The sequence below is a fragment of the Podarcis raffonei genome, chromosome 9, assembly GCF_027172205.1.
Source record: "Podarcis raffonei isolate rPodRaf1 chromosome 9, rPodRaf1.pri, whole genome shotgun sequence".
Taxonomy (NCBI): domain Eukaryota; kingdom Metazoa; phylum Chordata; class Lepidosauria; order Squamata; family Lacertidae; genus Podarcis; species Podarcis raffonei.
Window position 1 is genome coordinate 71,698,111 of NC_070610.1, and position 72,089 is coordinate 71,770,199.

The 72,089-nt window shown below is 44.3% G+C and overlaps 1 protein-coding gene across 1 annotated transcript; it reads left to right on the plus strand.

The window, feature by feature from the left end:
* Window positions 1–932: 932 nt before the first annotated feature.
* On the plus strand, window positions 933–51,559 carry NPFFR2 (neuropeptide FF receptor 2). Its single transcript, XM_053404497.1, has 4 exons — window positions 933–1,239; window positions 46,002–46,346; window positions 47,515–47,614; window positions 50,180–51,559. Exons 2-4 carry the CDS (start codon window positions 46,019–46,021, stop codon window positions 51,024–51,026), a joined length of 1,275 nt encoding a protein of 424 aa, XP_053260472.1. The 5' UTR covers window positions 933–1,239; window positions 46,002–46,018; the 3' UTR covers window positions 51,027–51,559.
* The last annotated feature ends 20,530 nt before the right edge of the window (window positions 51,560–72,089 follow it).

Sequence of the window (72,089 nt, forward strand, 5' to 3'; positions counted from 1 at the left end):
AGAAAATACACAGTCCTCTGTGTTTCTTAAGGCTGCAGCCATAAACACACATTGAAAAGAGTCTCCCTTTCCATGGGATTTACTTATGAGTAAAATGGTTAGGATGGGACTGTAATAGTGTGATGTTATGCATGGTTACTCGGAAGCAAATCCCACTAAGTTCCATAGGGCTCATCCCTTATTCACAGCATATAGAATTGCAACAACCAGCAACCCACCTATCCTATTGAATTTTGTAGGGCCTACTTCTGAGTAAACACAGGCAGGGTTGCAAGCACCAACCCAATCTTGTGTGATGTTAACCCATTATGCTTAGCTATGCATAGGACCAGGTTTTAACAAAGCTATGCATATCTACTCATAAGAAATCGCTACCAAAAATGATAATCGATTGGACTTACTGCTAGGTAACTGGGTACAGGATTGCAGCCTAAGTCTACAGAGCCGAGGCAACTGAGGGAACACCGGCAGGCAGGCTCTGCTTACCCTTCCTTTGATCCAACTGAATTAAGTCCAGTGAGATTTACGTCCGAGTAAGCATGTACAGGATTTGGAAGGCAATCTTACTCGGCTACGAGTGATCGCCAAAGAAGAAGACAGGAATAGGTTGCACCTGGCACCGCGAATCCTGCGCGATCCACACACCTGATCACACAGGTGTCAAACTCATAACCAAGGCGGCTGGCTACTCTTTTCAAGTAGGTTCGACGGTCTCTCGCTTTTGGATCAAGAACGCGCGCGTCTCCATCCCGCTCCGACCCGATGCAAGCCAGGCGCGTATTTGGAGAGGCGACAGCGCACCCGGGCGCTCAGATCAAACTACCTCCGCCTCTCTTCTCCTTCGCCTTGCCCCGACGATCAGGCGTGCCTCTTCGGCTGGGGGAGGCTCCGGACTCCACCCAGACCCGCCCCCCTCACAGGATGCTAAAAAATGCGACCGAGAGTGGGCAAAGCGCAGAGCGCACAGCCGTCGCGTGGCTGACTCCGTCGTGCCACCGCCGCCGCCTGGTCGCTTGCAGCAGCAGGAGCCACGGAGAGGACAGAGAGAGACGCGCCTTCGACTAAACCGCCAGGGGCAAGGAGGCCACGAGAGGCTCCGAGGTCCGGACATGGGACTCGTGGAACATGAACCGCCGGAGGGCGGCGGATCTTGGCGGAACTGCGCGCCCGCCAGTTGGAACTTGGAGGACCTCTGCCTACGCAGCGTCCCGCTTCCGTGGGGAGCTTTGCCTTAACCCGGTGAGTGAATCTAAAGAAGGGTGGGAAAGTTGAGCGGTTCCCCTTTTCCGAGGTGGTCCTGGGAGAACAAACCATTTGGGGTTGTGGGGTTTGGATTGGGAATTCGGGGTTCTGGGTTGGGTGGAGAGAGTAAATCAGGAACCAACTCAGACCTTAATTTCTCACGCCGTTCTTGAGTTATAAAAACGGAGAGGTTCCGGGGCTGAAGGTTCCTTGTAACGCTTATCTAAACGTTTCCTCTTGTCCAGGCTCCCGCATCATAGAATTGCAGAGTTGGACGGGACCACGGGGGTCGTGTTGTCCAACTTCCTGCAATGCAGGAATGTTTGCCCAGCTTGGGGCTCCTGCTGTACCGACTGAGCTATCCCAGACGCCTGTTGTGAATGGCTGTGGCTAGCGGGAAGGGAATTCTGTGCATGCACCAAAGCATTACTTTATTATTATTATTATTATTATTTTATTTTATGATTTCCAGAGACTCCGTGCTGAGAGGTCGGGCACTGAGGATGGATGGGGTTGTTCTATTTCATTTCAGGCATTCACACTTCCCCAAACACCCTACACCTCTTAAGCGCTTACAAAATAAAAATTAAAAAATCTCAATGGGGATAGTCAAAACATGATAAAGCAACAATGGAATTAGATAAAATAACAGTCTTCCCCCCTAACATACTAGATAAGCCCTGGCTTGCTTTGACAGCCTTACCTCCTGTTTACATGGGAGTAGGCCACACCCAGAACTCTAGGAGTTATAAACTTTCAAATCAAGATGGATGAGATTATCATTCCCCTATGTTTTGAGGGCATACAGGGAGGCTACAATGGCACTACAACAGTCAATAAAATTGTGTGCTCAAAAGAACACAGAGGAAATAAACCTGACTCGGTGGAGGGAGGTCTTACAGGAGGCAAGAAGGTGTCAAATGCTGATTGAGGTGTTGAACACTTCCAGTACAGCCTCGAGCAGTGATTTCCAATTAGGATGAAGGAGACCCTTTGCAAGGCTAGGATCCATGAGTTGGTGAAACCTCATAGTTCATTGGGTTTAACCAGTTGTGTTCAATGGGACAAAACTGCTTCTGGAAAAAAAAAAGGGCTCCTGCCTAAGTAGGATGAGGACCAGGAGGTGGAAAAGATATTTCCATACTCCGCATGGATGAGCACTTTTCTCCAACCTTCCCATTTTACTTGGATGAAAGTCCCACAGGTGTTTGGTGGGACCTATGTGCATCTTTAGAAACATTTGGTCCTTCAGATGATGCTGAACTACAGCTCCCAATATCCCTGCCCATTGGTCATACTAGGTAGGGCTGATGGGAGTTGCAGTTCAGCAACACCTGGTGGGCCAAAGCCTTTCCACTTTTGTGTTGCAGGCGCAGGACCCCTTCTTGGGGAAGGAGGTACTGAATAACCACATTAGCATTGATCGTAGGCTGACAATATTCCTGATGCATCTGAAAATCCCCTTAACTCTGTCCGCAAATCTCCCTAGCCATTGCCAGTTGCCACTGCATATGATTATGGCACCATCATTTTATGAGGTTCTTTAAAAAGCAACGTAAGAATGAAGGTGGGTCTCTGCCCCAAGGAGCCTACAAACTGAATTTCAGGTGTGGAGAAAACAAAGAGGCTGAGGAGGAAAGGAAAGGCAGGGGTGAGAAGAAGTGAGCCTGAAAAACAGAATGAATCAGAATCGATGTACACAGGCAACTCACACCATAAGGGTGTGAAATAGCCTTTCCTTTCAAAGATGCTTCTCTCTCAGTAATGGGACCTGTTTTTATGGGGACATTTGCTGTTCGAAAGATCTCGCTTGATTTTGTTTTGTACTGAAAACATGTCCACTGAAGGTGGTTGGAAATCGAGAAAAATCTGTTTTAGGTGAAGCAAAAAAACCTCTGCTGCCTGAACCTCGGTTAGCTGTGTGGTGTGTGAGCTTCTGAGCAACTGTTTTGGGTAAAGAGATGTGGTGTTCGCAAGTTTGTGCCGCAATATTCTAGGGAGAAAACTGGCGTAGACATGCCTAAGATTGAAGAAGGGCTGTAGCTCAGTGGTGGAGAAGCTTCATTCCCGCATTTAATTCTGGCATCTTCAGGCAGGATTGAGAATGTTTCCTTCCTGAAACCTTGGTGAGATGCTGGCTGTCAGTTCTGACAATACTGAGCTGGAGAGACCAATGGCCTGATTGGGTAAAGGGCAACTGACAGAGCTGTAGCTCATTGATAGAGCATCTGTAGAAGGTCCCATGTTCAATTCCTGGTGTCTACAGGCAGGAGTGGGACAGAACCCTGTCTGAAATCCTGGAGTTCAATTGCCAGCCAGTGTAGACAATATTGAGATAGATGGACTGATGGTCTCACTTGGCGTAGAATCATAGAACAGTGGAGATGGCAAAGATACTGAGGGCCATCTCATCCAACCCCTGCAATGAAGGAATCTCAACTAGATCATCCATGATAGATGGCCACCCAACCTCTGCTTAAAAACCTCCAGGGAGAAGAGTCGACCACTCTCATGGGAGTCCCTTCCACTGTCACACAGCTCTCAGAAAGTTCTTCCTGATGTTTAGTTGGAACCTCCTTTCTTGTGACTTGAAGCCATTGGTTCGAGTCCTACCCTCTGGAGCAGGAGAAAACAATCTTGCTCTCTTTTCCTTGCGACAGCCCTTTAGATATCTGAAGATGGCTATCATATCATTTCTCAGTCTCTTCTTACCCAGGCTAAACACATCAAGTCCTTCAACTGTTCCTCATAAGGCTTGTTTTCCTGACCCTTGGTCATCTTGATCACCCTCCTCTGCACACATCCCACTTTGTCAATATCCTTCTTAAATTGTGGCTCCCAAAGCTGGGCACATTACTCAAGGTAAAATAGAGCGGGACTTTTACTTACCTTGGGACTCTATACTTCTGCTGATGCAGCCTAGAATAGCATTAGCTTTTTTGGCTGCTGCGCATCACACTGTTGACTCATGTTACGCTAGTGACCTGCTAAGATCCCGAGATCCTTATCACATGCACTACTGGCAAGCCAGGTGTTCCCCCCATCTTATATTTGTGCAGCTAGTTTTTCCAACCTAAGTGCAAAACCTTACATTTGCCCCTATTGAAATTATTTTTTTGTTAGGTTGGACCCAGTTTTCCAATTTGTTAAGGTCCTTTTGAACCCCAATTCAATGTTCCTGTGTCCCATTCCCTGTTGCTTTCTTCTCTATCCAGAAAATTTGTTTTGCATTCCAGCACTCAATGCATTAAGCTAGATATCTCCACCTGTGGTCTGAAAGATCAGTTGCTCATTTTAGACAGTGCTACTAAGCTAGATGGGCCACTGAACTGACTTGGTGTAGAAGAGATTCCTATGTAAAATGTCAGGCAATCAGATTCCGAAGCCTGTCTCTTAGAAAACGAGTTTGTGCACATTTCCATTAGGACAGAGTTAATGTTTTCAATGCAAATAAGACATTTCCTTCATTTATAACCAGAGTTGCTCTGTGCTTGAGAGATTTAGCTGGGTTTTCATTTGTCTGAGCAGTCTAGCCTGAAAAGTGCATATGTTTTCAGAGAGAGTGTTTTAGAAAGGCAGTTAGTAAGCCGTGAGCTAGAGAGAGAACAAGAACAACATTTGAGAGCAATGGGTTGCTTTGTATATATGTGTAAATAAACTAGATATCTCAAAGACACCACGGTCTCTGCCGTGCCTCATTTTTCTGAAAGGAAACACACACCCTGCATAAGAGCCTAGAACCTCATGCTGAATGTAATAGTATTGTATTATATTCTGTATGGCTCCTTTGTGGAAAAGCTCCCTACCTATAAGTAGAAAATCCACACAGCAGGAAGTAGGCTGATTTGGCCACTTCCATCTTTCAGCTTGGAGTTTGCCTTCTTTTGGACCCTTTGTGTGAGAACTTTTAAGCCTCATTCTTTGAGCTTGTAGTTCCAGACAACCTGCCTCCTTCTTTCCTTTCTGCATTTGTTTTGTTGCTGCTGCTGTTGCTGCTGTTGTTGTTTTGCACCTCTGTGTTTTGTTACTTTATACATAAGGAAAGAAATGCTTTCCTTTTTCTTTTATGGGAAGGAAACACAAATGTCTTTCTGCTTGGGTGACACTTCTGACTTTCTTTTCCTCACCTGACACCTGAAGGGCAGGTAATACATTTTATCGCCATCAAGGGCACCATCTAGGGGGCCCAGTTTTCAAAGAGCGGGCTGGGCCCCCTCAAAATTCTGCAGCATCTGCCCACGATGCGTCAGCACATCGCACGGCATGTGTGAGTGACATCAACACGTTGTGCAGCATGTGCACACATCATGCGGCACCGACCCCCCTCCATTGCAGGGGCAAGCTGATGTGCTTGTTCACCATCATCTTGGCATGTCTGGATGGGCACTTTTGGCACTTTGCCCTCAAATGCCAGCAGTGTGTGCCCAGGACATAGAGCTGGGGAGAGGTTTTTCTCCCTCTCTCATCATGCTAGAATTTGGGGGCATTCAATGAAATTGAATGCTGGAGGCTTCCGTATGGACAAAAGAAAGTCGTCCTTCACACAGCACATAGTTAAATCCATGGAATTTGCTCCTACCAGAAGTGGGATGGCTTCAAAAGAGAATTAAGCAAACCCATGGAGCATAAGGCTATTACAGTCATACCTCGGGTTACAGACGCTTCAGGTTGCGTTTTTTCGGGTTGCGGACCACCGAAACCTGGAAGTACCGCAATGGGATACTTCTGGATTTCGGCAGTCGTGCATGCGCAGAAGTGCTAAATTGCGCTTTGTGCATGCACAGAAGCGCCGAATTGTGCAGACACGGGTTACAAACGCTGTGGATTGTGAACGTGCCTCCCGCACGGATCACGTTCGCAACCCGAGCATCCACTGTAATGCATTTTATGCACAGAATCAATGCTATTTTCGGGGGGGGGGGACGACGCAAGGCGATGCATTCCCCTAAACATTTTGTGAATCTGAGTTTGGCCTCATTGATGGGAAGTAATGATGGGGAAATGAGAGTACAGTGGTGCCTTGGTTTACAACCATAATCTGTTCCGGAGGTCCGGTTGTAAACCAAAACAGGTTGTAACCCAAGACATGCTTTTGCCAATGGGGCCTCAAAAAAAAGGGGGGGGGGTTGTAATCCCAGAAAAATGGGTTGTAATCTAAAAAAAAGGGACACACACTTCTGGGTTTGACATGGTTCTAATCCAAAACGGTTGTAATCCAAAGTGGTCGCAAACCAAGATACCACTATACCGCTAAACATTTTTTTTTTAAAAGAAAAAAGCGCTGCATTATTATAATTATAGAATTGGAAAGTTGGAAGGAGCCTTGAGGGTCATGTAGTGCAACCCCCTGCAGTGCAGGAATATGCAGCTGTCCCATATGGGGTCAATCCTGCAAACTTGGCATTATCAGCACCATGCTCTAGTCAGCTAAGCTAAGACCTGTTGGAGACAGTATGTCCCTGAAAACCAGTTTCAGGGTAGCACTAGTGGGTCAAGAGCTGCTGCAGGGAGGCTTGTAGGAAAGGTCTTCCATATGGAATTTCCCAGAGACGTTTGGGAATTAACCACCCATTTCGGGAAATCTGCAAAATGTCTGGGATCTTGAGGTTTATTGCTCAACAACATTGAGTTTCATTTCCTCAACAAGGTTTGTGTCTTGAATCTTACTTCTAGAAATATGGCAACAGTACTACATAGGGTCACATCCATACCGTCCAACATTTCTCACATGAAAATAGGGACATTTTCATCTGAGGAATGTTGGAGGGTATGCTGCCCCCTCGGCATCTGTGTTTCTGCCGCCACCCTGCAGGAGATCTCCCTCCGTCCCACAACTGACCCTCCTCAACCCCCTATTTCCCCCTGTCCAGCAAAGCATTTCCTACCAGAAGAAGGGCGTGTGCCACCACCACCACAACCCATCACACCACAACACACCACACCACACACACCCTCCGCATCCTGAGAAAAGCCTTTACAGTGGTACCTCGGGTTAAGTACTTAATTCGTTCCGGAGGTCCGTTCTTAACCTGAAACTTTTCTTAATCTGAAGCACCAGCTTAGCTAATGGTGCCTCCTGCTACTGCCGCGCCGCTGGAGCACAATTTCTGTTCTCATCCTGAAGCAGAGTTCTTAACCCGAGGTACTATTTCTGGGTTAGCGGGGTCTGTAACCTGAAGCATATGTAACCTGAAGCGTATGTAACCCGAGGTACCAGTATAATGCCCAAAGAAGGAGGCTGGCAGCAGCGGTCATGGAGAGGCAATGGGAAGTTCCTTTGCAGCAGCCACTACAGGCACTCAGAACAAGCGCCGGCTCATCCTCTTCCAGGGCTGCACTGGCAAGGGAACTAGAGACATTCTGGGATCAAAGCAGAAGCCGGGGTGCCTTTGTAATTCCAGGACTGTCCCTAGAAAACCAGGACACTTGGAGGCTATTCACATTCAGGCCCTGGGTCTGAGTTTCTCTATCCCTGCATTAGAAGATGTCTTTAGTTAATGATTCTCCCCAGTAACTGAAAATCTGTCTTCTACTGCTTAAACACCCAGAGAACCCTGGTGTTTAGAAGAGACTTGTTTCATGACTGTGAGGTGAGGAAGACAATGAGGTGAGTCTGGGCTTTCTTGGTAGCAGTGCCCAGTGTTAGAAACTCAGATGTTCTTGGACGAAATCCGTTCCAGAAGCCCATTCGGCTTCCGAAACGTTTGAAAACCAAGGTGCGGCTTCCCTTTGGTTGCAAGAGCTTCTTGCACTCAGAAGAAGCTGCATCGCACGTTTGGGTTCCGATAAACGTTCGAAAAACGTTTACTTCCAGGTTTTCGGAGTTCAAGAACTGAAATGTACAACAACAGAGGTGTTTGGGAACCGAGGTTCCACTGTATAAACTAACCTCCAAATGGCACCTTAAACCTAGGTTACGGTTGCCACAGTGGAATATTTAGGCACCTCCCCCGCCCATGTGATTTATTCTTATTACTTCTATTCGTTTTTTTAAAGAAAAAAAATCTTAATAATAATAATAATAATAAATTTTATTTATACCCTGCCCTCCCAGGCCAGAGCCAGGCTCAGGGCAGTTAACACCAATAATATCACAGTAAAAACATAATAGGGGGAAAAGAGGGGGGGGGCACAATTTAAAATACAGGTTAAAATGCAATTTAAAATGCAGCCTTATTTTAAAATAGCTGATAAATCAAGCAGTTTTACAGCACATTAAAACATCAAATAAAACAATCCAGAATAAAACAAATTCAATCTTCAAGGAAAATACTTCAGATTCTTCTGTAAGTGACATTTTGCTTTCCCCGTATTTATTTAGCTACTTAATTTATAGAGCTGCCCCGAAGCAGAAGGACTTGAGGAAGTCAGAGTGGTGTAGTGGTTAGAGTGTTGGACTAGGACCTGGGAGATCAGGGTTCAAGTCCCCACTCAGTCATGACGCTCACTGGGTGACTTTGGGCCAATTACAGCCTCTTAAGCCACCCCACAGAGTCATAGTAGGGATTAACTGAGGAAGTGGAGAACCATGCACTCCTTGAAGAAAAAGGAGTGATGTGCAATAAATAAGCACTTTCCTTGTCTGTTTTAGAAAGCTGGAGGGGCCAGTCAGATGGCGTTGTCAGTCACCAACCTGTCATTCAGAGATCTCAACATGGTCGCAATTGGAGTCACAAAACATGCTTGGTGGTTACCTAATTTTAAAACACTGGCAGTGCCTAGACTGAGGAACTTACTGCCCCTTAGGAGATCCATCAGCTTGCACAAGCAGGAGGTATTTCAGGATGGCTTTCTTTAAGCAATTTCTCTCTTTTATGGTCATGTTTCTGGTTTCTTGACCTACGGCTGCTGAGCTTGTGTGTAGCTAGAGTTGCTGCTGGATCTGGCTTGACCTATCAAGTGGTTTTTCTTCAAGATATCTATTGCTTTAATATTGTTCTCCGGTTTGAAATACGGCTTTTAAGCTGTTCCGGGTGCCCTACTTGGGGCGGAAGAAGCCCGATATAAATTATCATGATGTGTTTTGGAGGGCTCTCTCTATAGCCAGTGCCATCAGAGTGGCAGGAGCCTATAAAATAATCAGCAGCTTGTGGAAATGTTGTAGCCTTGGGCTAAGTGGTCCATCTCTATCCCACTCTTACATAATCGCAGCCTGTTGATGGTACTCACCATGGCAGCGCCACATAAGAGTGCATTACAGTCTTCTCGCCACATGCTTACAAAGATATGATTGTTAGCTGCTACTATGTCTGATTTGGAGATCTAGTGCGAAAGCCAATCTTGCCAGATGGAGGGCACATTGTGGTTCGTGTTTACGTTTGGGATGTGTGAATTAAAATGCAAACCTCACCAAATTTCTCTGCCTTACAGAGGGCCATGCTTCAGATGCCATTAAATGTGACATTAGTAGAAACTGTGTCAATCTTTCTTTCTTTCTTTCAAAAAAATGTTAATAACAGGCACGGAGGGGGGGGGGAATTTTAATTGGAAATGCAGCATGCGAAGAAGAGAGGTTTTCCCCTTCCCTCACCAGCTGTGATACCAACTAAATTCATTTCCTGCACTGCTGCTAACCTTTCAGTGAGTGGATGACTCTCCTATTTACGGCAAAGGAGGGAAGCTCCTGGCTTTTCAGTCTCTGGCTTTTGGGTCTTCTCTGTTCCCTTCCTTGCTTAGGTGTTTGTGCTAAAAGCTGCTGCTGTGCTGCCCCGCCGTCTCCATCGTCTCCCTTATGTGAAGCCAACAGAGGATGCTTAAATGGTCTTTCATCCTCCCCTACACGTTGGCTGACTCTGCTGACTCCTTCCCATTCTAGATGCAGTTGTTGGATTTTTGGGTACGGAAAGTGCTGGCTCAGGAAGGGCAGGGCTGCTCCTATCATGAAGCAGAGTGAGCCAGCTGCCTCAGGCGGCAAATTCTGAGGGGCGGAAAGCTCACAAAGATGTGTGCCACAGCCTGCTTTGCACATCCTTAGCCGGCGTTTCCCAAACTTTGGTCTCCAGGTGTTTTGGGGCTACGATTCCTGTCGTTCCCGATCACTGGTCCTGGTATCTATGGATGAAGGGAGTTGGAGACCCAAGTTTGAGAAACCCTGTCCTAGGCTAACGTGCTGTCTCTTTTCCATATCTTAGTGGAGAAGGGCCTTCTGGCAGTTCCCTCACTGCGTGAAGTGAGGTTATAGGGAACCAGGCAGAGGGCCTTCTCAGTGGTGGCACCCACCCTGTGGAATTTCCTCCCATCAGATGTCAAGGAGATAAAGAACTGCACAACTTTTAGACGATGTCTGAAGGCAGCCCTGTACAGGGAACTTTTTAATGTTTGATGTTTTATTATGTTTCTGTATGTTATGGAAGCCTCCTAGAGTGGCTGAGGCAACCCATTCAGATGGGCAGGTATAATAATAATAATAATAATAATAATAATAATAATAATAGAAAAATAGCTCAGTAGTACAACATCTTCCTTGCATGCAGAAGGTTCTAGGTTCAGCCACTGGCATCTCCAGGTAGTACAGGTGACGCGGGTGGTGCTGTGGTCTAAACCACTGAGCCTCTTGGGCTTGCCGATCAGCAGGTCGGCAGTTCAAATCCCCATGACGCAGAGCCTAGTACTAAGAGTATTAGAATTAATCCAAGAATTTGGTCAGGTAGCAGGTTTTAAGCTGAACAAAATGAAAACTAAGGTCCTTGAGAAAAACCTAACAGAGATTGAGAAAGAGAGGTTCCAGAAGGAGACAGGATTAACATTGGTTAAAAAAGTGAAGTATTTAGGGGTTAATATGACAGCAAAAAATGTGAATTTATTTAAAGATAATTATGAAAAATGTTGGATGGAGGTGAAAAAAGATCTAGAAATTTGGTCAAATCTGAAGTTATCACTGCTGGGCCGAATTGTTGCTATAAAAATGAATGTACTGCCTAGAATGTTGTTTCTGTTTCAAGCATTGCAAATTATAGATAAAATGGATTGTTTCAAGAAGTGGCAGAGAGATATATCAAGATTTGTCTGGCAGGGCAAGAAGCCTCGAATAAAATTTAAGATATTAACAGATGCTAAAGAAAGAGGGGGATTTGTCCTGCCAGACTTTAAACTTTATTATGAATCAGCCTCTTTTTGCTGGTTGAGAGAATGGCTGCTTCTTGAAAACACTGATGTGTTGGACTTAGAAGGTTTTAACAACATATTTGGATGGCATGCATATCTGTGGTATGACAAGGTCAAAGCGCACAAAACATTTAAAAATCATATTGTCAGGAAATCTTTGTTTAATGTATGGACAAGGTATAAGGATTTGCTTGAAAATAAAACCACAAGGTGGTTGTCTCCAATGGAAGTGAAAGCTCAGAAAAAGCTCAATATGGAGGTTAAATGGCCAAAATATTGGGAAATTTTGGAACAAGAGGGAGATAGGTTGAAACTACAGAGTTTTGAAAAATTAAAAAGCAAAGTGCGTGATTGGCTCCATTATTATCAAATAATGGAGGCATACAATTCGGATAAGAATATTGGATTTCAGGTGGAAAAATCAAAATTGGAAACATTGTTGTTAGGTTCCAAAAGTAAGAATTTGTCAAAAATGTATAACTTGCTGTTGAAATGGAATACTCAGGATGAAACTGTGAAATCAGCCATGATTAAATGGGCACAAGATGTTGGACATAATATCATGATGGCTGACTGGGAACAGTTATGGACCACAGGTATGAAATTTACGGCATGTAATGCCTTAAGAGAGAATATTATGAAAATGATGTATAGGTGGTACATGACCCCAGTCAAGCTTGCAAAAATCTATCATTTGCCCGATAATAAATGTTGGAAATGTAAAGAGTCTGAAGGTACATTCTTTCACCTTTGGTGGACATGCCCAAAGATCAAGACCTTCTGGGAAATGATCTATAATGAAATAAAAAAGGTATTTAAATATACCTTTCTGAAGAAACCAGAGGACTTCCTCTTGGGCATGGTCGGCCAATTGGTGCCAAAAAAGGATAGAACTTTCTTTATGTATGCCACAACAGCAGCAAGAATATTGATTGCAAAATATTGGAAGACACAAGATCTACCTACCTGGGAAGAGTGGCAGATGAAGGTGATGGACTTTATGGAAATGGCCGAAATGACGGGCAGAATCCGGGACCAGGAAGAAGAGTTGGTGGAAGAAGATTGGAAGAAATTTAAGGCTTATTTACAAAAATATAGCAAAATTGAGGAAGTTTAGAAGGAGTCTGGAAAGAAACTATGTGACTTTTGTATAAATACTATAAAGGAGTTAAGTTAAATAGACTGTTGAAGGAAATGAGGGAAAGTAAAAGTATACTAGGTTAAGATAAATTATTGGTTAACAATTTGGGAAAGATGGAAAGAATTTGCTGAAATAATTAATTGAAGCAGAATACAAAAAAGGGAGGCGAGAGGAGGTCAAAGAAACAAGCTAATCAAGCTAATGAAGTTATGTTAATAAGGTTTATTCTATTTTCTTGTTTTTTCTTCTCTGTTGTTTGATTGTTTTTGTTTTTCTTGATTTTGGTTGTTGTTACTTCTTTTTTCTGTTTTGTTGTATTTTTAAACTTTAATAAATATTATTATTATTATTTTTAAAAAAACAAATCCCTATGACGGGGTGCACTTCCATTGCTCTGTCCCAGCTGCTGCCAACCTAGCAGTTCGAAAGCACACCAGTGCAAGTAGATAAATAGGTACCACTGCGGCAGGAAGGTAAACGGCGTTTCCGTGCACTCTGGCTTCCTTCACGGTGTCCCGTTGTGCCAGAAGCGGTTTAGTCCTGCCGGCCACATGACCTGGAAAGCTGTCTGTGGACAAACGCTGGCTCCCTTGGCCTGAAAGCAAGATGAGCGCCGCAACCCCATAGTTGCCTTTGACTGGACTTAACCATCCAGGGCTCCTTTACCTTTTACCTTACAAGAGATGTCTGAAACCTTACAGAGACCCTGCCAGCCAGCCAGCCAGCATAGACATGGTTTAAGGCAGCTTCTTATCATTCAACGAACCTTCCTGTGTCTATCTTAACTTTCCCCCCGAGATGTCTTTGTCCCAGGTGTTCTTTGGGCAGTCTGGGGCAGGTTTCGGGACAAAGGTGCAGCTGGTGTGGGACACTAAGATTTCCCTCATGGCACCTAGATGAGACACCCCACTGAAGCTGATTCCCACAGACCTTTGGGCAGCCACCATGAGAAAAGGATGCCGGTCTAGATTGACCATTGGCCTGATCCAGCCACCTCCTCTTATGCTTTTACTTTCTTGTGGCAAAAACATGCAAAAGTGATGCAGGCTATAAATAGACTAATTTGTCCTTCCCCAGCCCAAAGAAGTCCAGATACACTGGGATTTGTAAATAAATTCAAAACTTTGACTTCCACCCCTCCCTCACCAGAAAAAAAGGTTGTTTTGTGTTTTTCATCTGAAAATCTGCAATGATTATTCTGCCCATGTGTGCTTCATGGCTTCGAGTTTTATAAGAAATGAATATCAAATTTTGATGCACACATGGCATCTCTTCTTGTTTCAGCACTAGTTATGATCAGTGCCTGGCGTGCTCTGGTCCATGGGGTCATGAAGAGTCGGACATGACCAAATGACTAAACAACAACAACAACATGATCAGTCTTCTGGCATATATATATATATGTGTGTGTGTGCGCGCACACACACACACACACACAGTGGTACCTTGGGTTACAGATGCTTCAGGTTACAGACGCTTCAGGTTACAGACTCCGCTAACCCAGAAATAGTACCTCGGGTTAAGAACTTTGCTTCAGGAAGGGAACAGAAATTGTGCTCTGGCGGTGCGGCGGCAGCGGGAGGCCCCATTAGCTAAAGTGGTCCCTCAGATTAAGAACAGTTTCAGGTTAAGAACGGACCTCCAGAACGAATTGCGTTTTTAACCCGAGGTACCACTCTCTCTCTCTCTCTCTCTCTCTCTCTCTCTCTCTCTCTCTCTCTCTCTCTGTGTGTGTGTTAATTTAGCTGTCAGAATATTCTGATAACAATTTGTGATAATGCCATTTTTAAAAAGGGTTGTTATCTGAAAACAGCAAAGTGGAAAGCAAATCAACAGATTGGAATATAGTGCTTGGCCTAGTTTCATATCATTAAATCAACATGAAATAAATGGAGATGTGTTTTTCTTTGACAAAATTAGATTACCTTGTCTCTCTTAATTTTAATTAAATCTTAACATGGGTTTAATTAATTCCAACTTGTTCCAATGTAGCGCTGATAACTTTCTTAGCCGTAAATTTCCACTTAGAAGCAAAAGTCATGAATGTTGGCCAACTAATATTTTCCACATTATTAGTTTTTATGAGTCCTTTGGCAAATGACTTTATGAAATATAGAAAATATGTAATGGTACGCTGTATCCTATAATTTTCTTGTACAGTTGTAATGCTAACCTATATTACTGACTTTTCTCACAATACAATGAGAGCACACATCAAGCACATTCTTAGCTTTCCCCTCGTTTGGGCACACACTTTTCTGTGAAGCTGATGTTTTTTGGAAATATCTGCATGAAAACCTTGGAAAAAAAATACCTTCCACCTGAGTGGCACCAGTAGAGAATGCTGGTCCCCATTTAAAAGTGCCCATTATAAAGTTACTTCCGTTCCCGGGTATTTTCACATGAAAATTATGTCTATTTTAATGAAACATAATATACACAATTAGGGACGTGGGTGGCGCTGTGGGTTAAAGCCTCAGCGCCTAGGGCTTGCTGATCGAAAGGTCGGCGGTTCGAATCCCCGCGGCGGGGTGCGCTCCTGTTGTTTGGTCCCAGCGCCTGCCAACCTAGCAGTTCGAAAGCACCCCCGGGTGCAAGTAGATAAATAGGGACCGCTTACTAGCGGGAAGGTAAACGGCGTTTCCGTGTGCGGCTCTGGCTCGCCAGAGCAGTGATGTCATGCTGGCCACGTGACCCGGAAGTGTCTTCGGACAGCGCTGGCCCCCGGCCTCTTGAGTGAGATGGGCGCACAACCCCAGAGTCTGTCAAGACTGCACCGTATGGGCAGGGGTACCTTTACCTTTTACCTTTAATATACACAAAAAGTATCAGGTGTAATGACAATTATTATACAACGAACCAACAACACCCAAAACTGGCCTATGAATAAAAAGGACAATTTTACTAGAATAGATATATAAACTCATAAACCTTCTAAACAATAAGCAAACTAAAGTGCAATGTGCATAACCAATCCTGGAGAGACTAATAAACATAGAATGAACTAATGCCTCTCTTTTTACTATACCGGTTGTGTATGCAGTAAGTACAGTCATACCTCAGGTTACAGGTGCTTCAGGTTGCGCAATTTCAGGCTGCGCACCGCACCGAACCCGGAAGTACTGGAATGAGTGACTTCCAGGTTTCAGCACTTGCACATGCACAGAAGCGCCGAATAGCGATCTGCGCATGTGCAGACGCGCGGGTCACAGGTTGCGAATGCTGCGGGTTGCGAACGTGCCTTCCGCATGGATCACGTTCGCAACCCGAGCGTCCACTGTATTACATTACACGACTGGAGCAAACATATCGTTCTTCAAATAGTCGTTCACTGGAAGCACAAAGCCACTTATGTAGGAGCGGTTGCGAAAAAGCGTTCTTCAAATAGTCATTTGCTGGAAGCGCTAAGCGATATATGTATGCACGGTTGCGGGAAAACAACTCCTCACCGCTCCCACAGTGAAAATGGTACAAATAGTCAAATGGAGCCAAATAGAGACTTGTTCTCCGGATATTATCCAGGTTTTGCAGCAAGCTTCATCAGTCAGTAGTGCTAAATAATACAAAATGGCAACACCTTCCACCTGGTTTTTATCATTTATGTACCATTTATTAGATTTAAACCTCACACCTTCCTCCAAAGGAACAAAGTACAGCGTTGCACCTAAGGATTGCAGGGTAGGGCCATAGTCATACCATACATAACAGTCATGGGTTCCCCCAAAGAATTCTGGGAGCTGTAGTTTGTTAAAGGTGCTGAGATTTGTTAGGAGATCCCCTATTCCCACTGCAGAGCCATAGTTCCCAGAGTGGTTTAATCAGTGCTTTTTTCTGGGGGTACTAAAGGGTATGCAGTACGGGCATCTTTTTTTTTTTTTTAGAAGAAGAAGAAAAACACTGGTTAAAACTGTTACTTACTGTAGCAACTTCACAGTGAGTAATGGCACCTCTTTTTCTAGAAGAAAGGTACTGGGTTTAATTATCAATCTCTACACTGAGAGCTCTGGGAATTGTAGCTTTGTGAGTCTCATCTCCCTTAACAAACTACAATTCTCAGAATTTTGGGGGACTTTAAATGACTATTTAAAGTAGTACCATAGTGCTTTGAATGTACGATGTGAATGTGGTCTAGGGTGCTAATATTGCTATTAATCCAAGTGCCCTTTTCTCTAGGCTTTTGTTAACTGATGGCTGAATATTTTTCCTCCACGGGAACCACTTAGTCCTGTGCCAAAACCCCATCCTCCAATTTCTCAAAAGTTTTCTTCGCCTACAAAAGATTTCTCCATTTTCTTCTGCCTCATTCTCATGGCACTTGAGAATTTTGTTGGGTGTGGGGCTTTGAGCTTACTATGCCATTGCAAGGGTTAAATTATTCTAAAAATGCATGTACTTTTTTTCTTTACAGTAAACCTTTCCTCCCTTAATTTGCAGCCTCCCTAGCTGCCTGCACCTCTGCAAAAGCCCAGCGGCAGCTCCTGGATTTCAATTGCAACATAGGCACCTAGGAAGGCTGCGCTTTGCAAGATTGTTTGTAGAATCAAGGAAAGGACACTTGCAAACACATCTCAGCTACCTCAAAAGTAATGTTAGTGAGACAGAAGCCTGTGTAGCTGCCTACTCATGAGAATATCACCAACATTTTTCCCTCTTCACAATTTTTAATGCAATTTATTTCTCATCAATGGAAGGGGAAGGGTTAAAAAAAGTGGGAGAAATGTTCAGCACACTGCCATCACTAAGAGCTAGAAGATGTTTTGTTTTTGGTCGATGGCTGTAGTCTACTAGCCAGTGGGCAGAGGATGGGAGCTGAGACAGTTGCTCGCTTTCCATTTTGTGAGGCCGGAGAGAAATTGTTTGGGTTGTAGCCAGTGAATGAGATGTCTATCTGAGAGGCTGCAAGCATACGCTGTTTGCTTTTTGGAAATTGTGCTAGGTTTAAAAAACGCAGCATCAATCTGTCTAGCTGCTTGTCTGTGAACAACGTGTGCGCTTACAAATAAACACATAGCAGAAATACTAAAAGTTGGATATTTCTTTTGGCTTCAGAAACTTGTTTACAGAAAATAATACAAAAGCTGGCTAGTTTTGATCCAAATCTTCTTCAGGCTTGATTTTCCACTGTGAAAGGAATTATGTCGGTGGGCAACTGCTGCGAAAAACTGAATTTCTTTTTTGTTCTGCTTTTGGCGGTGTAGAACTGTTTACAACTGCTCTTTCCCCCACTGCATCCCATTCTGCTGTGGTTTCAGGGACTGTTCCTCCACACAGCCTCCTGTTGCATTTCCTTTGAGCTCCCCAGTAGCCAAATGCATCCCACTACAGATGCACCAGGCTGGACCAAGCTCCCTATGGCCCTCCCCTGCCCCTGATTGGAAAGCTGGAAGAGTGATGGTGCCCCATCCCATCCATCTCACTGGCCACTACAGTTGTACCTCAGAAGTCGAATGGAATCCGTTCCAGAAGTCCATTCAATTTCCAAAACGTTCAGAAACCAAGGTGCGGCTTCCAATTGGCTGCAGGAAGCTCCTGCAGCCAATCGGAAGCCCCAGAAGTCGCATCGGCCATTCAGGTTCCAAAGAACGTTCGCAAACTGCAATGCGCACTTCCGGGTTTGTGGTGTTCGGAAGGCAAAATGTTCGACTCGCAAGGCGTTTGACTTCCGAGGTACGACTGTGCTGAGAAAGATCTGTGTGCCCTGAGCGAAAACAGAAGCCCCAGCCAGAGACCACAGAGCCATCAGTTGTCCAAGAGAAGTATTGGGGCATTCTCTCTCCAGCAGCAGAGCATGTTTTCATGGCGCCCAGGGATGCGCACGCATGCTGGGGGTCAGGGCACATGGCATGGAGGGCCGGTCAACAATAGAAAGTGTCCTTTCATACTGCATCACTGTGTGGTACGCTAGTTTGACATCAACTGATAAGAAGTGCCTACAGAGGGTGGTGAATACAGCACAAGATATTATGGGCTGTCCCATGAATCCCCTGGATGAAATAGCCGAAGAACATTGCCTCAGGAGAGTGAGGAAAATTCTCAGGGATGATTCACACCCTGGCCAGCACTTCCTTGATCTCCTGCCCTCGGGCAGAAGATATAGAAGCATGATTAGTCGCACCAACAGGGTAAAGAACAGCTTCTATCCGTGGGCTGTTAGGCTGCTGAATGAAAAGATAGCAACAGGGCAACTGACTTTTGGGTTTGGTGGGTGTGCGTCAGTAAACGAGGGGAATTAAGACTAAGAGAGCAGAATGGGGGGGCGCCCTCGTGTAATCTCACTGTATACAAGTTGTGCAAGTGACAATAAAGTATTTCAATTCAATTAAATGAAGCTGGAATGATCCCAGCCTCGGAAAGCAGCACAGGGCCCTGCATCTTGGGGAGGGCTGTGTGAGAAGTATACCATGCTTCCTTCAATCCCAGTCCCACCCTCAAGGGGCTGCGATCAAAGGGCACATAACTGTTGCGTCCTTCTCATGCCATTCTCCCTGAGCCAGCCCTGTGCTGCTTGGCAAGGCTGAGATCTGATCAGGGAAGGTGATGTAAATACCGTGCCACCCCAGAAAAATGTGCCTGGGACCATCGCCCCGACAGTCCCCCTACACTACATCCCTGCCTCTCTCCCACCTCCGGCTAGGGCTTCTTGAGACCCCTCTGTCCTGAGGAAAGGTGGGAGTCACTGAAGAGACCATGGGTTGGCCTGGCAGGACCATTTGTTTGTGTTAGCATTTTGAAATTGTAAATGGCCTTGGATGCCTTGGCGGCCAATAAATGCAATGCAATAGTCAAGAGGCTTCAGATCATGTTGCATTTGGACCTGAGTTGTCACAAATTGCTTGTCTGGTGCTGTTATGTTCCCAGGTGACAGATCTGGTAATGAGTTAGACTCAGACAAGGCAGTGCCAAGACCATGTAACACTGGTCCTAAAGAACTTACATTGGCTCTCAGTATGCTTCTGAGCACAATTCAAAGTGTTGGTGCTAACCTTTAAAGCCCTAAACAGCTTTGGCTCTGTGGACCTGAAGGAGCATTGCCACCCCTATCATCCAGCCCAGACACTGAGATCCAGCTCCGAGGGCCTCCTAGCAGTTCCCTCTCTGTGAGAAGTGAGGCTACAGGGACCATGCAGAGGGCCTTCTCGGTAGTCCTGCCCACCCTGTAGAACACTCTCCCATCAGATGTCAAGGAGATGAGAACATTTAGAAGACATCTGAAGTGAACCCTGTATAGGGAAGTTTTTAATGTTTGATGTCTTACTGTTTTAACGTGTTTGGAAGCCATGCAGAGTGGCTGGGGAAACCCAGTCAGATGGGTGGCATATAAATTATTATTCTTATTAGTAGCATCTATGAAAAATGACAAGCCATTCACGGAACAGAAACATGGGCTGGCTTAGATCATTGAATCCTTTGCCACTGACTCGACTAATCACAAAATGGAAATCCTTTGTTCCTGTACCAACCACAAAAGTCAATGTGCTTTGTGTTCTCACTAAATGAAAAACTATTTTCATTTAGTGGGAAACAGATTCAAAGCCTCTGGCACATTTTTTTTCACTGACTTTCAGCGACCAAGAAGACACAAGGGCCCAAATGGATCTGGGGTATAATATAGAGTATGACAAATGGCTGAAATTATGGACTAGTGGAATGAAATTTACAGCATGTGTAACACTCAGGGAAAATTTAGAAAAGATGATGTACAGGTGGTACATTACCCCAGCAAAGTTGGGGAAAATGTACAAAATTGGGAATAAGAACTGCTGGAAGTGTAAGGTTAAAGAAGGCAACTTTTTCCACATGTGGTGGACATGCGAAGAAATGAAGAAATATTGGGAACATATTTATAATGAGTTAAAAAAAATATTTAAATATACATTCCCTAAAAGACCGGAAGCATTCCTACTAGGGATAATTGGGGATGAAGTTAAAAATGAAGATAAGACATTATTTCAGTATGCCACAGCCGCCGCCAGATTATTAATTGCCCAAAATTGGAAAAATCAAGATATCCCATCAATTAGAGAGTGGCAAACAAAACTATTTGAATTTGTTGAACTTGCAAAAATGACTCAAAAAATCAGAAACCAAAAAAATACAAAGTTTATTAATGACTGGAACAAATTTATGATATACATTGAAGGGAATTACAGAAGTCTAAAAACTATAGCAGATCTGATATAAATCCTACGACGTGCAAACTATTAACAATTATTAACTGCGGGGAAAATAAATTATGTATATTAAGAAGCCTGAAAGCGGGAGGGATGGAGGTCAATAGAGTGTAGAAGAATGATTTAAGTTCTTAAGATATGAAGAGATAAATGCGAAGACAAAGAATGGTAACGGAAATGGATAATACTTATGTTATGTTTAGATATTTGTTTTGTATTTTTCTCTTTTTTTTCTTTGTAACTGTGAAGTTGTTTTTCTTTTTGGTTACTTACATGAAACTTAATAAAAAGAAGTTAAAAAAAAAAAGAAGAAGACACAAGGGCCCAGCCAGGGAGTCAAACGGTTTGGTCCGTTGCAATTTAAGTGCTCATTTGTTCTTCCGCGTGGTCCCAGGCCCTTAGAAAGCCATTATGCATTCAGTGGGCAGGAAATCCTAGACCTTTTTTAACCTGGCCTGCAGCCTCCAGAGCTCAGCAGATATTTAAAGATCAAAGGGCAACCAGAAGATAAAGCCATCTGGAATCAAGACAGGTGGAGCAGCAGATGGGAATGAATGATAATAAAAATTGTATTTAAAAAAACCCTTTCAGAGCTACTATTCTTTTGTGCAATGGCTTGCCACTCAGAACATAAGAGCTCTGATTGCAGTGGCATGTGGTGAAACTTTTCATGGGATTCCTGGGCTTTGGGAAGGAGGTGTCAGGGCTCTGATAGGATGTTGAGGCCCTCCTGCCTCCTTCCCTAAGCTGGGTGCATTTTGGGAAGGTGGTGAGAGAGCTATGGACCCATCAGACCATTGCAATTCCCTCCCTACGCCCGGGAAGCTTCTGCCTGGAGGGAGGCGAGATGCTCCCGTATGCAATGTAAGCACCTGGCTATCGGCCACTTGTGACCTAGTGAAGATGCCCAGGCCCCAGGATGGTGCCTGATATCTCCACCATCTGGAGGTGCAAGCCTGGAGATCCTTGGATCGTGACTGTTTTCACACACTAGCAACACATCCTGTAGAATTCCAGCCATGATATTTTATCTGCACAATCAGAATGAATTTCAGGAACAAAAAAGTCATATTGAAAAATACGGCTTTTGAGCTGTTTGGCCCCAAAATGGCAACTAGACATTCTGTTTCGGCACCTGGGATGCTGGTTCAAGAAGCAATTTGGCACCTAGCTTATATATCTGAGTTTCTAACACTGGTGACCTGTATCAGTGAGGTAGCAGGTTCACAATATAAGACAAAACATAGGCATTTATTCAGAATAGTGCTAAATTTGTGTGTGTGTGTGTGTGTGTGTGCGCGTGTGTGTGCAAGAATTTACCCTTGTGCAATGGAGCTTTCTGCCCCTCTCATTCTCTTACATATTACCGTATTTTTCGCACCATAGGACGCACCGGACAATAGGACGCACCTTGTTTTAGAGGGGGGAGAACAAGGGAAAAAAATTCTTCCACTCTCTGCCCAGCGCCCCTTCAGTGAAGCGGCAGGAGGCGCTGCACAGAGAGTGGGAGAATTTCCCCCCTCTTGTTTTCCCGCTCTAAAACAAGGTGCGTTTAAGGTGCGTTCAGGCGGCTACCTTGGAAGCCTGGAGAGCGAGAGGGGTCGGTGCGCACCAACCCCTCTCGCTCTCCAGGCTTCAGGTTCCTTTCGACCTGCTCTTTGGGGCTGGCGGGGGGAAGCCCACCACCAGCCCCAAAGAGCAGGTCAGGGAGCAGCGGAAAGGCGCAGCAGAGAGGCTCCTGCCATAGGCGCGCGTCACCTCTCCAGCCGGGAGAGGGTCGCGGGGGGCTGCTTTAGCCCCGCCGCGCTCTCCCGGTTGGAGAGGTGACGCGCACCTATGGAGGCTCCTGCCATAGCCGCACGTTACCTCTCCAGCCGGGAGAGCGCGGCGGGGCTATGGCGTCTTCGCTCCATAGGACGCACACACATTTCCCCTTCATTTTTGAAGGGGAAAAAGTGCGTCCTATAGAGCGAAAAATATGGTAATTCTGTGTCCAGGGCAACTGCCTACGAGCTCCATCTGGTACGCAGGTTGAGACCCTACTTGCCCACAGACTGTCTCGCCAGAGTGGTGCATGTTCTGGTTATCTCCTGCTTGGAGTACTGCAACGTGCTCTACATGGGGCTATCTTTGAAGGGGACCTGGAAACTGCAGCTAATCCAGAATGCGGCAGCTAGACTGGTGACTGGGGGTGGCTGGTCCTGAAAGACCTACATTGGCTCCCAGTACATTTCCGAGCACAATTCAAAGTGTTGGTGTTGACCTTTAAAACCCTAAACGGCCTCACCCAGGAGCGTCTCCACCCCCACTGTTCAGCTCCGAGGTCCAGCTCCGAGGACCTTCTGGCGGTTCCCTTCCTGCGAGAAGTGAGGTTATCTGTTGGGAGCAGCCCAGATGGGAAGAGTATAATTTATTTATTTATTTATTTATTTATCCCCTAAATCTGTTCTGGGGGGTTCTCCCAACTCTGAAACAGACTTAGGGAAGGTGTGAATTATGTATGGGAGGGAAAAGGGGAGGAAGTTCCATTGCAACAAATCTAAATCCTTGCTCTAATGGGACATCCTTGTGCTAATGGATACTGCCCATAGCATACTTCAGTTGCCTCTTACTTATTTTCTCTATCTAATTAGCCAGCCAGCCATTCCCAAAATGAATATTTCTTGGTTACCCATTCAGTGAAAGGAACTGCACTGCTATTTATTTTTTTAAATAATATATTCCCTTTCAAATTGTTCAGAACAAATTACCTGTTGGCTTCTCTGGCTGGCTGCTGACACTACTTGGATGCCTTAAAAAAAATATCAAAGTGACTTATCTGTTGGCTGCTTCAGCCCTGTTAATTAGCTAAAATTGTATGGAGACTAACTACAAATAACATTGTCAAATGTTTTCAGTGATAAGCAAAGAAGGAACAGTGGCCTTGAATTTTGCCGTAAAATGAGTTGAATCACTACTGAAACATGGGAACATACGCTGCACAAAAGTAGCCTTTTTTAATTAGAAAAATCAGCACAAGACACATCACTGTTTGTCTTCTTGAAGCCCTTAGAGCCACCTCAACGCCGAAGCAAGCTTCAGTTCTCTCTGTTGGGGATGTATGTCTATGTTATAATTAGTAGATGTCATATAAAGCTAGTTGGGGGAGAATGGCAGTGCAAAAAGGGAAAGGAGAAAGCTCTGTTGCCTAAGGTAGGTTTCTACAGGATGTGCTTAAAAATGAATGTTCAACTTTAAAGTTGCCTGCCTTGCTGTATCCTCTGCAGCAGAAGACAGCATTTTATGGTTTATCCTGTGGTATAAGGTAGAAATCTTACACATCACTTGGGAAGACAGGTGAATTAATATCAGTGTACTGGATGAAGCAAAGATCACCAGGGTTGAAGCAATGGTTCTTCAACATTAACTTCATTGGACCGGTCATGTTGTATGGATGCCTGATGATCGTCTTCCAAAGCAACGACTCTATTCCGAACTTTAAAATGGAAAGTGTAATGCTGGTGGTCAACAAAAGAGGTTTAAAGACTCTCTCAAGGCAAATCTAAAAAAAAAATGTAGTATAAACACTGACAACTGGGAAACACTGGCCTGCAAGCGTTCCAGTTGGAGAACAGCCTTTACCAAAGGTGTCATGGACTTTGAAGACACTCGAACTCAGAACGCAAGGGAGAAATGTGCTAAGAGGAAGGCATGCCTGGCAAATCCACACTGTGATCAACTCCCGCCCGGCCTCCACAGTGACTAATGGACTCATTGTTAATACCGTGTTTATGGAAGACAATGTTACTCGGCTACGAGTGATCGCCAAAGAAGAAGAAGATAAGGTAGACTCAGTCAGCTAACTCCTCATGTAGCTTAGCAAGGCTCATGATGATCTGTGCTGTATAATTCAGGAGGGTCCTGGATCTTATTTATAGAATCTCGAAAAAGAAATAATCTGTAGATTGCCGGTGATGGCTGCCAAGCCAGATACAGTGGTACCTCGGATTAAGTACTTAATTCGTTCCGGAGATCCATTCTTAGCCTGAAACTGTTCTTAACCTGAAGCACCACTTTAGCTAATGGGGCCTCGTGCTGCCGCCGCACAATTTCTGTTCTCATCCTGAAGCAAAGTTATTAACCCGAGGTATTATTTCTGGGTTAGCGGAGTCTGTAACCTGTAGCGTCTGTAACCTGAAGCGTATGTAATCCGAGGTACCACTGTAGTTTTAAAAGAAGGCTAGACAAATCCGTGAGGAGTGTGGCTATGCTCCACAATGGGAAATAATAAATGCTTCTGAACACCAGTTGCTTCAAATCACAGGAGGGGAGAGGGTTCTTGTGCTTCTATCCTGTTTGTGGGTTCCCCCTGCTTGCACCCCTACCCTAAAAAGAGAGCAACATATCCCTGAAATGTGCTCAACTCCTGTAGAGAAGCCAGTGAACATTTTAGCTCAGTTCTTGTAAAAATAGGCTCTGGACAGTGTGGCTAATAACTGGTTGCAGGCTTGGTACTGTATGTAGCTCACAGCAGCTCAATAAGCTTATCCTAAACTGGGGGGGGGGGAGAGACAAGCAGTTTGCCACTAATATATACAAGCTACAAATTTCGTTGTTCTCAGCATGGAATCTGCTGATGGGTGGCTGTTGCCATGAAACAAAAATTGGTGGCTCTGCTTGGATCTCAGAGCAGAGACGTGCCGGCCTGTCTCTTTCTCTGAACATTTCTCTGCCACTTTTCTATCAACCCCTGAAAACATAAGACAAGCTTCTGTTATAAAAGAACAAAAACCCAGGTGAAATCCACCAGCAGCTTTGGTTAGGTTGAGTTGTCTAGGGGAAAATACAGGGCACAGGTTGATGGCCGCCCTTTTCTTCAGGTGTTCAAAATAATAATAATAAATTTTTATTTGTACCCCACCCACTCCGGCCGGAGCTGGGCTCAGGGCAGCTAACATCATAAAACTAACATAGTGTACAAAGAACATAAGAACATAAAAACAGGCAATCAATTAATTAAAATATATCTTAAAATTAGTTCAGAGCAAATTATAATTTGGACAGATGGAAGTCTACAGGTAAAATTGAGAGTGGTTCATATTCTCCAGGGCCAGCTGTTACCACTGGTCTTATAAAGGACCTGTGAGCAGGCTAGGAGGCCTCCTTAATGCTTGTTCTTATACAGAAAGAAAAGAACTGAACCCCAACCAAATCAGACTGAACCCCAACCAAAGGCCAACCAAAGGCCTGGTGGAGCAGCTTCATTTTGCAGGCCCTGCAGAAAGATGTCAAATCCCGCAGGGCCCTGGTATCTTGTGAAAGGGCATTCCACCAGGGCCAAAAAGGCCCTGGCTCTGGTCAAGGCCAGTCTAATCTCCCTGGGGCCTGGGATCTTCAGGGTGTTATTATCTGCAGACCTTAAGGTCCTCCATGGGACATAGCAGGAGAGGCGGTCCCATAGATCTGAGGGTCCTAGGCTGTATAGGGGAGATTTTAAGCCACTGAGAATAAGTCTTCTCACCATTTGACCCAATCAGAGTGTTGCAGTTCCTATACAAGTGATTTCCTCCTTGTTGCTTCTTTGGCTCCTGGGAGAAGAAGACTGTAGCCTTCAAAATTCTGGGAATGACACCAAATAACGACTTTCCAGAGGACTAGAAAATGTGGATTAATTAAGAAAACTGGAGACCTGTGGAAGGAGCAACAATTTTGATGTATTTGAGTATCTAGTGAATTTATGCCTGGCTCTTGAAAGACAGATGGTTTGACTCACCTTGGATTCATCACACATACACCTCTAATTTTTGTGCTGCTGAGGAAAACCAGCCAGCTTGAAAAGAAATTGGCAGTCAAAAAAAAAAAGTCTGGTAGTTGAGGCTGTCATTTGTTTACAAACTGTTAGGAGTTCTACATGGACAGTTTTACTTGGATGTTTTTAGTAAAATGATAAATGTGTAGCAATGTAGCACTAGAGATGCAGGTTGAATACTTTCAAGCTGTTTTCATCTTAAATACATTTTATTTCTTTATTAAATTTATATCCCACCCTACCTCTTTTAAAAAAAAGTTTATTAAAGGAGCCCAAGGTGGCAAACCCACAAGCAATAAACAACAAGAGCATCTCAAAACAGTTCGAACATAGAAGCAATTTAGGAAAATATCTCTACTTAAAAAGTTTGTTGCAAGAGGAGGGTCTTCAGAAGACACCAAGAAGAGAACAGAGACGGTGCCTGTCTAATATTCATGGGGAGAGAATTTGAAAGGGTAGGTTGGTGCCACAGTGTTAAATGTCCAATGCAGTGCAGAAGTGACCTCCTGATAAGATGCCATGTTTAGGAGGCCCTCAGCTGCAGAACACATCGGCTGACTGGATATATAAGGGGCAAGATGATATTTCAAGTATAAAGCAATAGAATCATAGAACTGTAGAGGAGTTAGGGACGCTGAGGATCATCTAGACCAGGGATGTCCAACTGGTCTATCAGGATTGACAGGTAGATCTCTGGATGCTCCCAGTCGATTGCGGTCGATTTCGTGATCCCTCCCGATCAGTGGATGAAAAAAAAACATTGGGCTGAAAGTCTCCGCCCCCTCGGTCCCTCCCTCGCGTCTAATGGATGTTCTTTTTCCGTTTCTTTGACCTCCCCGCCTAAAAAAAGGTCCCCCCTCAAATGTCCATATGTAGATCACTGCCAGTTATTTTATACTGGAAGTAGACCAACTTCCTGCAATGCAGAGAGGAGGTGGGTTCTTGGAGGTTTCAAAGCAGAGGTTGGATGGCCATCTGTCATGGATGCTTCAGCTAAGATTTCTGCATTGCGGGGGGTTGGACTAGATGACCCTCGGGGTCCCTTCCAACTCTACAGTTCTATGATTCTGTGATCCTATGCAGCTATCCCATATGGAGATCAAACCCACAACCTTGGCGTTATCAGCACCATGCTCTAACCAACTGAGCTATCCGCTGGCAAAATTGTATTCAATTGATAATACACTTTAAATGAAATTTTAGAAGTATATTGTGATTTTTTTAGACTGCACTCCCATGGCCATAGGGAGGGCATCCCAAGCGCCGCAGGATTTATCAAATCTTTCTGACATTGAAGATGGAGATTTGATGTCCCATTTCCCCACTTCAGACTTCTGCAGAAACCTCTGACACCCTGGTCTCACTGCAATCAATAGATCTGATATCAGTAAGAGCAAAAATGTAAGGGTGTGCTGGGCCATATCTGTGGAAGAGCAGGAAAGGCTTCTGCCCAAAAGATCTCCATTGGATATTGCTTACACTCATTTGGTTGGATCTAGAGTTAAGTAAAAAGGTAAAGGACTCCTGACAGTTAAGCCCAGTCAGAAATGACTCTGGGCTTGCGGCGTTCATTTTGCTTTATTGGTCGAGGGAGCCGACGTTTGTCCACAGACAGTTTTTCTGTCGTGTGGCCAGCATGACTAAGCTGCTTCTGGCGAACCAGAGCAGCGCATGGAAACGCCATTTACCTTCCCGCCGGAGCGGTACCTATTTATCTACTTGCACTTTGACGTGCTTTTGAACTGCTAGGTTGGCAGGAGCTGGGACCGAGCAAGGGAGCTCACCCCATCGTGGGGATTTGAACCACGAACCTTCTGATCCACAAGCCCTAGGCTCAGTGGTTTAGACCACAGCGCCACCCACGTCCACCTAGAGTTAAGTATCTTGGCCTTATTTCCCATTGAAATCAACAGAGCATGTTGGCCATGACTTAAGTCCCATTGGTTTCAATGGGAAATGAATTCAAGAAAGATAACAGATGATCGCAGGCAGGGGTTTTTTGGTATACATGGTGCCACTTCATGGGTTCTTTTGCCAGATACAGTTGAGTGGGACCAAGTTTGTCCATAGCTAACCAAATAAATAGAGGCAGGGAGGAAGTTTCCAGAATTATGAATGGGCAAGGGCTGTGACTTAGTGGTGGAGTCCCTGGTTTCCTCTGGTTTCAAAAGAGGGAGTGAGCAGCAGCTGATGTGAAAGACCACATCTTGAGACCCCTGTCAGTGCAGATCATATTGAGCTGGATTGAGAAATGCTGTAACCTCATCTAAGGTAGCTTTCATCTGATTCAGCAAGCATTCCACTTACAAGTATGTTGTTTTTCTGCTGTGCTGAGGACCCCTGAACTTCTTCCTTGCCTGAAGAACAATGGGGAGGCATGTTGACTTCAAAGCACTTAACAATAGTACGGTCTCCTCCAGCTGCTGTAGTGTTTCTTGGAAACACTTGAAAAGCCACAGGGTTCCTTGCTGCTCTCTGAGCATCTGAGGCTTAATGCAATAGTTCTCATCTCTCTCCTCTGGGAGGAGAGCCGCTCAGCTCCATAATAATAATAATAATAATAATAATAATAATAATAATAATTTTTATTTATACCCCGCCCTTCCCAGTTCAGAAAACTGGGCTCAGGGCGGCTAACAACAAATTTAAAACACTTAATTGGTGCAACAGTAAACAGCATATAATACAGTATAAAACATGAATAACAATAAATTCAGAATTCAAAAATCAATTTAGGGGGAAAAACCATCCAATAAACATTAGATGATCACCAGGGCCGGCTGGATAAATTAGTCCTATTTGGGCCAGCGAGGAGACCAGGGGAGAATTAGCTGTGGGATCCCAGAGCGGGTAATCTTCATAAAAAGGGGAGGGGGAGGGAAGGAAGGGGAATAAAAGATCAGGCTAAGTTCAAATTGAAAGCCAGGTGGAATAGCTCTGTCTTACGGAAGGAAGTTAAATCCTTCAGGGCCCTGGTCTCATGCGACAGAGCATTCCACCCTGCAACTGTGCTGCATCTTGAGGTCAGCATAACATCAGAATGCCTCCCCCCTTCCCAATGTATGGGTGGTGGATCAGGGGAACAAATTGTGGGTTTCAATCAAGCCCTTGATAATTGGCTTCAAGAAAGGCTTGCTGATTTTTTAGCACAGTTCATCTCTACAGTGATGAACTGTAGAGAAATCAAGTGGTGTATCTGCTTGTGAATAGCACATGTTTCAGTTGTTTATTTATGAATGCATGTGATAATCATCGCTTTCAGTGGTAGATGCTAGGCAAACTCTCCTCATTGGGATTTCTCATTATTCTGGAATTAGCCACTTATTGCTGAATGAATTCTGAATTTTATATAATGTGGAGAAGGTTGTTAGGTGTCAGTGCACTGGGGGAGATGGACCTTTGAGGCATGAAGACCACCAACGAAAATGTAACAAAACATGAAAAACTTAACTTCATTGGGGTAGAAAACAACCTGCTGCTTCCTTTATTGCAAATTTTGCCATCCCCAGAAAGAGACTGAGAAGTGCTGAGCAAAGTTCAAGTTAAGTGCAACAGCGATCCTTTAACACTTCAGTTTCTTTTATTCATACCATTTTTATGACTCTCTCCCTCTCATTCTGTTTCCTTGGTGTGCCATTTATAGCTCGCATTTCCTACTTCACAGAAATGATATGGATGTCCAATTTGTTTCTCTTACTCTTGACGACTTCCTTTTCATCAAAGAAGAAAGCAAAGTGTTCTGAGAACCAATTAAGGACCCTGCAATCTCCAATAGTCCTAACAATTCTGGGAAACTGGTTAAGAAAAAAAGAAGATACTGTGTTGTAGCAAGCTGATACAGGGACACACTCCCTACTTTCCTTTTTCTGTAAATTCATTTCCCTCTGCAGTTGTACTAAGGCAATTGGTAAGGTCATTGGAAGAAACGATAGACTACAGGACCTTTGCCATGAGAAAACAACTCAGTTCACACTTCTCATAGAAATACCTGTGACACACATTTGTACTATACATTTAAAATATCCTGGGAATTGTAGGATTTATTAACAGTGTTCATATTCTTTTATTATATAATTTATTAATGGTGCCTAGAATTGTTAAAGGTAAAAGGTAAAGGGAACCCTGACCATTAGGTCCAGTCGTGACCGACTCTGGGGTTGCGTGCTCATCTCGCTCTATAGGCCGAGGGAGCCGGCGTTTGTCCGCAGACAGCTTCCGGGTCATGTGGCCAGTACGACTAAGCCACTTCTGGTGAACCAGAGCAGCACACGGAAATGCCGTTTACCTTCCCGCCGGAGTGGTCCCTATTTATCTACTTGCACATGATGTGCTTTCGAACTGCTAGATGGGCAGGAGCAGGGACCGAGCAACGGGAGCTCACCCCGTCACGGGGATTCGAATCACTGACCTTCTGATCGGCAAGTCCTAGGCTTTGTGGTTTAACCCACAGCGCCACCCGCGTCCCTAGAATTGTTAGGAGGTCCTTATTGCCCTCACAGAACTGCAAATCCTAGAATGATTTAACCGTCAGAGAATCAGAATTGTAGAGATTGGCTCCAGCAAGTTTTTATATCTATTCCAAATTGTATATAGAGATTTTTGAATTATATCATTTAAAAAAAAAACCCTATGTACTTTCATGTTATTGTAGCCTAGGTATGTGTGCCACCCATATCTGTTGTCCCATCCTTCTGTGTCCAATAGATCCGTATTTTTCAGAGGCATCCATTCTTTTAACCAACACAGACATGAGGCCTCATAATAAAGCTTTAGATCTGGCAAGTCTTGAAGATATTTGAAGATGGCTATCATATCTCCTCTTAGTCTCATCTTTTCCAGGCCAAACATACTCAGCTCCTTCAACCATTCCTCATAAGGCTTGGTTTCCAGACCCTTGATCATCTTGGTCACCCCCCTCTGCACACATTCCAGCTTGTCAATATCCTTAAATCTTGGTGACCAGAACTGGACACAGTATTCCAGGTGTGGTCTGACCAGGGCAGAACAGAGCAGAACTATGACTTCCCTTGGTGGCACCATTAGCAGTTTCTCCCACTCACATCTGCCTCACTCTGAGGAACAGCTCAGGGGATCCTTCCTTAGAGCAAGGCATTCTGGGTGACATGGCTGGGACAGTGCCTGCAGTGCTGCTGCTGTAGTAGCTAGAGAGATTGTTTAAAACATAGCAAAAGTTTAAAGTTACTTTGCTAAGTTTCAGCCTTTCTAGCCCCCGCTCTTATTGCAACCTCATGCAGTATTCCTCATGAAATAGAAGGGAGGCTGGGAGAAGAGGTGGCTGGCTGGCTGAGAGCTGGACAGTTGGACAGCCAATGTTAGTGGCAGGAAGGAAGCACTCCCTGGGACTGTCCGCAAGCCGCACCTTGCCTCATTATAGCACCTGTATTGACCAATCTTATGCTCTTTGAGCCAAGCTGCTCGACAACATGATGTACCAGCAAAGGAAACAAATTGCACAAAGGCAGCCTTTGTGCATGTTAATACATGTAGACTGCTGCGTACAAATGTGAAAGTCCTTGGTTTGGAAGAATAATAGGGGGTGAATCACATGTTTTGTTTTCCTAGTTTTTCTTTATTAATTTAAAAACACCCCCCTCCACTCACATATGCAATTTCCTCATGGAAAAAAGCAGCAGAAACAATCTGAGGGAAGATTTAATATTTCTTAAAGCAGTGCTTTAAAACTGTATTATTACAGCAAATTATCATGGCTGGAAGGCTCCTAGATTCAAAGGCACTAAGAGTCATGATAGAGTGAAATATACTCAGAGTCGCAAAGTGATTTCATGCTCTTTATTCAGCTCATAGTGGTGAGGAGGAATGAATGAAAGTCCCCTCAAAGTATCTGCTTTATATACATTATTTACACAATGGGCTGCACATGATTGGCTAATTCCGGAATTCTACTGTAAGCCAATCAGGTTGTGGATTCACTTCTATCTGGAGCATGATTGGGTAGTTCCTGCCAACCAATCATACTGCTGCATTGTTCTAGGACCAATCAGACTGCTGCATTCTGAATCCTATTGTTCTAGGACCAATCAGACTGCTGCCTTTTGGATCCTATTGTTCTAGGACCAATCAGACTGCTGCCTTTTGGATCCTATTCAACTCAGTACATAACAGCATGGTTACTGCATCTGCCTTAGTATGCAAGCACCACAGCAATCTACAAAGTGCTTCAGCCTAGGTTGCAAAGGAGCGTGACTTTAGGGGCAGCTGTTCCCCTGGCTTTGTGGACGGCTTCAGGATTATGCTGAAAGTTTTCCCAAAGGCATCTGGGTGGCCACTGTGAGAACAGGATGTCAGACTAGATGGGCCATGATGGGTCTGATCCAGCAAGTTCTTCTTCTGCTTAACATGCCGCATCTTCAAGTGTTTAGTCCAAATCAGGCACTTGCCAAGCACATGGTTCTTTGATGTGGTGGTAGTTCTTTTGTGCAATAAAGCATCTTTTCTCTTTTGCTTGCTACTGACCTCATGCTCCAGCAGCTTCTGCACAGAGTCTAATGAGATGCAAAAGAGCTTGGCACGTAAACCAGCTGCGCCCTGCTTCAAGACCCTCGCTGTGGTCTGATAGGTAACACTCACAGAGTAATGCTCTGTGGGCTTGGTCACTGCTCATCACTTGCAGTCTACTGTCCCTTCTTCTGGAGACAAAAATAAGAAATCTTTAAACATCAGAAGAACTAGTCCAGCATTGCATTTTCACAATGGCCAACCATTGTGGTCTCCTCTGTTGCATGGCCTTCCTCTGGGCTCCGGCCTGCTCTCTTGGAGCGCTAGCTGCCGTGGAGAAGGCTCGGGTTGGGCCTGGGCTCGGCCACGTGTCCTTGCCCTCCCAGTGCTCTCCTACCTCTCTTTTTTCTCCTTCCACTTTCTCTCTCTTCCTTCTCCCTCTCCTCTCCTCCTTCTCACTGCATTGGCTCTTGGGTTTTTCCTGGCCCGGAGCGCTGCTGGGCAGTCGGCTGGATGGCTGGGCACTCTCGCTTCCAGCTCAATTTGGGTTGTGGGGTGTGTGTGTGTGTGTGTCAGTGGTTTCCCTAGTTGACGCGCCAGGTGTCCCCTGTTCCCCTGTGGTGGTGGCGGCAGTTTCAGCATCCCGGAGCCAGCCTGGTAGCACAGTTAGCTCTGTCTGGCTTCAGGAGCTGCTCGCTGCCTTGGCACCTGCCATTTTGCCTCGCCGGAAGTCCCCTTATGATGTGTCTTGTGCCGTTGAACCAATCACACAACATTCATTCCCTACTAATAAATCTACAACACTTAAAATATAAATCCGGGGACATTAAATGAAATCCAGGGACATTCCGGGGACGGATTTTGTCTGGGGACAGATTTGTAAATCCAGGGACTGTCCCTGGAAAACGGGGACATCTGGTAACCATAACTTAGTTCTTTTCCCCATCTTAACCTCACAACAACCTTGTGAAGTGGGTAAAGAGCAATCCACACTCTGTGTACATTGGGCTGGGAGTGCATTGGATCAGGCAGAAACGCCCCTCTGTCCAGCTGAGGGTGAAGGTGGCCTTTTGCCAGCCACTATTCAGGTGGGCAGGATGCTATCAGCAGAATCTGTGCTGCTGCTATCCACCCGAAGGCTCCTAAATGGGACTTTCTATAGCTGGGAGGAGCTGAGTTGGTCCAGGGTTAATTGGATACTAGGCTGGTTTCACTGCTGTCATGCAACAGCATCAAGCCAAATTGCTGCACTGGCTCCAGGCTGGAGTAGTGATATTCTGCCTCCCACCTTCCTACTTGGCCATGAGTGGCAGGACCATGAGTGCAGTGGTAGCCCTGGCACTACAAACAAATTGCTCAGGGCTTTGTAAATGAATGCAAAAATCTTAAATCTGGCTCAATAGCAGATGGGCAGTCAGTGCAGATGTTTCAACCATGTTGGCATAGGTTATTGGCTATCTGCCCCATCTGTCACATTCTACACCAGCTGGAACTTCTGATCACCCAAGGCCTTTAGTGTGTGCCAACTGTGGATTATGAATAGTTACGAGTGCCCTGGATATTACCTTTTTCTATCATGAGGAAGCACTGTTCTTCCCAGTAACTATCCAACCCACCTTTGATAAGTAAAAACACAGCAGGCAGAACTGTCAGAAGTGTGTCTACTTGTGGGTCGAAGGGCTTGAGTGGCTCTCCTTGCTACAAGAAGGCTTCAAAAGTTCTGGTTGCTGCAATCGCCATGGTGATTCTGCCAACCTGTTTTGGTGAGTGTGATGAGCGACGAGCCTCCCTCGCTACGTTGGAGTTGCAGAGGTGAGGTGGGGAATTGTCCTGTTAATTGCACCATGATCCTCACCCCCTTCCATAGTTCTGAGCTGGGAGTTGTTTGGGTGCTCAGAGGTGGGACAGCAAGCAGTCATCAGAGCCTGGAAGCTGTCAAAACCTCACCAGCCTTTCCCATAAGGGTGGCCAGCTGGGTTCCTGAGCTTCTTAATGTCTTCAATATCCAGAGCCAGTGTGGTGTAGTGGTTGAGAGCGGTAGTCTTGTAATCTGGGGAACCAGGTTCGCGTCTCCGCTCCTCCACATGCAGCTGCTGGGTGACCTTGGGCCAGTCACACTTCCTTGAAGTCTCTCAGCCCCACTCACCTCCCAGAGTGTTTGTTGTGGGGGAGGAAGGGAAAGGAGAATGTTAGCCGCTTTGAGACTCCTTAAAGGGAGTGAAAGGCGGGATATCAAATCCAAACTCTTCTTCTTCTTCTTCTAGTTCACAGCATTGTCTTCATAGAGTGCTGTATTTACATCCCCTTTGACCAAAATGTTTTCATATGTGTCATGGGAACAGTTTTCAAAGTCAGCATGGAGCTGCTGAATACCAAATTAGAGCTGGTCCCAAGGGATTTCCTTGTGAGAGTAGGTTTTAAATGATATATTCTGATATTTCCTGTTCTCTGCAAGGCTAGTGGCAACTGAGGAATTATCACTCTATGGTTCTTAATGTTATAAAATGCAAAGCCCATCTAAGATAGCTTCTTCGTATACCTCAGGGGGTGGTATATAAATCTAAAAAATCTAATAAATCATAATAATAGCAGTCTGGACACAAGACACCTACTATGCCTTGCCCTGTGGTTGCTCAAACCTTGTGAATCACAATTGCTGGCTTAGCCTAGAAATCCCAGCCAAAAATGGGAGATCACTGACTGTAGGAGTACGGACCCTTATTTCCATCCATTGAAACAAATGTGGAGGCTATGCAATTCCGCAAGGGAAAAGACACGAGAGCTTCATGGCCAAAAGGTTCATGTTACATTCTCAGTCATTCAGTACCTCTCTCTTGTACTTTTAGTTGCAACCCGCTATACTTTTGTGATTGTAAACACCGTTTGATATGCAGGAACACTTCTTCAGGATATAAATGGCCTGCAAAACAGGAAACCTGATTTATATTCGCTTAGCAAAATGGGTCTTTATTTAATGTGATTCAAATTACCTTAATTCAAATGAGCCAACCCCTGAGCCCTTGCACGTTGTTGGTGTGGAACCGTGTTGATTTGCATCCACACAAAGCAGTGTTGCAACTTTTATTTTCCCTCTTCTCTTCTGCCCTTGGCAGAGAACGATGAAATTCAACAGACGTCCTCATCAAAAATGCACATTACAATATGCATTTTTACCTACATCAACAAGGTTATAGATATTTATGGCATGGTTCCATTTTCCATCTCCTTCACAACGTGTGCTTTTGTGCTCTGCAACCCTGCCAGTTATGAGTCTTGTTTTTCAGCCAATATCTATCATCTATCTATCTATCTATCATCTATCTATCTATCATCTATCTATCTATCTATATCTATCTCTATCTATCTATTATCTATCTATCTATCTATCATCTATCTATCTATCTATCTATCTATCTATATCTATCTCTATCTATCTATTATCTATCTATCTATCTCTATCTATCATCTATCTATCTATTTATCTATATCTATCTATCGATCTATCGATCTATCGATCTATCTCTATCATCTATCTATCTATCTATCATCTATCTATCATCTATCTATCATCTATCTATCTATCTATCTATCATCTATCTATCTATCATCTATCTTTCTATCCTATTAACTCCAGCAAGCATGGTCAGATGGTTAGGGATGGTGAGAGCTGCTGTCCAATAACATTTAGCAGTATTCATTTCTGGCAGGAAGCTCCCAATTTACGTGAGGGTTACGTTCCAAGGCACCATGCGTTTAAGCGAAATCATGTATAGTTGAAAAAAACCATTGATAACACCTGCAAACCCCCTATTCTGCCCCTGCTCCAACCCTGTTCCCCCCTTTTTTGCGATGTTTTGGGGTCATTTCTGGGTTCAGAGTGACGCATGTGCACACAAACTCACATGTATCAGATGCACCTAAAATGGTCGCTGCCTGTATTGATCTAGCAGCACCTTGAAGAACCTGGGTTCCTGATGTTCTCCTGAACTATTAATTAATTTTAATAATGCTACATAGTTTTATGGTCCAGGTGCTCTCTCTTCTTTACTATTTTTTAAATCTTGCCACATAGTGAGGAAATGACATTCTCAGGAAAAAACAGCAATTTGGCTCTGAAAAGAATTGTGCTTCTTCTTCCTTTCCTTTTCCTTTCTAACCTCTACTTAGGTTACAAAATGGTTCCACTATGTGCTTTTGACACCATATAATCAATCAGCACGGAAGCACACCAAGACATCGTCTTCAGATTATCCCAATACTATGCTTTTTGTATTTCTCCCTCTTTTCTTTTCAACTCCCCTTTTGACCTCTGCTGACGAAAGCGAGAATGCATATTTATCTTTCTGATTCTCTCTTTCAGGGTAGAAAACACAAACAGCACAATAACTGCACTTTGGAACAAAGCATTTAGCAACTAGGGATGGACAAATCGATCGACTTCCGGTTCTCTCTATTTTTCATATTTCCAAACTTAAGTTCCATTCATCGCATCAGTTTGTTTCTTTGCTTGCTTGTTTTTTTTAAAAAAAATCGCTCATGAAAATGTTTATTATTATAACCTTTCTTTATTAAATTTGTATACCACCCTTCACCCGAAGATCTCAGGGTGCTTCACAGCATAAAAATATAAGATAAAAACACAAAATACATAATAAACACAAGAAAACAATACCCTGCTCCCACAGCACATTTAAAAGGGCATCAGATGTCAAAGGGCATCAGGCCTATTTGATGACGAACATTTTCTCCTGGCATCTAAAGGTACCAGATGAGTCTCCCTGGGGAAGAGCATTCCACAAATACGAAGCCACTGCAGAAAAGGCACAGTCTCATGTTGCCACCTCTTGTGGAGGAGGAACATGAAGAAGGGCCTCTGAAGATGATTGCAGGATCTGGGTTTGTTCATATGAGGAGAAGCAGTTCTTGAGGTATTACAGTCCTGAGCCATTTAGGGATTTATAAGTTAAAACCAGCACTTTGAATTGGGCTCAGAAACTGGCAAGTCAGGCCAAGATCAGTGTAATATGCAACCGTTTTGCCTCAGTGAGCAACCAAACCGTCTTCAGAGGCAGCCCTACAAATAACATGTTGTAATCTAACCTAGAGGTTACCAGAGCATAGATGATAAAAGTCCCTGTTCAGATAGGAGCAAACTTGGGCCACTAGTCAAAGCTGACTGAGTGCCACTGAGGCCACCAGAAACTCAATGATCCAGGAGTACCCCCAAATACTCGCTCCTTCATGGAGAATATAACCCCATTAAGAGCAGGCAATCTCTCAGCCATCTGATCTAGGGAACCACCCACTAACAGTGCCTCAATCTTATCTGTATTGATCTGCAGTTTGTTGGCTCTCTTCCAGTCCGTTGCTGAGGCAAAACATTGGTCCAGCACATCCACTGCCTCACCTGCAGATGTAAAGGAGAAGTAGAGTTGTGTGTCATCAGCATATTGCTGACAACACACTCCAAAACTCTGGGTGACTCTGCTCAGCAGTTTCATGTGGATATAAAATCAAACCCTGAGAGGGCCAAAGAGAGCTTCCCAAGCATCCACCTCACCTCTGGAAACAACCACCTAATTTGGACCAGAACCACTTCAAACCAGTGCCACCCACCCCTAACTTGGGCAGCCACTCTAGAAGGATACCATAGTCCATATCAAAAGCTGCTGAGAGGTTGAGGAGAACTAACAAGGACAGTTAATTCCTCTCCTGACAGAAATCTTCCTACAGGGTGCCCAAAGCAGTTTCTGTGACAAAACTGGGCCTAAACCCTGACTGAAATGGATCTAGAAAATCAGTTTCCTCCAACAGACCTGGATCTGGTCAGAGAACCTTGCCCAAGATAGTCTGTTCAGGTGTTCCATTACTAGAATGCTCATCCCTGTTCTCTGTATGTGAGTCCATTCACATGAGAATGGAAACACCTCCATGAGAGAAAAAATATACTTATTATGGATTATTATGGAGAGAATTGGCAGATGGGCAAACTCACATAGTCACACAAATTATCTAGCCTCAACCTTTGCATAATTTGTACAGCAAGGTTTCAGCTGGCAGTTTTCCATTTTTAGACTGTTTCAAGATGCTGAATGGGTTCATTAATCACTGTAAGCATAGCAGTGAATCACTAAACTAATCATGCTAACGGCTCCCCACATACACACAAACATATCCATGATTTTTGAACTGGCAAAATACAGCATATTGGGCAAATTCATCATGGATGTCTGCCTGATATTACACTGATTGTGCAGACAAGCCTTTGCATCTGTTTAATTCTTAATTAACTAGACACTGCAATGATGATTAGCTGATGGCCACTGCCTCAGATGGCTTTAAAAGAGGATTAGGCATTCAGGCGATCACAGTGTGATTTGTTTGTATGTGTGACAGGTGGGTGGAGGGAATTGTTGGGTCAGATTAGCCAAATTGATTCATATACTTTTGGGGGGATAAATCATTGTCTTCTTGTGCTGTATATATGGTAAAGGAAAGCCATACCAGGGTGAAGGAGTCCTTCTTTGCTTGTCCCCGTGCTACTTTAAGTTTGTTGATTAACTTTTCTAGTAGGGCAGTTTTGTCAGTACACCTTTCAACCGATGTGCAGCGACTGGACTCAGTAACTGGTTCTGCCTCGACTGGGCTAGGTGACTGGAGCACTTTCAGAGACCTTCCAATCCTGGAAAACAGGTTCCAGTGCACTGGACTCACAAATGTTCATTGTGAGCACCAGACTCATGCAGAGTATAAATAACACAGAAACTAGCAGTGAAGCATAACTCCTTTTATTTCTAATAGCTACTACAAACTAAAGAACTACTGGCTTGCCATGAGTGTTACAGCTCCCACTCAGCCATCTAGTCACTACATAGGGAAGACTTTCTCCACACACAGAGTCAGGCAGTCATTCAGGAGTGGAAGAGTAGAAGAGCAGTTTCCGCCCCCTCCTTTCTCAAAACATCAGATCAGAAGATTCTTGCAAAGGGAGAGGTGAAAATATCAACAGGTTTCCCATACATTTTGGTACCAGTGGTCTATGTTTGCTCCTGATAGGTCTTGCATTGTGCATGTGTGTTTTTGTCCTGGAGGATATTTAATAGGGCTAGTTCTGTGGTTGCTTCTATTACCTGTTTTGTTATTCTGGAGATTTCCCGCAATACTGATACCCAAAAGCAATGAACCTTGAGGCATTTCCACCACATTTGGAGATATGTACCTATGGAGGTGCAGCCTCTTCAGCATTTAGCTGAGGTTCCTGGATGTATCAGTGCCAGCTTCTGTGGTGTTAGGTACCATCTATAGATGTCCTGGGGGCTAACCGAGAGGTGAGGTCCAAGTCCAGTCCATGGTCGATGGTGCGATATGGAGGCTCTCCGTCAAAGCTGTAGCTGGGTCCAAGGCAGGGAGTTGGGTGGGGTCAGGAACTCTGGCAGAAGAGCAGGACAGGGTGCAGGCAGAAACAGGCTAGCAACAACGTTGCTCCCGCAGGCTGGGGCTGACTGGCTTTTATCTGCCCTGAGGCATAGGGTGGTCCCGGTCCACAGGTGACTTGCCTCTCCTGGCCTGGAGGCAAGCACTCCTCCTGCAGGAACTTAGTTCCCTCTGCCTCTCTGCCCTGAGCCTCTGCAGCTCAGGAGAGGCTGGAGGGTTACCGGACCCAGAGGCAACCTCCTCTTCCCCTGACAGGGCTGAGAGTGGAGCACCTGCAGGCAATGGGTTCTGCATCACCTCAGGGGCCAGAGCAGACTCAGCTGATGCCTGCACCAGAGGATCCAGCACAGGTGAGGACCCTTCAGGCTCATGCCCCAGCCCTGGCTCAGCTGGTTCTAGAGGCGGGGACTCCTGTGCAGGCTGGGATTCCTCAGGTTCAGCCTCTGAGTCAAATCCCAGGCCATCACAATAGATAAGTTTCAGAGTGAATTCTCTTTTGGCTGAGATAGATTTAAATGGTAGTTTGAAGCATATTTTTGACAGAATTTATTTTGTATCCTATGTCATGCTCCCATTGATCTTTAATAATGGGGGGGGGGTGTACTATCTTGAAGTAGTATTTTATATAATGTAGATACCATCCCTTTGCTCTGTTCCTCTGTTGTTAGGAGGAGTTTCTCAAAGTTAGTCAATGGCCTGATGATGCTGGGTTGTCGAAGACTTGTACAGTGGTACCTCGGGTTACAGATGCTTCAGGTTACAGATGCTTCAGGTTACAGACTCTGCTAACCCAGAAATAGTACCTCGGGCTAAGACCTTTTTTAAAAGAAGATATTTATTAAGATTTTCAAAGTTAATACAGTAAAGAAAAAAGAATCAAAAAGAAAAAAGAAAAAAATACCAAAAAGTAGAAAAATACAAAAAAATTTAAAAACACATAAAGTTCACAATAGTTATTTTTCATTAACATATTTCCCCGACCTCCTCATACCTCCCTTTTTTGTATTCCAGTTCAAATTATTAGTTCAGCAAATCCTTGTCAGTAATTCTTAACCTAATTCCACACCTTCCCCCCCCCTATCCCTCAAAACATTACAGCTGGAAACCACTTAAATTCTATCCGACATCATTCTAACATTCATTAATTTTACAATATTTCTGTAAATAGTCCTTAAATTTCTTCCAATCTTCTTCCGCCGACTCTTCTCCCTGGTCACGGATTCTGCCAGTCATTTCTGCCAATCCCATATAGTCAATCATCTTCAACTGCCATTCTTCCAGAGTGGGTAAATCCTGTGTCTTCCAATACTTTGCGATAAGTATTCTTGCTGCTGTTGTAGCATACATAAAGAAAGTTCTATCCTTCTTTGACAGCGATTGGCCGACTATGCCCAGAAGAAAGGCCTCTGGTTTCTTCAGGAAGGTATATTTAAATACCTTTTTCAATTCATTATAAATCATTTCCCAGAAAGCCTTAATCCTTGGGCATGTCCACCAAAGGTGAAAGAATGTACCTTCATTTTCTTTACATTTCCAGCATTTATTGTCGGGCAAGTGATAAATTGTTGCCAGCTTGACTGGGGTCTTGTACCACCTGTATATCATTTTCATAATATTCTCTCTTAAGGCATTACATGCCGTAAATTTCATACCTGTGGTCCACAACTGTTCCCAGTCAGCAAACATGATGTTATGTCCAACATCTTGTGCCCATTTAATCATAGCATATTTGACCGTCTCATCCTGAGTATTCCATTTCAACAGCAAGTTATACATCTTTGACAAAATCTTAGTTTTAGGTTCTAACAATTCTGTTTCCAATTTTGACTTTTCCACCTGGAAGCCGATTTTCTTATCTGAATTGTATTCCTCCATTATCTGATGATAATGAAGCCAATCTCGCACTTTATCTTTTAGTTTCTCGAAACTCTGCAATTTCAATTTGTCTCCTTCCTGTTCCAAAATTTCCCAATATTTCGGCCATTTGGCCTCCATATTGAGCTTTTTCTGTGCTTTCGCTTCCATTGGTGACAACCACCTTGGGGTTTTATTTTCCAATAAATCCTTATATCTAATCCAAACATTAAACATTGCTTTCCTGACAATATGGTTTTTAAATGCTTTATGTGCTTTAACCTTGTCATACCACAAATATGCATGCCACCCAAAAACGTTGTTGAAACCTTCTAAATCCAAAATGTCTGTATTCTCAAGAAGCAGCCAGTCTTTCAGCCAGCAAAATGCTGCTGATTCATAATAAAGTTTAAAGTCTGGCAGGGCAAATCCACCCCTTTCCTTTACATCCGTTAATATCTTAAATTTTATTCTAGGCTTCTTGCCTTGCCAGACAAATCTAGAAATATCTTTCTGCCACTTCTTGAAACAGTCCATCTTGTCCACAATTTGCAATGTTTGAAACAAAAACAACATTCTAGGCAGTACATTCATCTTTATAGCTGCGATTTGGCCCAACAAGGAAAGCTTCAAATTTGACCAAATTTCTAAATCTTTTTTCACTTCTGTCCAACATTTTTCATAGTTATCTTTAAACAAATTCCCATTTTTGGCTGTCATATTAATCCCCAGGTATTTCACTTTCTTAACCACAGTCAAACCTGTTTCATTCTGAAACCTCTCTCTTTCAATCAATGTTAAATTTTTCTCTAACACCTTAGTTTTTGCCTTCTTCAATTTGAATCCTGCCACCTGACCAAACTCTTGAATTAGTTCCAAAACCCTTTTAGTACTAGATTCTGGCTCCTGTAATGTTAAGACTAAGTCATCTGCAAATGCTCTCAATTTGTACTGTTTGGCTCCGACCTGTATACCTTTAACCAACCGGTCCCTTCTGATCATGTTCAGCAGGACCTCCAGGACCGATATAAAAAGCAATGGGGAAATTGGGCACCCCTGTCGTGTCCCTATTTCAATCTTAAATTCTTCCGTAACCACGTTATTTACAATTAATTTGGCCTTTTGTTCAGAATATATTGCACCTATACCGTTCTCAAAACCTTGACCCACCCCCATACCCTGTAGGTTCTTTTTCATAAAACTCCAAGAGATGTTGTCAAAAGCTTTCTCCACATCCACAAATATCAGAACTGCTTTAGTGTTTATATTCACTTCTAACTTTTCCAAAATGTCAATTATGTTCCTCAAATTGTCAGATAGATGTCTTCCCGGAAGAAAGCCCGCTTGATCCTTATGAATCTCTTCCATCAGTACTTTTTTCAGTCTCTTAGCCAAAATGTCAGCAAAAATTTTGTAATCCACATTTAATAAGGATATGGGACGGTAGTTCTTAAGTTGAGTCTTTTCAGTCTCTGTTTTCGGTATGAGTGTAATATAAGCCTCTTTCCACGACTCTGGTGCCCTTTTCCCTTCCAAAATTTCATTGCAGACTTCCTTCAAAGGTTGTAATAACCACTCTTTCAAAGATCCATAATATCTGGAAGTCAGCCCATCCGGTCCTGGAGACTTGCCTAGTTGCATATTTTGAATGGCACCTTCTATCTCCTGGTCAGATATTTTGCAATTCAACATTAGTTTGCTTTCTTGTGAGATTTTTTGTAATCCATTTGTTTTCAAAAAACGATCAATGTCCATTTCATTCTGTGGCCCTTGTGCATATAGTTGTTTGAAGTACTTCTGGAAGCAGTTTCTAATCTCGTTTGGATTATGTATGTCTTTTCCTTCTACTTCCAAATTTGTGGTGGTATTTAATTTTTGTCTTTTTTTCAATTGCCAAGCCAGTAGTTTCCCACATTTATTCGCTGATTCAAATGTCTTCTGTTTCATTTGTTTAATTTTCCATTCTATTTCCTGATTCATCAATTCCATATATTGTATTTGATAGAGTTTTATTTCTCTCAAAATCTCCTGTGACTTTGGCTTTACTCTCAATTTTTTCTCCCCTTCTTTTATTTTCTCCAAAATTTTATCTTTTTTCTCATTTCAACTTCTCTTCTTTATTGCATTCTGTTGTATCAAGAACCCTCTCATCACAGCTTTACTTGCACCCGAGATTACTCTTTTTTCAACATTTGTTGACATATTTATTTCAAAGTAATCTCTCAAAGTTTTTTGGGCCTTCTTATATACTTCATCTCTAAATAAAGTGTCATTCATCCTCCATCTAAAGGTGCCGGTTGTTGTTTGCTTCATCTCCATCTTTACAGCATTATGGTCAGAGCAAGTTTTAGGGCAGATTTCCACTTTCTTTATCTTTGGTGCCATTCCTCTAGTAATCCAAATTTGGTCAATTCTAGTCCATGCCATCTTAGCTTCAGAGAAGAAAGTTCCCTCTCTCCCCAGGGGGTTCTTAGTTCTCCAGATGTCAATCAAGTCCATATTGTCAGTCAATTCAAAGAAAGTTTTTGGTAATCTACCATCTTTAGTGACTACCTGTTTTTGTGCCTTGTCCATGTTTGTAGATACGACTCCATTCATATCCCCCATCAGAATTATATTGTAGTCCATATAGTCCAAAAGAGTCTCATGCAACTTCTTAAAAAATTCAGATTTCCCCTCGTTCGGTGCATAGACCCCTACAATCAGAAATTTCTCTCCTTGAAGTTGAATTTCAATTGCCAAATATCTTCCTTGTTCATCTTTAAAAATTAATTTCGGTAGTAATTTCTCCTTTCCGTATATCACCACTCCTCTCTTTTTGACCTTATCAGACGAAATAAACTCTTGTCCCAATCTTTTGTTAATAAGTATTTTCCTGTGTAGCCTCATTACATGTGTTTCCTGTAGACATATCAAGTCCAATTGTTCTTTTCTTAATATATGAAAAACACCTTTTCTCTTTCGAGGGGAATTAAGTCCATTACAGTTCCAACTTAAAAGTTGCAGAGCCATGATAAGTTACTTATTTTTCCTCCAACTGCGCCAAGTTCTTCTTCTTCTTCTGTAGGTGGTTTATTTTTCCCTGGGCCAAGGAGTCCAAATGATAAGTTTGCTATGTCTAAAATTCCTTTTCCTGATGCACTTGGCTCCTCACCAGATTCCGCTTCCTTCTGTAAATCCTCCTCGTGGTCTTTCAAAAACTTGTCTTTATCATTCACTCGGGCTCGGGCTAAGAACTTTGCTTCAGGATGAAAACAGAAATCATGTGGCGGTGGCACAGCGGCAGCAGGAGGCCCCATTAGCTAAAGTGATGTTTCAGGTTAAGAACGGACCTGCGGAACGAATTAAGTACTTAACCCGAGGTACCACTATACAGTAGTTGGTGGTGGATCAGCCCAAGGTATTGGAGTGTCCCATAGTTTCTTGCATTTCCCATGTTATACTATATGTACTTTTTCTTGTTTGTTTGTTTTGTAACACAAGTAAATCTTTAATAAAAACCAGTTTTTAAAAAGAGGATTAGGCAAATTCAAAGAGGATACCACTATCAAAGGCTATTGGCCAAAATGGAGGCTATGCTGCATCTCCAAGAACCTCCATGGGCTTCCCATAGGCATCTGGTTGGCTGCTGTGAGAACAGAAATCTGGACTAGATGGGCTATTGGCTTGACCCAGCAGGGTTCATCTTATCTTCTGGTCATATCATACTAGTTACAAGACACATTTTAGAGTTCCAAGATGCATTCCCTTTCCTCACTGACTCCATTTTTCAATTGTTTGATTTCTGCAGTCAAGCGCACTTTTAACATGGGCAAGAACCTGGACTCCAGTCCGTCTGTCAGCGGACCTCCCGTGAGAAATTGCAGTGGACATATAAGCAGCTGCAACATGGAGACCAACATTTCCTATGTGGGTTTCTACCTCCATCAGCCACTCGTGGCTGCAGTCTTCATCATCTCCTACCTTCTCATCTTCCTCCTGTGCATGATTGGCAATGGAGTGGTGTGTTTCATCGTGCTGAGGAGCAAACATATGCGCACTGTCACCAACCTCTTCATCCTGAACCTCGCTGTCAGTGACCTGCTGGTGGGGATATTTTGCATGCCCACTACCTTAGTGGATAACATCATATCAGGTAAATCTTGTCTCTAGCTTGTATCCAATGAAGTCATGGAAGAGGAATCACCATTGATCATTGGCCATGCTGGCTAGGGCTGATGGGGGTTGGGACTCCAGCAATATCTGTAGGGCCATAGATTCCCATCCATGGACAACATCATACTCAGATCCATCCCTGACCATTGGCAATTCTGGCCGGGGATGATAGGAGTTGGAGTCCAGCAACATCTGAAGGTCCATAATTTTCCCACCATGAACAACGTCATACTCATAGCAGACCACGACCAGCATTCCAAACCCTAGGTCAGGGTGAGGATTGTGTTGCCCTCCAGGTTTTGCTGGATTCCCATTCCCATCATCACTGACCACTGGCCATGCCAGCTAGGGCTGTTGGGAATTGGAGTCCAACAACATCTGGAGGGCCACAGATTCCCCATCCCTGAACTAAGTCATACTTAAAACAGACTCTTGAAAACAGTGCCACAAACTAGTCATGACTTAATGCATAGTAGATCCACTGAAAGTAATGGATCTGACACAGGCTGCATTTAGACAGCACTTTATTTCATTTTCCTGGCATTTCCTTACCCGATAATTTGCATTTTTTTATGTGCTCTTTCACACAGCATAAAAGGCACCTCTGGAAAACTACTGGAAATTTAGCATTCATTTTTGTATTATTTACTTCCATGAAAAAACCCATTTGCAGCCCCATTAGCCTGGAAAATCATGTGAGTTCTGCAGTGTAATTTCACATGATGCAAAAAAATATTCCTGTAGTATTCCAGCATAGAGTACTTTCCCACTGTTTAAAATCTAATGCAACATGATGATATATCAATCAAAAAACCATGCTTATGTAATCCAGCAGGTCTTGCAGTGTAAAAAGAATGTTAGAATCCAGGATAGAAGCACTAGGACTTCAACTAGGAGAACTAATGCAATAATCCACAAGTTGGGTTCATTAATTTCTGTGGTTCATAGTAAAATTTTGTTGAATACCGCCCATTGATTTTAGTGGGAACTAAAAGACCCTCTCACCCTCAACTTCATATGCAGACAAGGACTGTGTATATTTAAACATACCTGACAAGCACCCAGTTTAGCCCCAATGTGTCCTTTCCTTTTGATATGCTATGAAAGCAGTTTCAATATCTGATAACCATTTTCTTTTCAAACTCCAGGATGGCCCTTTGGGAATATTGCCTGCAAGATGAACGGAATGGTCCAGGGAATATCTGTCTCAGCTTCTGTCTTCACTTTAGTGGCAATTGCAGTCGACAGGTATGTCTCTGTAACAGCCTGGAAATGGATATGGAACACATAAAATGTCAGTTGTACCAATTGTCCAAGGTTGCTGTCTTTGTAAGCCTCTTCAGTTATTGTGCAATTATGCGCTTGTGCAGTAGCATCAGGAAGAAATCCGGTGGGACAAGACAGCACAATTATGCAGTGGTGAGCTTGTTGCTCTGTGAAGGCGCTTTCAGAACATGTGGGGGTTTGTGGCCTTCTTTCGACTGATGTGAGAGACTTCCTCCGCAAACCTATTGTGATTCAAGCTTTACGGGAAAAGAGGCACAGAGAGAGAAGAGGTGGGGATTCCAGGCCTAGCAGAGTAAATGTACAGTTTAGCAGGACACAGAGTTTATGACTAAGGAGCCTTAGCATCAGGATGGAGCTCATGAGGTCTTAGGCTCCACCCATGACATTTCTACATTGGAACATCGGAAGTTGCCATATACTGAATCAGACCATTGTTCCATGCTGGTTAGCATTGGGTCCTCGAGGTTTCAGGCAGAGGACATTCTCAGGCCTACCTGGAGATGCTGGGGATTAAACTGGGACCTTGTGTATGCGAGCCTGATGTGCCATCACAGCTCTTCCTCTAATCACATACCAGCTTGGAAAGACACGTATCCAAGAGCAAGGCTGGGAGGAGGGGTGAGAGAGAAATTTGATAAATAAATTAAATAAACCAGCCATGGTAGCTTGTCCAATCATAGCAGAAAGTTCTGGGCTAGATGGTCCAATGATCTGGGTCTGTGTCTCATCTTTGATGTAGTGCTAAACCCAGGCCAGCCAATTTGATGTCCTTCAGAAGTTGTAAGACTTCAACTCCCACATTGTTGTTTAGTCGTTTAGTCGTATCCGACTCTTTGTGACCCCATGGACCAGAGCACGCCAGGCACTCCTGTCTTCCAGTGCCTCCCGCAGTTTGGTCAAACCCATGTTAGTAGCTTCAAGAACACTGTCCAACCATCTCGTCCTCAGTCGTCCCCTTCTCCTTGTGCCCTCAATCTTTCCCAACAGCAGGGTCTTTTCCAGGGAGTCTTCTCTTCTCATGAGGTGGCCAAAGTATTGGAGCCTCAGCTTCAGGATCTGTCCTTCCAGTGAGCACTCAGGGCCGATTTCCTTAAGAATGGATCGGTTTGATCTTCTTGCAGTCCATGGGACTCTCAAGAGTCTTCTCCAGCATCATAATTCAAAAGCATCAATTCTTCTGCGATCAGCCTTCTTTATGGTCCAGCTCTCACTTCCGTACATCACTACAGGGAAAACCATAGCTTGAACTCTACGGACCTTTGTTGGCAAGGTGATGTCTCTGCTTTTTAAGATGCTGTCTAGGTTTGTCGTTGCTTTTCTCCCAAGAAGCAGACGTATTTTAATTTTGTGACTGCTGTCGCCATCTGCAGCGAAGCCAAGAAAGTAAAATCTCTCACTGCCTCCATTTCTTCCCCTTCTATTTGCCAGGACCAGTGGCCATGATCTTAGTTTTTTTGATGTTGAGCTTCTGACCATATTTTGCGTTCTCCTTTTTCACCCTCATTAAGACACGACAAGGCAGTGATCCATGAAGGAGACGGCTCTCACATAGTTTCTGGCAATTGGCCATGTTTGCTGAGATGGGTGGGTGCTGTAGTCCAACAACCTCTGAAGAGTACCATATTGGCTACCCATACACAAAACCATAGTTTAGTGCTGGTTATGTATGGCTTCTTCACACCCCTCACTTCCTCTGGTTTTTATATTTGTTGAAAGCAGAGCCCACTCCAATTTCCCTCACACCAACCTGACTGAACAATTTTCAGTACTGGCCACAATAACCTTTATTATTAATATTTTCCAGGTTCTGTTAACTTCATAGCATCTTCTTTTAGTCTTCTTTTTTCAAAATAAAAATCTGCCATTTTAGTGATCATTGTTTTATGACCATAGGCTAATGGCCCTGGAAATGCTAATAGGCAGAATACAAGTGCCCCAAAATAAATAATTGGAAATAACCCATATGATCAACCACCCACTCACGGGCGGATTCCTAGGATTTGATTCAACTAGTCAGTCCTGCTAGTGGAAGCCCCACTTCCTGCTTTCCCTTCTCTCCTTTTCCTTTGGAAAATAGCTAGAATGCTTCAGCAAATTCTTCTTCCTGCAGCCTACAAAGCACCCAGTGGATAAGATAATACTGTTCTTACGGGCTGGGTACAGTACAGAGTCTTCAAAATCATGGAACACTCTGGTAGGTGGAGAGTACCTGTACTGATCACTGACACGCTCCTCCTTTTTGCTGCCAGAATAAGGGAAGGACTCTAATTCACTGCTAAAGCATCTGTTTTGCATACAGAAGGACTTAGATTCAATTCCTGGCATCTCCTGGTAAGGCTGAGAATGTCCCCTGTCTGTCCAAAATCCCAGAGAGACACTGTCAGTGTAGACAGTACTGAACGAGGTGCATCAATATATGGCAACTTCCTATTTTCCACCAAGGAGACACGTTGAGAATATGAGACATGCAGAACGGAAACCTTGTCTGTTTATGAACTTAGAGGTGTTTTTATCTCTTCCTTGCAGGTTCCGCTCCATTGTTTACCCTTTCAAGCAGAAGCTCACCATCTGGACAGCGGTTGTCATCATAGTTGTCATCTGGGTCCTGGCCATTGCCATCATGTGCCCGTCTGCCGTGATGTTGAAGGTGGAAGAATCCCGGCATTTCCGAGTGTTGCTCGGTTACGGCAACAGAACCAGCCCCATATACTGGTGCCGGGAGGACTGGCCGAACCAGGACATGAGGAAGATCTATACAACCGTGCTCTTTGCCAACATCTACCTGGCCCCTCTGTCCCTCATTGTCATCATGTATGCCCGGATTGGGATCACGCTCTTCAACACCTCGTTGCCTGCCTCTGGGAAGCAGGGCCAGGAGCGCCACTCTGTCTGCAGGAAGAAGCTGAAGGTCATCAAGATGCTCATCATCGTGGCATTGCTTTTCATCCTCTCCTGGCTGCCCTTGTGGACCTTGGCGATGCTCTCCGACTACGCTGACCTGAACGAGGAACAGCTGCAGGTCATCAACATCTACATCTACCCATTCGCTCACTGGCTGGCCTTCTTCAACAGTAGCATCAACCCCATCATCTATGGCTTTTTCAACGAGAACTTCCGGCGAGGCTTCCAGGCAGTTTTCCGGCTTCAGCTCTGCTCTGGGGATGGGATGCCCAGGGAAACCTACTCCCAGCGTGGACAGAGCAATGCCATTTTGCCAGCAGCTGATCCGCAGGAGCCGGAGCATAGCCTTACATCAGCGATGATGGGGAAGTCAACTCAGAAAGGGAACTGGATGGACAAGACGCAGGTTTTGATGATGGAGAACCTCGAACAGGTTTCCAACAACAATGGTGTTAAGCAGGACCTGCTATAAACTACCTCAGCCGTTTGGTTTTGCCAAAAGAGCCATGATATTCAAGCCCTATCTGGCAAAAACATCTGCAGCTGTTTTAGGACTTTCTTGCTTGTACAGTGTATATACGTTTTTGTAATTACATCTGATGGTTAGGGGGTCAGGGGGCGAAGTGGTTTCCTATGCCAGTACAAACCAGGAATGTTTATATCATAAGCTAGAAATGATATTTGGACCATCTCACTGGAGTAGTCTCAAAGTCCTGACTCTAAGGGAGCTCTGGATCTTAGCAGGATGCAGCCTGTTGCAAAACCTATCAGTGTAAGCTTGACCAGCTTTTATCTAAGACATACTGTCAGTTAGAAGGCCAACACCCTTCAGACTGGGAAATATTTCCTGTTGAAAAGGCAATCCTGGGTCACTCAAAACAATCAAAACTCCTGGATATGCCCTAACACTCCATGGCCTTAACATAAACATTTACCTCTTTTATTAATTATTTTAGAATATATATTTTAGGTCACTTACATGGAAGGTACCATCACCCTGAGAATTCCCTTAGCTCAGGGATGTCCCTTAGTCCATGGCCCTCTGAATGTTGTGAAGGCTACAAATCCCAGCATTCCTGACCATTGTGCTGGCTGGGACTGGTGGGAGTTGAACAACATCTGGAGGGGGACAGGCTCCCCAGTCTTGCCTTAGCTGGGACTGGGATCTTGCTCCTGACAAAGATGGAAGCGAGGACACTTTTTACTGAATAACATTAAAGCTCTCTCTCTCACACACACACGTGCTTGCACATGGATGCTTGTATTCATATTTGAGTTGCTATCCTGAACGTTAAGGTTGGGTAGCACCAGTGGCGTAGTGTGGGTTGCCAGTGCCCAGGGCCATGCGGAAGGCTGGCTGGGTGGGAGGGAAACAGATGGAGTACACATGCACATTCAACTGCCCAAAGGTATCCACGTCACCCAAGAGATCGCAGTTGTAGAGATAAGAAAAGAGGAGTCGTTACGTTGTCTGGAGTAGACACTTCCTGGTTTGCATGGAGAAGCTGTTCTCAATGGAGCTCAGCGATGGAAGCACACAACTGTATTGAGACAGTACCGGGTGTTGAAATTTTGCACCCAGGGCAAGCGCACCTGTGGGGCCTCCCCCCCACGCTGTGCCACTGGTTAGCACCTGTTATTAGGAACAAATGGGTCATTGAAATTAAGCAATCTGCTACCAGCTTACCTCTGTGTAGCTGTCACAGTAACTCATTGCAGTACATCAAATATGCCAGTTTCAGAACAAAGGGGAAAAAATAAAACCCACCTTGACATTTGAGAAGATCCAACACAGTTCTAGGTACTTAAGCTCCCTCTCTTCCATATGAGTGATCTAAACCTCCAGAAAGGAAGATTGATAGATCAATGTATTACCCAAACATCTCTGTTCTAAGCTCATTATGGTCTGATTGAGAAGGCACTAACAGTGCAATCCTGCATGTGTCTACTCACAAATAACCCCCACTAAGATCTTTGGTAGGGACGCGGGTGGCGCTGTGGGTTAAACCACAGAGCCCAGGACTTGCCGATTAGAAGGTCAGCGGTTCGAATCCCCGTGGCGGGGTGAGCACCTGTTGCTCGGTCCCTGCTCCTGCCAACCTAGCAGTTCGAAAACACGTCAAAGTGCAGGTAGATAAATAGGTACTGCTCCGGTGGGAAGGTAAACGGCGTTTCCGTGTGCTGCTCTGGTTCGTCAGAAGCGGCTTAGTGATGCTGGCCACATGACCCGGAAGCTGTACACTGGCTCCCTCGGCCAGTAAAGCAAGATGAGCGCCGCAACCCTGGAGTCGGCCATGATTGGACCTAATGGTCAGGGGTCCCTTCACCTTTAAGTTCTCTGGTAAGTGGCCATATACCGTATTTTTCGCCCTACAGGACGCACTTTTTCCCCTCCAAAAATGAAGGGGAAATGTGTGTGCGTCCTATGGGGCGAATGCAGGTTTCGCTGAAGCCTGGAGAGCCCCACCGCCAGCCCCACAAGCTCGGGGGACAGCGGGAGGCACAGCGCGCCTTTCCCGCTGTCCCCTGACTTGGTTAGAAGGCTGGCGGAGGGCTTTCCCCTCCTCCAGCCCCGCAAGCTCCCAGAGCGATGCCAAAGCTGCACGCAGCTTCGGCATCGCTCTGAGTCCTGTTCTGGGGGCTGGGGGAGGGGGAAGCTCCGCTTTCCCCTCCTCCAGCCCTGCAAGCTGCCAGAGCGATGCCAAAGCTGCACGCAGCTTCAGCATCGCTCTGGGTCCCATTCTGGGGGCTGGGGGAGAGGGAAGCCCCTCCTCCAGCCCCGCAAGCTCCCAGAGCGATGCCAAATCTGCACGCAGCTTCGGCATGGCTCTGGGTCCTGTTCTGGGGGCTGGGGGAAGCCCGAGCTTCCCCCGCCCCAGCCCCGTGCCTGGGGGGGGGGGAAATAATTTTTTTCCTTTATTTCACCCCCCAAAATCTAGGTGCGTCCTATGGGCCGGTGCATCCTATAGGGCGAAAAATACGGTAGTAGGGATATGGAATGTGGTCCCTCCTGATGCTGCTAGACTCCAACTCCTATCAGTCCCAGCCAGCATGGGCAATGCTCAGGGATGTTGGGAGTTTGGATCCAACAACTTTCAGAGGGCCAAGGCTTCAGTATCCCTGGGTATAGGTATGCAGCCTCAGACCATGTTAATTACAGCATTTACAGGAAAAAGGCAGGTCCCTTGGGTGTGTGGTGTCTCAATTGCTTAAGGTAGCCTTCCCTACCCTGGTGTCAGGTGTTTTATTCTTCACCTCCCTGAATCAGCATACTTATGGTCAGGAAGGATGGAAGGGCACCAAACTGGGGAAAGCTGACTTAAGTCTTTGAGACAAGTACCAGTACATTTTACTATTTCTCTAAACTGGGTACCACAAGCTACTATGCTTTGGAATTGCAGTTCTCACCTCTGTGGTGCCCCGTATCTTGAGCATCCATTATAGGTATTTGAAGCAGCAGTTCAATAAATACTGAAAGCATCCTGTGCCTCTGATGTTTACCTTGCTTGCATGCAATTAATATCTACCTATCCCCTTTTGTAAAGGTGATGTATTCCAAACTACAGGTGGTGCACATCCTTCCTAGTCCTTTCTGATATTTGGGAAATGTTTTCCCTAAGCCATGACTGGAAAAACAGAGCAGTTTTAAATGTTAAGGGTTTATAAAATCACAAAATTTGAAAATAATAATGAATATGCTGCTTTCAATTGAGTATATTTGAAGGATTTTAATTTGCATACATATATATTTGCCACGGTAGCATTATGGTTTCTCAGAGTCCCCTGGCAATGCATCTGTGGAAGCCTCAAACTTGCTAAAGCCAGTTGTGACTACAGCTACTTTCTTTGCGAACTTACATGGGAGTATGCCCCATTTAACAAAACGGGTGATATACAATTTCTGGAGCGCTGGCATCTGTCTGTCTTGGGAGACAAAGGAGGAGTGTGCTTTTGGGGGCGAGGTCAAGCTGTTTGGAGTTTGCAGTGCCTGCCGTGCCTGTAGAGACTGATGCTGGAGAGACATGTTTTGTTGCAGCTGGGGCAGATGAAGGTGTCCAGTTGTGCTGTTGCAGGTGCAGATGCACCAAGGCGTTTCTTCTCTGTTCGCTGCTCCCAGCGGTCATTCCTCCTCTGGTCTCTGCTATGGATACACAACTCATCTGCCTGTCTCCAGGTCCTGCGATCATCTGCAAGGGTTTCCCACATGGCAGCGTTAATGTTGCCAGCCTTCATGTCACATGTGCAGAAATCTTTGTAACACAGAGTTGGTCTGCCAACTGGCCTGGTGCCGGACACTGACTCGATCATTGAGAACCCTACAAAACAAATTTCCTGGAGCTGCTGGGGGCTCTCAGAAGCAGGAGAAATTGGCCAACAAAAAATCCCCTTTTCCATGAAGAAAGCCTTCCCACTGGATGAAAAGCCCTTGCTTTGCTGCAAGGACATCAATAGGTTATTGCCTAGTGTGACATGTTTCTGAGTTAACGTGAATAACAAGTACCACCAATATGGTGCCCTCTGGAAGTTCCCATCATCCCTGGCCTTTGAACACCCTGGTTGAGTGTTAGAATCTGACATCACCTAGAGGGCACCATGTTGCCAATCTCTGGTGTATGTCAGAAAAGAAACTCCGTTCAACAATTAGCAAAGGGGAGAGAAGAAATCAGGGAAATTCTTGTTTGGCTTTTTATTGCTTTCATTCCATCTACAAATTATCTCCCTGGTAAGTTGGTATTTTGCAGGCAGCCGCCTTAGGTGCCCACATTCCCCTCAAGCCCCAACACTTGATGCCAGGTCTGTGATACTTTGTTCGGAGCTGCCTTCAGCATGCAGCTGTCCAGGGTCTTCCCCCTGTCCTGTTTCCACAGATCCTTCAACATGAAAGTCTGTGGATTTAAGCTTCTACATCCAAATCATATACTCTGAAACAGGGGTGCAGAAGCTTTGATGTTCCACATGCCAGAGGGCTTCTTATGCGAGGCCGCTCTTCTCTCACACATGTACACTCAGCCACTGGGCACATTAACACTTCTTGGCCCAAACTACCTTGTCCCCATGGGGCACTTGTGCTTGTAGAATGTGGGCATGCTCTAACCCCGATCCCATTGAAGTTATCCATTACTAAGTCCCATGGATTTCAACGGAACAACTTAGTTATGACATCAGGGAACAACAGTGGGAGAGGGCTGGTGTCTTCACGCCCTGTTTGTGGCCTTCCTGGCCACTAATGAAGCATGGACCTGTGGTCTGATCAAACAGGGTTCTTATGTTCATATCCCTGCCAAATAATTTTCAGTGCTGTGGCAAAACTGCAGTCCTCACAGTGCTTTGTGGGAATCGGAACTTTTTCCAAACTGGTTTCAATGTGATTTAAAAAGGGGAGGGGGCAGAGACATTCTCTCTAATTGGCCTTCTTTTCAGTCTTACGTTACAATTTTTCACCATTAACCACCAACTGCTCTTGAAAATTATGCTTTGAATATTGGCTCCAGACCACCCTGTCTATCTCTGGAGGTCTTTAATTGAACAAGCTTCCGTTGCCAGTAGCCCTAGAGATAGACTTGCCTGATAAAAGCTGGTGTCGTTTTTGGCCAGTCACCAGCCAAATAGGCAATTTGGGATTTGGGTGGCTCCTTCTTAGGTAACATTGCATTCTCTTTCCTTCAGGCTTGGCTTTCTTTGAACCAGCATATGGCAAAGATTTTCAAGACTTCCCTTTTCTTTGTATTGATTCTCCCCTCTTGAGCATCCCTTTGTTACTTTTGTGCTGTGCTGTCTCGCTTCCCAGTAAATCCGTCCCTCCGTTTAAGGACTTTATTTTTTAAAAAAAGAAAAAAAATTGAGGATCTGAGAAATAAAAAGAAAAGAAAAGAACTTTAGTGCCACTTTTGTTTGAATGTACAAAGACGTTACCTTCCACCCACATAAGCACAAGCATTAGCTTTCACAACATGATTGACAGTGTCAGGTCATAGTTTCCATTTAAAATGTGGTACACAGTGCTGGCAATGCCATTTCTAAAGGGGTATTCATACAGTTTTAAAGGTTACAGAAAAGCAGTGCCACAATAATCGATGGATCAGAGCATCTCCTTGACATGGACAGTTTAAAGTAAGTGAAAAGATAGACCTTTATTGAAATACAAATGTGCATTGGGACAGCCTCAAAAATAAGGAGGCTGCAAAGAACCATATAGGCTCAAATGAAAATGGAATCATCCAAATGACACAGTTTTGTAAAATTATTGTTTTCTCCAGCATTCCCTATTTTTTCTCCCTTTTGAAATTAAGTTTCCAGATTCATTTTAACATGGTACCTTCTTTTAGGCAAAATAATATTTGTTACTCATACAGGAGGAAGTACAATGGTACCTCGGTTTTCGAACGTCAGCTATTCTGGAAGAACGTTTGACTTCTGAAATGTTCAAAAACAGAGGCGCAAAGGGCAGCCTGCAAATTTAATTGAGAAAATTGAGAAACACTCAGCAGAAGCAGTTTGACTTCCAAAGTATGCTTCTTCAGAGGAATCAGCCTAGGGGTGCACTTGGTTGGGTTTTCTGTCTGTTCCATCTCAAGTACTATTGCTTTCCAATAACGTGATCTTTCACATAACTTTGCACCTTAAAATAAGCCTGAAGACTGGTTTTCTTCCACACAGGCAGAATTAATACTATCAAAGAAAGATCTTTCTCTCTCCAACCCCCGCCCCCTAACTGAACAGGTAAATAATGCTCAGAAGGATGCGTACAAAGAAATGGATTTTGCAAAGTTCCATTTTGGGCAGGCGAACGTTGCTTTGCATCCAGAGGCAAGAAACCACACCTTTAACTCATTGCAGATTTGAGGCATTTCAGCACATGAGATTTAAAGCATTTCTTAAGCCTAAATCACTTTGCAGTGGGCACCATAAAATGCTACATTGCCCTGAATGCTCTCTCAGATTAGATATGCATTCTGATTCACTATTCTATCTTAATCGGAGATTGTACATTTGCATAATAGTACTAGAGAGGATGAAAGATGGTTTAGGACTCATGCATGAAAAAATGCCTTTGGTGCAAATCCTCATGGCTCCTTTTTATTTTTTTTATTCTGTGGGTGCGATGGGTATTGCCGAACTCTTGTGGCATTCACATGTTTTTACATTTAGGCTTGAATATTCAAATTGAAGATATAACACCGCCTATGGGGACAAAGACTGAGCATTTGAGGAAAAGGCAAATCCACTTTAAGATGGATTATGGCTTTTAAAAAAGAAAAGAACGAAAGCCATTTCACGTAATACGAAGTTCATGATTACCATAAGATTGCATTTTGGGGGCATTAATGTACAGTATGATCCATTAGGCTGATAAACAACACTGCTTCGAAATTGGCAAATATCCCCAAGTCAAGCTAATGCTTTCTGTAACTCTTTTCTGTACTTCAAGCACTCGCTCTGGAATGTATGTTGATGTAAGAGGCTGAACATTTTTATAAGGCTTTCGGTGTTGAGAGGATTTCACCAATGGTGCTGTTGTAACTATTCGCAAAGTAAGAACAGAAGACGAAGAACCTTATGGATCAGGCCAGTGGCCCATCAAGTCCAGCGTCCTGTTCTCACAATGACAGGCCAGATGTCAGGCTTGAGGAACCTCTCCCTCCCCTCCTGAGGGTTTCAAGGAGACGGGAGAAAACAAGAAGGCTTTTCAGTATGATTTATTCAGTCACTGCGGTAACAAAGAATTCCAGTCTTTACTCCATGATGGAGTTGTTCACTCTGGCTCCTCCTCCCTTCCCCTTCCCCAGCCCCTACAGAAGCCTCCTGTTGCCAAACACAGCTGCATACTCTTGTACCCTCAATGACCGCCGCATCCTAGGGGACGGAGGATCTGCCACTCTGTCTATTGAAGAGTTTGCTGGCTGCTCTTTCCCCTCCCTTAATTCTCCCGATTCAGCGTAGCTTGGCTGCTCACCCATCTCTACCTCACTATCTTCCTCATCGTTTGGCTGCAATTCAAGACTGTCTCTCTCCGCCCTGTCAGCTACAGGAGAAACGGGGGGTGGGGGAGACCCCCACCACGCCTCTGCCTCTTCATTCCAGTCCCTGACAACAGAAGACTACGGGAAACGCACAAGCAGGACCTGAGCGCAACAGTGTTCTCCCCAGAGCCAGCGTGGTGTAGTGGTTAAAAGCAGTAGTCTCGTAATCTGGTGAACCGGGTTCGCTTCCCCGCTCCTCCACATGCAGCTGCTGGGTGACCTTGGGCTAGTCACACATCTCTGAAGTCTCTCAGCCCCACTCACCTCACAGAGTGTTTGTTGTGGGGGAGGAAGGGAAAGGAGAATGTTAGCTGCTTTGAGACTCCTACGGGTAGTGATAAAGCGGGATATCAAATCCCAACTCCTCCTCCTCCTCCTCCTCCTCCTCCTCCTCCTCCTCCTTCTTCTTCTTCTTCTTCTTCTTCTTCTTCTTCTTCTTCTTCTTCTTCTTCTTCTTCTTCCCCTCCTATGGTTTCCAGCAGCTGGTATCACATGTCAGCAACACTGGGCATCTGTTGAGACCCATACTTCCAAATAGCATCTGGCAAGACCCATTGCTTGCCAAATGCAAGGTGGTTCTTTTAGAATGAGATTCAGAAGTAATACAAAACACAAGTGAGAGAGAAGATTAAATGAAGCCCTCAAGAAGTGTACGCAGGCAGCCCAGCCCATATCCTCACACGCAGGGTAGTTCACTGACAACCTTTCAGTGTATGGCCAGTGACACCCATATGGGTGACAACCCCTTTAAGTGGGGACCCTGGAATCGCTGGGGGGGGGGTGAGTCACCACTTCACACACACACCCATTGTAGGGAAGAAGGATTCCGCTCAAAGCCTTAAACTGCCAAAGTTGTCACGAATTGCTATGGGGAAGACAAAACCTGCCAATGCAGGAAAATTTCTTCCCAACTCTTCAAGAGCAATCAGTCAAAGACCGTAGCAGCGCCCACTAAACAAGAAGAAAAAGGTTAACCTGTAAATAAGAAACATTAAACAAAGGGAGGTTTGGGTGGGCGCACTGGCGGAGGAAGAGGAGTGCAGGGGGAGCGCACCATCCCTGGCAGCACGATCCCGGTGGGGTGCCATCGCGGCTGCCACCCCCCTGCGCTGGGTGCCATGCCATCGCAGGTGGTGTACCATGCCCCTAGGATGCGCACCAGCCCCGCCCCATCTGCTCTCCGTCTCCCGGTGCCAGAGCATGAATCTCTGCCACTGGCTAGGTGAAACTCTTGAGCTGACTTCCTTGCTGCTGCTGGCTCCACCCCCTATTTATGCGACTGGCCCATAGCTGTCAACTTACAGATTTGAAAATAAGGGACCAGCAGCCTCGAAAATAAGGGATCAGCAGCCAAAATAAAGGATTTTAGACAACCAGCTGAAATACAAAGTTAAAAGGGACCAGATAATTTTGGAGAGCAGCGCCGGTTTTTAGCCCTTCGTTTCCAGAGGTTGGTGCTCAAGACACCAGCTGATGAAACACTGCAATTAAATAACTACAAGCAGCAACCACTTTTTGCGCAAAACGAAGTCCAAGCTACGAAGATGCTGCTGCAGTTTTGTATCTTTTCTCTCGTGCTCCATCTGCAGCTCTCAGTTCCATCAGGCGGGGCGGGAGGAAGAAGGGGGGTGGAGAATAGCGCCCGAAGTAAACCTGCAGATCAGACCATCTATGCTAGTCTACTACTACAAATCTATGGGAGAAGTGCTTGCGGTCCTTCCTCCGCTTTCCCCCTCTATGGTTAGCCCTTGGAACACCTGCCCACACCTCCTCTTCTGCCTCCTCCTCCTCTCTCTGAACTGCTTTCTCTATGATTGCCCTCGCTCTCCTCTCAAGGCTCCTCAGCAATTCATAGGCCGCGCCAGGCTGCCCATCTCATCTGGGTCCTTCAGCGTTGCAGCCGCAGTATGGCCTAGCGGGAGCGGCGGCGACGGGACTGGCAGTCAGGGAGGGAGGGAGAGGAGCTGCTTCCTTTGAAACCCAGGAAATTTAAGGGACATCATCAATAAGGGACAGCAGTGGGACACGGCACTGGGATAAGGGAGTTTCCAGCCAAATAAGGGATGGTTGACAGCTATGGACTGGCCCCCAGCTATGTAACCTGTCTACTGAGGCTGGGCATGAATAACACTGAGAGGCAGGCCAGCCCATACAAACTGGAAAGTTCCCTGGGTCCAAAGCACCGCACGCGATCCCACATAGGGCACCCACAGAGTAAAGTCTGAGTGCTCATTTATTCAGAAGCTTCTGCTAGGCCTGAAAGATATAAGTGACAGCTCAAGTGTTAGTCCTTTATGCTTCTGACTTGCATCCAGATGTTTGCCACAGAATGGAGTTCTGTTCTGTAAGGTAACAATAGCAGCAGAGTTTCCATCCATTTCCCCCGCAATCTAAAATGGCATCAGCGGAAAAGCTGCTGCACTTGACAGCCAGGCAAAGCAAGCTGCAGATAAATGGGAAACTTTCAAGAGATGGAAGTGCTGCTGGGAAACTCTGAGCTCCCTTGAGGCCCAAGGAAGATAATGTGCAAATCTCAGACGGTGCCGGGATATGCTTAGCTTTCAAGCGAGAAGTGATGAGCATGAGAGTCCTTATATGTCGGTTGAGCCTGAAGGCACCAAGCAGTTGGATAAAGTGAAGAGCGGGATCTTCCCCTGCCTTGGCAAGGGCTACAAATCCATGGTTGTCTGAGGAAATTGATGACACCTTTGGAAGAAAGAAAATAGATAATTTCTTTCCAGTAAGCAAAATGAGGCATGATGACTAGATGATGTGACCCTGTTTTTGTTGCATGTGGCCTTAGATGTCATTGTTTCCTGAGGAATAATACCATTGCCAGTAGGAGGCAATAGTAGTAGTAGTAGTAGTAGTAGTAGTAGTAGTAGTAGTAGTAGTATATTATTTGTACCCCGCCAATCTGGCTGAGTTTCCCCATCCACTCTGGGCGGCTTCCAACAAAGATTAAAAAATACATTAAAAATGTCACACATTAAAAACTTCCCTGAACAGGGCTGCCTTCAGATGTCTTCTAAATGTCAGGTAGTTGTTTATCTCTTTGATTTCTGATGGGAGGGCCTTCCACAGGGTGGGTGCCACTGCTGAGAAGGCCCTCTGCCTGGTTCCCTATAGCTTTGCTTCTTGCAGTGAGGGAACCACCAGAAGGCCCTTGGCGCTGGACCTCAGAATAGGGCCTCTTCTCTAATATTGATAATTCTAACCATCTGCAAGAATGCCCAACATTATCTACTCACTGATCTATCTTTTGCCGATGGCTCCCCTGCTAGTACAGTACTTGTGGTTGCTTGCATGGCACTGCAATTCATTCATAGCTGGGGCTGCAGGGACTCCAGAAATTTGCTCTCATCCCTTCCCAACCACCCTGCTTCTCTGCAGGCTTCAGCCATGAACAGTAAAATAAAAACATACCTTACCAATAAAGGTCCGTATAGTAAAAGATATGGTTTTCCCAGAAGTGATGTATGGAAGTGAAAGCTGGACCATAAAGAAGGCTGATCGCCAAAGAATTGATGCTTTTGAATTATGGTGCTGGAGGAGACTCTTGAGAGTCCCATGGACTACAAGAAGATCAAACCTATCCATTCTTAAGGAAATCAGCCCTGAGTGCTCACTGGAAGGACAGATCGTGAAGCTGAGGCTCCAATACTTTGGCCACCTCATGAGAAGAGAAGACTCCCTGGAAAAGACCCTGATGTTGGGAAAGATGGAGGGCACAAGGAGAAGAGACGACAGAGGACGAGATGGTTGGATGGTGCTCTCGAAGCTACCAGCATGAGTTTGACCAAACTGCGGGAGGCAGTGGAAGACAGAAGTGCCTGGCGTGCTCTGGTCCATGGGGTCATGAAGAGTCAGACACAACTAAACAACAACAACATTGTTTCTGTAAGCAAAGCCCTAGTTCTGGTCTTATTTCCAGGGCGTGTCAATCCTCTATCCTCTTCCTTTTTAAATACATAAACTGGCTCTCTGGATGACTGAAGAGCTGGTCTTTCTGAGCCCTGGACTCTTTTTACAAAGAGAACCACAGCTTGGTGCAATGGACAGCAAAGCTGTGAAGCCCCAAACTCTTCGTCGTTCTCCTCTTCCACAAAGTTTGCACATACTTGATTGCATGCTACAAACACCCCTTTCTTGGCAAAGGTTTGCCACTTGATTTATTTCTCCTGTTCTTCTGTTTGCTCAGAAAGTAATAAGTTTGCACTTGGTGGAGAGATTAAGCCATCTGGGTGAATTTGTGGAAAGCACGACTCTGCCATATGGTGAAGGAAAGGTACTGTGTCTTCATTCTTTACCCTTCCCCCTTGGTTCAATATGCACAGCTTTGGGGAAGTAAATATCTCCAGTTTGGAAATGTCATCAGAGCTTAGTCTGAGATGATGATTGTTGAGGGTACCCGAGCTGACTAAAGAAATGGCAAAGAATAATGGAAACCGCACCAGTTCATGAATGTATGGATCAAACCAGCGGATCGTTGACCCTCCAAGTGCCCCTGTTCTCCAGGTGTGGTGGATGACCCTTGCTCCGAAAAGCATGGTCAAAATTAAAGGGTTCAGGAACACAGACCAGACCAAATTTCATAAAATCATACACAGGGTTTACTAAAAAAACAAAACTCTACAAGAGAGAAAAACTCCAAATAATTACACAGATTAAAATAGCTCAGAAGGTAAGAAAACAACAAATGCTAACTTATCCAGCTAATCAACATAAACGCTTACACTTCAATCTCAGTTGGCTGAGCAAAGGAACTAGATGCTGTCAAAAGCCCAAGTAATCACTGACCTAACCTTGGCTGGCTGGAGCTCCCAGCAATCCAGGTTTTATGGGAACTTAGATCATCGGCATTCACCTCTTCCACCAAATTACCTTGTGACACCGGCCTTGAATCCTTAACGGGAGACAGCTGTATGCAAGCTCATTATTTCTGAGGTTATAACCCACTCCCATAAACCAGTTTTAAAGGGGTGATATCACCACACAGGGATAGTCCTGGATTTACAAAAGCCACCCTCAGTTTCTGATTTGATCCCAGAATGTCCCGCTTTTCCTTAGGACATCCCTATTTTCATCGGAGACACATTGGAAGGTATGGAGTGTTGTGACCCCTGAGCCAAGGAGATAAGTAACTATACAACCTTTAGAAGACAGGTAGCCCTGTAGGCAGTTTTTAATGTTCAACATTTTATTATGTTTTTATATATGTTGGAAGCCACCCGAAGTGGCTGGGGCAACCCAGTCAGATGGGTGGGGTATTATTATTATTATTATTATTATTATTATTATTATTATTATTGAATAGGACATCCCTATTTTCATTGGAGAAATGTTGGACGGCATGAGATTGCAAAGGTGCAAAAGTTCAGAATATACACACAACTGGACAGCAGCAACAAAATTATTAGTTCTGTTTTTCTCCCTGCTCAGCAGGTTATCAGGGGTCAAACATATTGCCCGTGCTGGTGGTCTGAACTGATCACTTCTTTGCGCTGTACCTTCCATTTTGGCTCCCTCCAATTCTCATATCCTCCTTCTCTCTATCTGGGCTACCCTCAGCTGCATGGTTAGGCAAAGGGCCCCATGTGACCTTCAGGGCACATTTTTCTTGTCCTAGGCCTATGATGATGTTGCAATGTGTAACCGTGATGGATCACCTGACACCTAAGAGCTCCTAGTTCCATCCCAGCTATCCCTCAATGATACTGCCTCCTGACACTAAGTTACCTGGATATCAAAATTTGACATGACTCTGTTGAACAGAGAAGACAATCTCCCATGGTCCCCCATGATGTAACTCTGTTTCTCCTGAAAATATTGAACCCAAGGAGGAGTCCAACCACTGAATTTAGGCCAACTTGCTCAGGGGCGATACCATTTTAGTTTTGGTCCATGTATCTATATATATTGGGTTGGATCCAAAGATTCCCTTGTTCCAATGGAATGAATCTTCTTGTGATAGAGCAAGATAACCTTTTGGATTCAGCTCATTATGTCTTTCCCAGATCATTTTTTCACTCAGTTACATAATTCCTGATGTGTCAGTTTTGATGCTTCAGAACCGAGACCAAGCTATTTGGAGCTTCAGAAACCATGGGAAACACTCAGATAGGGAGAAAGCATACATATTTTTATTCTAAAAGCCCATTTATGTGCACAGCCATAAATTCATCTGGCATGGAAGCTATTGTCAGTATGTAGCCTCTCACGCTATAGATTGTGCAAGTTTTATTGTCCATCTTACAAAAAATTCCTTTTCACTGTTCTCTTCAAGGACTCTCTGAAGTGCTCATAAATGTATCCGCTTCTTGTGAGTTCTAAATTGTGAGTATAAAAAGGACACGATGTCTGAATGTATCCTATAAATTACCGGAATAATAACCATGTAAATGAAAAGAAAGCACCTGTCAATACATCTGTTTTCCTGGTATCTAAAGTAACTGCTCAAAAAATATGTCAGCTTCGCCAACAAAATAGTGTTCAAAATTATAACAACAACAAACATTATGTACTATCTCTTAACAGGTAGCAAAAGGAAAATTATATACAGTAAAATAGAAAATTTATAAAGCAAGAAAAAAAAATAAAGAAGTAACAAAGATAAGAAACAAAGAAATAATAAAAAGACATTTTTTAATCAATAAAGAATATTATCAAAATTATAATAACAACAACAATAATAACTTTATTCTTTGTACCCCTCCCAAGTTACTTATCATGAGATGGTTCAATTATATATTTCATTTTTAATTTCCAGAAATGGATTCTGGAGGGGGGGACCCCTACAGAGAATACTAGAATGCAATGGATTAGCACTGCAAGTTTAGAACCCTAATTAGAAACACGACAGCTTCCGGGCTGGTACGTCCTGTTTTGTGCCATTGCCACCTGAGCTGCCCATCCTGCTGCCGGGCACAGATTTTGGGCAAGATTTCACTGATTTCTGGCAAGATTTCACCTGTGGCCTTTGTTGGCTGTTTACAGTATGGTAGCGCAGCAGAGAGCTTGCTGGGGAGACCATGCATTAAAAAATAAAGGACTCAAAAATAACTTAAACAAGGTTTTAATAAGAAAAACAAAAACTCCTTTTACACTAAGTACATTAACAACCAAACCAGACCCAACCACCAACCCATCCCCCAGGGTAATGGGAGAGCTAGGTGCTGCTCCTTATATACTACACCCAAATGCTGACACACCTTAATCAAATACAACTCAGCAGCACCTGCTACGTTTCACAGCTGTAAAGCTGGGTCTCGTTATCTTACTCTGGCCCTTGCTCTGGCCCCTTAAAGACATACACATCGGGTGGAACAATGATGAACCTTTACATTTAAAGAAACCATTCAACAGCCTTACCCCGGCTAATGGCTTGGCTGGCTGTGTCAGCTGCTTCTTCTCTTTTCTCTTTTCTTCCATTTTTAATTTCCTTTTTAATGTTAACATTGGGAACAGAAAAATTATAGCACCCCTGCTGCCAGGTCTATTGCTTTGCATTTAACGTCTTGGTCTCAATGCTTTGATCTTCATGCCACACCAGCTGAGTTCAATTACCTCTCTCCTCATCTCCACAGGAGATTTGTGGAGGGAAGGTAGCTAATGTCACAATGCTTTTGGCTGCACCACCCTACATACCTCCTATGTTTCATTATGGTTCACACAATTGCAGCAGCAATGGAATGATTTAAATGAAATCAGCTGTGTCCTGTCACAGGCAATCAGATGCAGCAGAAATAGAAACATCTGAAAGACACAGTGCAAAGAGTTAAGGTATCACCTTACAAATGGGAATAGAAGTGGAAAACCAAAATACTGGAGTAGGTAAGGATGCAGTAGATGGCAAGAAAACCCATGTCCTTATCCTAGGATACCCTAGAGTGGTGCATGCACTGGTTATCTCCCTCTTGCACTACTGAAATTCGCTCTACATGGGGCTACCTTTGAAGATGACTCGGAAACTACATCTAATCCAGAATGCAGCTGCTAGACTGGTGACTGGGAACGGCCACCGGGACTGTATAACACCAGTCTTAAAGGTGTTGGCTCCCAATACATTTCTGAGCACAATTCAATATGTTGGTGCTGACCTTTAAAGCCCTAAATGGCTTTGGCCCTGTATACCTGAAGGAGTGTCTCCACCACCATCATTCAGCCCAGATACTGAGATCAAGCACTGAGAGCCTTCTGGCAGTTCCCTCACTGCATGAATGAGGTTACAGGGAACCAGGTGGATGGCCTTCTCGGTAGTAGTGCCCACCTTGTGGAATACCCTCCCATCAGATGTCAAGGAAATAGACAACTATCTGTTTAGAAGACATCTGAAGGCAGCCCTGTTTAGGGAAGTTTTTAATGTTTGATGTTCTATTGTGTTTTTAATATTCTGTTGGGAACCGCCCAGAGTGGCTGGGGCAACCCAGTCAGATGGGCGGCATACAAATAAAACAGCAACAACAACAACTGCTGGATCAGACAAATTGTCTAGCATCCTGAACCTCAGTTATGCAAGATTCCAGCTTCAGTTATTGGTATTTCCCCAGCAGGGCTGTCAACAAGTAATGTCTGAAATCCCATTGGACCAATACTGAGCTAGTTGAACCAATAGTCTGACTAAGACAGCTTCCTGTATTTCCCCAGTGGTCAATCAGATACACCTGGGAGCTCCACAAACAGATCATGAAGGCAATAGGCCTTCCGCATGTTAGGGAGAGAATGATTCACTTTCTGCCAAGTGTTTTGCCAACTCCCGTTTATATACTTTTACTGCTGCTTTTACCTTTATTAATTATTTCAATTTCTTGCTGTCAGCTGCCCCGAGAATTCACCTTAGTAAAAGAAAAAGAAAAAGAAAGACCAGTGACAATGATTTAAATGCATCACTAACAGGAGACTACCTGGAAGGGCAGCTGGATCTGTGGGCGACAAGGGAGTCAAATATTTGGGAAAGGAGGGAAAGGAGACTCTAGCTGTATTTTCATGCAGCCCACAAAATGAGGTGGAAAACAGAGAAGGGGGTAGGTAATGTGGTGGCTCAGAAGAAGAGATAACTATGCAATCTTGCAGTGCTGACAACACCGCCCACTTTCGGTTCTGCCACCACCTGCTGCGGCTACAGCCCCCAATTGACTTTTTCAAGGGTCTCCAGAGGAATAATATTCTTTACAGCTGCTCTACGTGCACAATGTTCTGCAGAACATTTTTTTGCAGGGAGGGCAGAACAGTGGAGACTTCATGATTCATGTCCCAGTTATGAATTAATTGCATACAGGGAAGAAGTGTGGGGGAGGGAGAAGCCGTTAGATATTTCTGTTTTGTAGACTCAGTGACCTTGTTCACATGCACAGACACACCAGCTGTTGTCTCAGTGGCTGACCATGAAAAAAGCAAGCTGGATACTTGATTAGGGTGCTTCGGTTATTGACTCATCCAGGGATTTAATTATGGCACTTGAGAGTCCACTTTACTTTGACAGGTTACATTTCAGAAGACAGCTTTCTTAGTTCCTTCACATGCGGCTGGGTAAGTGATTGACTTGCTGAGCAGCAATTCACATGGCTGATGATGGTGGCCATTTTGTGTGTGTGCTGAGATTATCGGATCAATGAACTGCAGCTGCCATGGGAATGGAAGTCTGGCATGCAGGCATGCCCTTGGAAGGACTTGATTGTTGTCACTTCACATCACAATGCACTTTAAAACAAATGGCTGTTGTACAAAATGGACACGGCTGTAGATTTTTAAGCATTGCTTTTGCAACTGTTACACTTAGACCTGGTATCATCAACTGCCGTTTCCCAAGCAAGTCTGTCCATGTCTTTTAAATGGTGTGGGAATCCCTTGCAGACAACAGCTGTGTTTGGAGAGAATCAATCAGGTTGTGTATCCACAGCAGTGATCACTGCAGATGGTGACAGCAGCCACAAAATTAAAAAACGCCTGCTTCTTGGGAGAAAAGCAATGACAAACCTAGACAGCATCTTAAAAAGTAGAGACATCACCTTGCCAACAAAGCTCCGTATAGTAAAAGCTATGGTTTTCCCAGTAGTGATGTATGGAAGTGAAAGCTGGACCATAAAGAAAGCTGATCGCCGAAGAATTGATGCTTTTGAATTCTGGTGCTGGAGGAGACTCTTGAGAGTCCCATGGACTGCAAGAAGATCAAACCTATCCATTCTGAAGGAAATCAGCCCTGAGTGCTCACTGGAAGGACAGATCCTGAAGCTGAGGCTCCAAGACTTTGGCCACCTCATGAGAAGAGAAGACTCCCTGGAAAAGACCCTGATGTTGGTAAAGATAGAGGGCACAAGGAGAAGGGGACGACAGAGGACGAGATGGTTGGACAGTGTTCTCGAAGCTACCAGCATGAGTTTGACCAAACTGCGGGAGGCAGTGGAAGACAGGAGTGCCTGGCGTGCTCTGGTTCATGGTGTCACGAAGAGTCGGACACGACTAAACAACTAAACAACAACATCAACCACAGCAGTGATCAGAGGAAGAATGACCATTGAGAGAAGTGCAGAGAGAATAAACCCCATGGTGCATCTGCAGCAGTACAACCAGACACCTTCATCTGCCCTAGCTGAAACAAAACATGTCAAAATCCATACCAGTCTCTACAGCCACAGCAGTTGCTGTAACTCTTTACCCCCAAAGTCACACTCCTCCATTGTCCCCCAAGACAGATGGATGCCAGCCAGCCAACCAATTGTTTGCCTCCCTGGGATCCTTGGGGAGGAAGTCTGGGATATAAATTGAATAAATAAATATTATTATTAATAATAGTGTGTTTCATATGTGGTGGACTTGTAAAAGGGTAAAAGAGTATTGGGAAATGTTCCATAATGAATTAAAAAAATATATTTAAAAGTACTTTCCCCCCAAACCAGAATCCTCTTTGTTGGGGATAATTCAAACTGAAATTCCCAGGTGTCAAAAAAGGTTATTTATGTATGCCACTACTCCGGCCCTTGTTTTGTTAGCCCAAAAATGGAAAATGAGAGAGGTCCCAACCAAAGAAGAGTGGCAACTTAAGTTGACATAATACGCGTGGCTTGCAGACTTAATATATAAAATAAGAAAACAAGAAGAACATACGTTTAGAGAAGATTGGAAAACGCTTATTGACTATTTGGGAAATAACTGTGTACAGCTGAAAACGCTGGCAGCATTAAGATAAATTCTACACTGTAAATAAGTTTTTATGGATGTAACCAGTATGTTTTTCTGGGGGTTATGCAGGGGTATGCATACCCCTAAACATTTTGTGAATCTTTGTACTTTTGTCCATTTACTCTATTTATTTTTCCTGATTTGAACTATAAAATAGTGATCTTCTTGAGTCAAAATGAGAGTACCCCTAAACATTTTTTTATATATATAGAAAAGAAAGCACTGGGTGTAATAATGGAATACCAAATGGTATAGTTCCTGTAAAATATGCAGGGATTTATGATATGTAAAATGAACCATGGAAAGAGAAGAAGGGGAGTCATTGATACCTTAAGGATGTAAAAATGAGTACTTTAAATTGTAAAACAGAAAATTTATACATATATATATTGTGGACACATATAGGGGTTTCCATGTAGACATGTAATTAAGACATGATGGCTATGTTCTATCTCCACAATGCTTCTGAATACCAAACTGTTGGAATGGCAAGATGGGAGAGGGCTTTTGCACTCAGACGCTGCTTGCAGACTTCCCACTGGGACATTGCTTGGCCACTGTGAGAACAGGATTCTGGACTAGATGGGTCCCTGGCCTGATCCAGGAGACTCTTCTTATGAGGAAGCAACGGGCTCTGCATGCTGCTCCACTGTTCAACTACCATCAGGAATGGACAAATTAATCCAACTTTGGTTCTTGTCACTTTTGCATGTATTCATTAGGAAGTCTGTTCCATCTCATTACCACATTGATGTGCATTAAATAATAATAATAAGACTAAGAATAACCCACACAGAAATATTATGTAGGGCAAGCGACTTGATCCCCGAGGGGCTGCCTTTAAAAACATGTCCTTGTCTGTTTCATGGGTAATGGCCACTTCGAGCAGTGGGAAAGCTGAATTGCTGCAACAGAAATTCAAAATGAGGTCACAGATGCTCCCAACAGGGACCTTCTCTAGAGCCACAGCAGGAGCTGCAACAGCTCGGCAGCACCCCCAAAGGCACACTCCTTCATTGTCTCCTGAGATAGGCAGATGCCAACCAATGTATATGGTTTTCGACTCTCCACCTACCATTTATCGACCCAGCTCCCTTGATAAGCAGGTATGGCTCAGGCAAGGCTACCAAGTAAACTTCATGGCTGAGCAGGCATTTGAAGCCAGGTCTCAATGCATCGTTCAACAGAGAATTTGCTGCCACTGGATGTGTTGGGAATTCCATTCCACCCTTGCTGCAGATATGTGGGATTGTTACATGTCACATGTCTGTTCACATTCCAGCACAGATTGCTGGAGTCCCGTGAGTGGAACATCCGTTCTTTATTGCTTTTGTTCTCTCTCTCTCTCCAAGAAGAATGACAAGAAGAGAGGCCATGTTTTTCTTTGTCCTGATTTATGTATAATAAATGCGTAGTTTAGTATAGTATCCATGCCTCAAGCCTGATCTGTTGTGTGTTTACTCTGCTGAGTAATGTGTGCTCTTGCATGCACAGCAGAATGAGTCGCAGAAGCACGTTGGAGGAGGATGACTGATGGATCTCCACAGCGGCAAGGCTGAGAAGGGAGACGCTCCAGCTGGGCCAAGACAGCTGGCTTTCCATTCCACGGTTGCGACAGGATGTAGGGTGGCCATCAACTTGACAAGTCCATTGAGGACTGGCTATGCATATTATCTCTAGGATCAGAGGTAACATGCCCCAGAATACTAGACACAGGGTATCACAAGGAGGAGAGTGTCGCTGCACCCATGTCCTGCTTGTGGGCTTTCCATAGACATCTGGTGGGCCACGGTGAGAACAGAGCACTGGTCTGATCCAGAAGAACTCTTCTTATTTGCTGCACCATATTGTGCTCTCAACAAACACTATAGCTCTCAGTTTTCTGTGGGTGGTGATATTGGCAGCACTGCTGATTATATTTAATATTTTGACAGTTATGGCTCTATCTTTGTAAACATAGCTTGACTGGATTTTGTACTTTTGTGGTTATAGATCTTTTATAATTACAGGTTTTAGATATATATATTTGTCACTTGTCTTTTGGTTTGAGCGTTTCTCTGTGGTTATCTCACAATACTGTATTGTGACTGTTCCCAGCTCTTAATATGTTGTGAGTGGAATGTTCTTCAAGGACAGCAGCCCGTAAATCACTTAAAAGATTATGTTATGTGAAAAGGTCTCTGGGGGTAATGTAACGCTTTATGAAAGCAAGCGAGGATGAGGCTTCTTTATAGATATAAATGGGAAATTGACACTGGAGTAAATATATCGGTGGAAAAATGGATGTGGAAAGAGCAAGGTAAGAAATCTGTTTAATGTTGGCCTGCAAGAATATA

Bases quoted from the DNA above. Each gene is read 5' to 3' on its own strand.
- NPFFR2 (XM_053404497.1), top strand. From the start codon at position 46,019: ATGGGCAAGAACCTGGACTCCAGTCCGTCTGTCAGCGGACCTCCCGTG. The intron at 46,347-47,514 runs GTAAATCTTGTC...TTCAAACTCCAG, and splicing joins AGTGGATAACATCATATCAG to GATGGCCCTTTGGGAATATT. The intron at 47,615-50,179 runs GTATGTCTCTGT...TCTTCCTTGCAG, and splicing joins GTGGCAATTGCAGTCGACAG to GTTCCGCTCCATTGTTTACC.